At 38.2% G+C, this 72,089-nt stretch overlaps 4 protein-coding genes across 4 annotated transcripts; 1 reads left to right on the top strand and 3 right to left on the bottom strand.

The window, feature by feature from the left end:
• Positions 1 to 22,563: 22,563 nt before the first annotated feature.
• LOC136211529 (glucan endo-1,3-beta-D-glucosidase ARB_01444-like) lies at positions 22,564 to 24,908 on the bottom strand. Its single transcript, XM_066002724.1, has one exon. It carries the CDS (start codon positions 24,906 to 24,908, stop codon positions 22,677 to 22,679), a length of 2,232 nt encoding a protein of 743 aa, XP_065858796.1. The 3' UTR covers positions 22,564 to 22,676.
• A 1,958-nt stretch (positions 24,909 to 26,866) lies between these two features.
• LOC136207298 (uncharacterized) lies at positions 26,867 to 29,640 on the top strand. Its single transcript, XM_065998584.1, has 6 exons — positions 26,867 to 27,232; positions 28,110 to 28,232; positions 28,349 to 28,534; positions 28,629 to 28,710; positions 28,942 to 29,006; positions 29,130 to 29,640. Exons 1-6 carry the CDS (start codon positions 26,948 to 26,950, stop codon positions 29,427 to 29,429), a joined length of 1,041 nt encoding a protein of 346 aa, XP_065854656.1. The 5' UTR covers positions 26,867 to 26,947; the 3' UTR covers positions 29,430 to 29,640.
• Positions 29,641 to 30,188: 548 nt separating this feature from the next.
• LOC136207289 (protein trichome birefringence-like 19) lies at positions 30,189 to 32,032 on the bottom strand. The gene is made up of 2 exons (XM_065998578.1): positions 31,520 to 32,032; positions 30,189 to 31,100 (listed from the first exon to the last, which is right to left on the bottom strand). The coding sequence occupies exons 1-2, from the start codon at positions 31,985 to 31,987 to the stop codon at positions 30,288 to 30,290; spliced, it is 1,281 nt and encodes a 426-aa protein (XP_065854650.1). The 5' UTR covers positions 31,988 to 32,032; the 3' UTR covers positions 30,189 to 30,287.
• A 2,683-nt stretch (positions 32,033 to 34,715) lies between these two features.
• LOC136218704 (protein trichome birefringence-like 19) lies at positions 34,716 to 37,552 on the bottom strand. The gene is made up of 2 exons (XM_066005771.1): positions 37,154 to 37,552; positions 34,716 to 35,537 (listed from the first exon to the last, which is right to left on the bottom strand). Exons 1-2 carry the CDS (start codon positions 37,550 to 37,552, stop codon positions 34,716 to 34,718), a joined length of 1,221 nt encoding a protein of 406 aa, XP_065861843.1.
• Between the last annotated feature and the right edge of the window lie 34,537 nt (positions 37,553 to 72,089).

A 72,089-nucleotide genomic window follows, 5' to 3' on the forward strand; every position in this document is an offset into this window, starting at 1 on the left:
TCAGCTTCAGTTGTAGACAGGGCAACTGATGCTTGCTTCTTGCTAAACCATGATACTAGACAACTTCCAAGAAAATGACATCCTCCTGATGTACTTTTGCGTTCTAGCTTGTCTCGTCCATAGTCAGCATCAGTGTATCCAATGAGTGTGAAGTCATTTGAGGCTGGATACCATAAACCTGCATCAACTGAGCTCTGCAAATATCTAAAAATTCTTTTTACAGCAATTAGATGAGATTCCCTGGGGTTAGCTTGATATCTAGCACAATAACATACTGAGTATTGAATATCAGGTCTACTAGCAGTGAGGTAGAGTAAGGAACCAATCATACCTCTATAGAGTTTGCTATCAATTGACTTACTCTTTTCATCCTTGCATAGGACAGTATCAGTACCCATGGGGGTTGATATTTGTTTGCATTCTTCCATGCTGAACTTCTTTAACATTTCCTTAGCGTATTTAGACTGACTAATAAATATGCCATTCTTACCTTGCTTTATTTGAAGTCCAAGGAAGAAGCTGAGTTCACCCATCATAGACATTTCAAACTCAGTTTGCATCTGTTTGCTAAACTCTTGGCATAAAGATTCGTCAGTAGCACCAAATATTATATCATCCACATATATTTGTGCAAGTAAGGTATGTTTCCCCTTTTTCTTAATAAACAAGGTTGTGTCAGCTTTTCCTCTGACATAATTCCTGGTTAGTAGGAAGTTGGTCAACATTTCATACCAAGCTCTTGGAGCTTGCTTCAGGCCATACAAGGCCTTTTTAAGTTTATAAACGTGGTTTGGAAATTTTGGATCTTCAAAACCGGGAGGTTGATTAACATAAACCTCTTCGTTTATAAAACCATTAAGGAATGCGCTTTTGACATCCATTTGATATAATTTAAAGTTCATGAAACTAGCATATGCACATAATATGCATATTGCTTCCAACCTAGCAACAGGTGCAAACGTTTCACCATAGTCTATCCCTTCTTGCTGACTATAGCCTTGAGCTACTAGTCGAGCTTTGTTTCTAATTACATTTCCATGTTCATCTAGTTTGTTTCTAAAAACCCACTTAGTTCCTATGGATTTTTGATTCCTAGGTTTCGGTACTAAATCCCATACCTCATTTCTTGTGAATTGATCAAGCTCTTCCTGCATAGCGTTGATCCAATACTCATCATGCTCAGCATCAGCAAAATTCTTTGGTTCATGAATTGATACGAAGGCAACGTTGCAAAGAAATTTTCTAAGCTGATCTCTAGTCATTACTTTGTTATTTGCATCGTCAAGGATGGACTTCTCTGAATGTCCTCTTGGAATTTTTATCTCCTTGGGTAGTGTTGAGTTGTTTGGAACAGGTGTTTCTACAATCTCTGCAGGGACAGATTGGTCAGCAAAGGTAATTTCAGTTTCAATTTTACCTTGGCTCAATCCTTGAACTGATGGCTCAGTATGCACATTTTGATCAGCAGACACTGAGTTGGGTTCTTCCTCTGTATGTTGAGTTATTCTTCCTGCAGGGTCAGTTTCATCGAAATCTACATGGACTGACTCTTCCACAACTTGGGTTCTTTTATTATAAATTCTATATGCTTTACTGTTTGTTGAGTATCCTAGAAAGATCGCTTCGTCAGCTTTGGCATCAAATTTTGCCAGATTGTCTTTGGTGTTGAGTATGAAACACTTACACCCAAAGGCACGAAAGTATCCAATATTGGGCTTTCGTCCTTTCCAAAGTTCATAAGGGGTTTTCTTTAGTATAGGTCTTACTAATGCTCTATTTAATATATAGCAGGCTGTATTGACTGCTTCTCCCCAAAAGTACTTTGGAAGCCTGTTTTCACTCAGCATTGTTCTAGCAATTTCTACTATTGTCCTATTCTTCCTTTCAACCACTCCATTCTGTTGAGGAGTTCTAGGTGCAGAGAAATTGTGGTCAATGCCATTGGTTTCACAGAATTCATCAAACAATTGGTTTTTGAATTCTCCACCATTGTCACTTCTAATGTGAGCTACTCTTAGGTCTTTTTCATTTTCAACCTTTTTGACTAATGTGGTAAATACTTCAAATGTCTCATCCTTGCTACTTAGCAGGATAACCCAAGTGTACCTAGAGAAATCATCTACAATAACTAAGGAAAATTTCTTACCTCCCAAGCTGAGTGGCTGGATAGGTCCGAAAAGATCCAAATGTAGTAATTCCAATGGTCTTTTGGTTGAGACAACCTTTTTGCTATGGAATGATTTTTTGATTTGTTTGCCTTGCTGACAAGCATTGCAGAGTTGATCTTTCTCATACTTTAATTTTGGTAATCCCTCAACTAATTGCTTTCTAGCTATTTTGGCAAGAAGGTCCATGCTGACATGCCCAAGTCTCCTATGCCATAGCCAGGAGTTATCCTCTTTTGATACTAAGCATATACTCTTTGAAAATTCCTTTTCCAAGTTTAACATGTAAACATTTTCTACACGAGGGGCTGTTAAAATCAAATCATTTGTTTTTCCCTCGAGTATTTGGCACTTAGTATCATCAAATATAACCTTCCTTCCACTTTTGCAAAGCTGAGCTACGCTTAGAAGATTATACTTGAGACCTTTAACTAAGGAGACTGACTCAATTTTAGGGTTACCTCCGACAGTTCCTGAGCCGACTATCTTGCCCTTTTTGTTGTCTCCAAAGCTTACACTACCTCCTCGTTTAGGCTCTAGTGTGATGAACTGAGTTTCATCACCTGTCATGTGCCTTGAGCATGCGCTGTCTATATACCAAAGTTTTGATTTCTCCACGCATGTCAAGCTTACCTGCATTTTAGACTATTCATTTTTAGGTACCCAATCCTTTTTGGGTCCTTTCATGTTAGTGTAAACAGGTGCAAAATCATATTTTAACTTGTGACGACACACATTTGTGGTATGACCATTTTTTCCACAAAAGCCACACATGGTTACCTTTTGAGGGTGATATTGAGTGTGGTCAGCATTGTTATGCTGAGCATGCCAGCATATTTTAGTTGTGTGACCTTTCTTACCACAGAGGTCGCATTTGACAGTTTTATTATGCCAACACACAGCTTTTGTGTGTCCTCTCTTCCCACAACAGCTACATTGGGTAAACTGTTTATGCTGACCAGTACCAGAGTACTCAGCATGGGATTTATTCTTAGTTGACCTGTTTATTTGGTTTTGTAGGATTGTCACATCCTTTCTAAGTTTCCTAGACTCAGTTTGAACCTCCACGACAGACTTATGTAAGATTTGCATATTTGTATGTAAGTCTGAGTTGTCCTGGAGGAGATATCGGAGATCACTTAGTTTGACCTCCTCAATCTCGTCACAGCGCCTGCTGAGTGCCTTACTTCTTTTGTTACACTTTTTAATTAGTGTATATAAGTCACTCAGAGCATTTATCATTTCATTTCTAAGCAGGAATAGGGATGTTACCTCCTTGTTGTTTTCTTCCTGCTCAGAATCTTCAGATAGGTTGATTTGCTCAGACTGAGATCGGTCAGCTCCATCGTCTGCCATGAAACATATGTTGGCTGTTTCGTTTTGCTCAGCTTCGGTTGATGTTGACTCATCGATGTCACTCCAAGTGGCCATCATTGCCTTTTTGCTTCCATTCTTGTCTTTCTTCAGACTGGGACAGCTTGACTTAATATGCCCAGTTTGATGGCATTCATAACATGTAACAGGCTTGGAGCTGTCCTTTTTGTATCTGGTGTCACTAGACTCAGCTTTGTATCCGTCTCCTCTCTTGTATGGCCGCTTACCATTTCTTTCATTTCTTCTGAATAGCTTTTTCATTTTTCTAGTAAACATGGCCATTTCCTCATCATCAGTTGATTCTCCTTCAGTGGAGTCAGCTTTCATCACTAGTGATTTTTGTTTCTTATCCTCAGATTTTTCTTTAGCTTCAAAGCTTTTCATTGAAATTTCATGAGTCAGCAAGGATCCGATTAGCTCATCATATTTATATGTGGTCAGGTCCTGAGCTTCTTCTACGGCTGTTTTCTTTGCTTGCCAGCTTTTGGGAAGACTTCGTAAGATCTTCTTCACTTGCTCTTCTTCAGTGAAGATCTTGCCGAGTCTTTTAAGCTCATTTATTATGTTAGTGAACCTGGCATTCATTGCTGAGATGTCCTCATTGTCGGTCATTTCAAACAGCTCATACAGTCGCATGTGTTGGTTTACTTTTGACTCCTTGACCTTGTTGGTGCCTTCATAAGTTACTTCAAGCTTTTTCCAGATCTCCTGTGCTGACTCACAACTTGAAATCTTATTGTATTCTGCAGCATCTAAAGCACAGTGAAGCATATTTATAGCCGAAGCATTATTTTGTAATTTTCTGAGGTCTTCCTCTGTCCACTCAGTTTCACTCTTGATAACTTTCTCGTTATCAACAGTTTTATAAGGTATATGTGGACCTTGAACTATTGCAAGCCATGCACTCATATTTGTAGCTTGAATAAAGTTCTTCATCCTATTCTTCCAGAATGTATAATTAGATCCAAAGAATAGGGGAGGTCAAGTGATTGATAACCCCTCAGGGAGTATCTGTGTTGTTTGATTTCCTGGAAGGAAACGAGTGCTATTTTCAGCCATTTAGGGATCAGCTCAAGATTGTTAGATCTTTGAATAGTGAGCTTTTGGCTCTGATACCACTTGTTGGTCCCTAGTAATTAGTTCCAAGGGGGGGTTAGGAACTAATATAACTTTTTTGCGTTTTGATTATGCTGACCTGAAGTTATTTTAGGAGTTAGTCAGCTCAGCTTTTGGTCAGCACGGCTGATTGTATAATAAGGCAGTTTTAGTACGATGCTGACTAAGACTGCTTTACTTGTGAGTTGGGAATTGACACTGTTGTGGTCAGCTTCCAGCTCAGCACTCAGATTTACTCAGTTTCAGTTTTAACAATTTATAAGCTGAGTAAATATAACTAACAATACATGCACATACATATATATATATATTGAGAGAGAGTTCAGAAGTTACTCAGCACGACTTATCATGGTTCAGCCTCTCTGCCTACGTCCAGTCCCCAGTTCCTCCTGGGATTTTCAATCCAATACTGAGCTCTTTCAAGGTAGAGCACAAAACCCTTTACAAGGCAGTGAGTATGCAAGAGTACGTCCTCTATTCATCTACTCAACTCCTACTAAGCACTACAACCCAGTACTTAGATTTTTCTACCACTGAATGCGTACAACCAAGCACTCAGTACATACCTCTCAATATTACTATTGATTACACACTTGTTCTTTTTCAGGTAAAGAACACTTTAGATGATTACAGACAATCAATCTAGCATTTACACAAAGAATAGAAAAGTTGGTGTAAGATCTTTCTTGTTTTTGAGTGCTTTGAATATCTTTCTCTCTTGGATTTTTCTTTTTGTTGCTTCTGTAGTTGTATGTTATCCAAGAACCACCATTGTCCTTTTATAGATGAATTTCTGGTGATTGAAATCATTTGAGGTGATTTAGCCGTTAAGTCCAAAACGACTCTTTTAGCAGACATCTTCTGGTCAGCTTCAGTCTGTTCCGCCATTTCCTTTCTCTGTTTGCTTCAGGCGTCAGATCTTTGTCTTCTTGCATCAGACTTGTCTTTTTGTGTTAGTTGTCTTTTACCAATAATCCATAGACCCATGATTCTTGGAATTAGACTTCTATATTTTCGAGGTTTCAATTATTGGTGCAGAGGATCGGCAGATTTTGTCTTCTTGTCAACGAATCCTTCATTCTTATTCTGACTGTAACTCAGCTTCGTTCGTTTCTGTCGAATGTACAAGTTTCATGCTGAGGTATTTCTTAGTCAGCTCCGTTCTGTATGTTTTCTTAAGAAGGAGTCTTCTGCTTTGGTCAGCTTTGTTCGGGTGATTTAGAAGGAAGCTTATGATGCATGTTCTACTCTACTCAGCTTCTTTGTTCTCCCATGCTGAGTTCCATTTCACTCAGCTTTGGCTTTATGCTGACTTTTAACCTGTCTTACTTTATATATATATATATATATATTTGCACTCAATATTGAACAAACTCATTAGTACAATTAAATCAAAGCATTTAAATTTAATTGCCTCTTAATCATGGATGATTTTGTCAAATCAAAATCTTGTGGAAAGGTGTTTCAACAGCGATGACTGACTTCGCTCATGCTGAGCTCTAGCTGCATATTCTTTCTCCCCCGTTTTGTCAACTTCAGGGAGTCTGAAAGCATCAGTTAATACAGCGCGAGTCAGTTCTTGGGATAGCTCCTTAAGCTTCTCAGCGCTTTCATTTACGCCATCAAAAATGGCAACTCCATTAACGGATACCTCATCGGGTACTTTGAGATCAGCAGCACTGAGCATATTTACACTGAACGCTTGAGCTTTGCCTTGCCAGATAAGAGCTTCAGTAAGGCCAGCAAAGATTTGGTGGAAGGTTTTTAAGAGAGCTGTGTCGTAATACTGACGTTGAATGTTGTTATGACGAATGTGGTTGAAAGTTTGTTGTGCGAGAGTCATCATCTCATTCTGCTTCATTACGTCAGTATCCATCTCTTGCTTATTCAGATTAAGCAACCTTATAGCCTCACCAATTTGCTCTACTGAGCACTGACTGTACGACACCATTTTCTCGTTGGTCTTAAGTTGCTCAGTATGAAGCTGAGCAAAGAGCATTTTGATTTCAGATGAAGTGGCATAGTCAGTGTTCACAGCTGACAATTTCTGGACTTGTTGATGGAGAGAGTTCAGGTGTTGCATGGTTGTCAGCTGGATCTCAGCCAACTTGGCAATTGAATCCTGCTTAGCTTGCTGTGCTTGGAAGGATATGACGACATTCAGCAGATCCTTGAGTCCCTTAACTTCAGTGAGAAGCTGAGTGACTTGGGAGAGCTGGGTGGTCTCAAGAATTGAAGATCCAGCAGCAGGAGAAGTGGAATGTTGAAGGTCTCTGATTAATGCTTGCACTGAGTCAATGATCTTTTTGCCGGACTCAGTGGCATTCAGATGGCTTTGTGAACCTTCAGGGACATCAGTATGACCGGAAGGAGGAGGAGTGAAAGGAGTAACCTGGTCAGTGACTGGAATAGTATGCTTAATCTGCACTTGAGTTGTAGGAATAGTTGATTGATCGGCAGAGAGTTGAGTTGGAGAAGTTGTAATGCGAATACTGTCTGTGCTGACGGCAGAGGTGTGTGGAGTCAGCACCATGCTTGAGAAAATAGCATGAACAGTAGATGGCTCAACCTGACTGGTTGATGTTGCAGAAGCATTGGGGTCGGTATGTTCCTGTTGAGAAGAAACAGAGGCTTGTTTTTCTAATGGCGCCGATGTAGTGGAAGTGGATTGGCGTTTGAAAAACTTAAGTTTGACGGTAGAAGGGTCCTTAGTTGTCTTTGAGACGACAAAGTCAGGAAGAGTTGGTAGGTGCACAGGAGGTTCACTGACTAGCTTCTCACTGGCCTTGACCAACTTTCGCCTTCTACGAGGTGGAGTGACAGTATGATCAGGTTCTCCTGAGTGAGAAGGGGAAGATTTTTATTGCTCAGTATGAGGCTGGTCAGCTTGCTCTTCAGCTGGATCAACAGTGTGTTGGTCGAGTACTTGCTCAACTCCAACGGCCAACTCAGTATCGGCATGCTCAACCTCAATCTCACTGGTCGTTTCCTCAGAGTCCTCAGCGTCATCCTAACCGCTGGCTTCTTCTTTTTCTTCTTCGGTACTGTCACCGTCAAGTTCTTCCTCAACTTGAGAGATGAAGTGATCATCTAGTTGTACATCATGTTCATCATGCTCAGCTTCTGTACTTTGACACTGGGTGAAGTGAGAGTCACCCGGTACAACGAAGTCTGTAGGTATGGCGTTCAGTGGAGTCAGTGTTGAAGACTTCTGCTTCTTCTGAGGTTGCTCCATAGCTTCCTCAGTTCCAGGCTCACCTTGCCTGCTTCTTTTCTTAGCTGACTTACCAGCTGACTTCTGCCTCTTTGCTGGAGACTCAACGTTTTTGGAAGGAGTCTCAGTAGTTTTCCTCTTGCGGGAAGCTGGGGCCTTAGTCCTTCGCCCTTTCTTTGGCTCAGCAGTTTCCTCAGCTTGGCCAGCAGCAGCAGCTTTACCTTTCTTCAAAGGATGTCCAAACTTTAAGGCTCTCAGCGAGGAAGCTGTGATCTCAGTTCCTCGAGTCTTCTCCTCACCTTCGAGATCAACCTTATGGTCAATGAGGATTCTAGTGATGAGTGATCCAAGCCGCATCGTGCCAGTGCTTCGAAGGAAACCAGCAATAAGAAAGACTGGCATGTTGATGGGGGTGTATGTCAGCATATGCCAGATAAAAGCATTGCTCGAAATTGGTTGCTGATGTAGTGCAGTTGATCTTCGGGTAGATGAAATAGGTCAGCAAGTAATGAGCCATCTTCTGGTGCTGACCCATTGATGAAGCTGAGACTTCTCCTGAGTGACCCTCAGGTTTGCAAAAGTTGTGTTTATAGTCAGTTTTATCCTGATCTCCCGATCTTCTCAGCCTTGCTCCTTCAGTTTTTAGCTTGAGAAGATTTCCTATGTAGAGAGGGTTGATGAAGATGGTTTTGTTTTTCACCTCAGTGCACAGGTAGTCAGTGTTGTCATTTGCAACTTTGAGGTTGTGGTAAAACTCCCTCACCAGGTCAGGATAGGTTTCATCCCTAATCGAAAACAGCCCAGTCCATCCATTCTGTGAAATCCACTCGCAGAACGGTTGTTCATTTTGCACGAAGTTTTCAGAGACCCATCTTGAGGGCTCAACTTTCCATTCGCGGACATTGTCAAAAACCTTGGAGTAGGTCCTGACCTTTACGGGTTTTCCCTGACTAGAGGTTTGGCCAGCTTGTCCTTTGCTCGGCGTAGGAGGATTTCCAGTAGGTTCATCGGAGCTAGTCTTTTGGTGGCCGGCACCGGAGACGTTGTAGGAAATCTTAGTCATTTTCAAGGATGGGGAAGGTTTAGAAGGATTTTGAGAGAGAAAGAGTTTCTTTGCCTTAGAATTTGATTAAGCGTAAAGAATAAAAAATGGGGAATTACCCATTATTTATAGAAGAAATGAGCGGTGTGGATTTAATCAAATCCATGTGTCAGTTTTGCCTCGGGATTATGTATCGACAAAGATCCTGGCATTTATGACACATACGGCGAATACGTCATCCTAGGGCTATACGCGTGCTATTGCATTTATGCTAACGGATTAATCACTCAGTATTTAGAATGTCAAGCGTTTGATATTCTGAGAGGTCAGTGCATTATTTAAGGATGATTTTAAGTTCAAGTTCTAAACTAATTTACTCAATGTGCAAGTTTACTCAGTATTGTATATTCAGTCAGTTTCAAAAGATACTCAGCAAACAATAAATCATTCAGCATGTAATTCACTCAGCATTCAATATTCATTTAGCACAGGAATTTACTGAAGAGGATTAAACATACCAATTGCTTCTCTCAGTATGCTGAACTGCTCACGAGCCAGTGGCTTTGTGAAGATATCCGCCAGCTTCTTGCTGACTGTAGCCCTGAGCTACAAGCCTTGCTTTGTTTCTGACTACGTTTCCTTGTTCGTCCATCTTGTTCCTAAAGACCCATCTTGTTCCGATGGTCTTTTGACTCTTTGGATGAGGCACTAACTCCCATACATCATTTCTTCGAAATTGATCGAGCTCCTCTTGCATTGCGTTCATCCAGAATTCATCGTACTCAGCTTCAGCGAAATTCTTCGGTTCTTGTACTGAGACGAAAGCAACATTGCTGAGGTATTTCCTGAGTTGATTCCTCGTCATCAGGGTATTCCCAGCAGAATCAAGGATTGCACTTTCGGAGTGCCCTTTAGGAATCCTTATTTCTTTGGGTAGATTCATATCTTGTGCTGTTCCTGTTTCAACAATCTCTGCAGAAGTAGATGGGTCAGTAAAAGTAATCTTAGGTTCACTCTTACTCTTGGTCAGCCTTTTCGTGAATGACTCAGTAGCTGGTTCTGAGTCAGCGATGGTTACTGAGTTTGGATCATCTTCGGTCAGCGGCTGGTATCTACCTGCAGGGTCAGTTTCATCGAACTCTACATGTATTGACTCTTCTAAAACTTGAGTTCGCTTATTAAAAACTCTGTATGCTTTGCTGTTTGTTGAGTAGCCCAGAAAGATAGCTTCATCAGCTTTTGAATCAAACTTTGCTAAGCTATCTTTGGTATTTAAAATAAAACATCTACAGCCAAAGGCACGAAAGTATCCAATATTGGGCTTTCGTCCTTTCCAAAGTTCATAGGGGGTTTTCTTGAGTATAGGTCTAACTAGAGCCCTATTAAGAATGTAGCATGCTGTGTTAACAGCCTCACCCAAAAAATACTTTGGAAGCCTATGCTCATCCAGCATTGTCCTGGCTATTTCAACCAGAGTTCTGTTCTTCCTTTCTACAACCCCATTTTGCTGAGGTGTTCTAGGAGCAGAAAAATTGTGGTCAATGCCGCTGGCTTCACAGAATTCAACAAACTTTTGGTTTTTGAATTCTCCACCGTTATCACTACGAATATGAGCTAATTTTAGGTCTTTTTCATTTTCAATTTTTCTAACCAAATTTGAAAATGTCTCAAAGGTCTCATCCTTGCTGGTCAGCAAGATAACCCACGTATACCGAGAGAAATCATCTACAATGACCAAGAAAAATCTTCTTCCACCCAGACTCAGCGGCTGGACTGGACCAAAGAGATCCAAGTGTAGTAATTCTAACGGACGTTTAGTTGAGACAATGTTTTTACTGTGAAAAGATTGTTTGGTTTGTTTTCCAGCTTGGCAAGCGTGGCATAATTGATCTTTTTGGAATTTAAGTTCAGGCAGTCCCTCAACCAATTGCTTTCTTGCTAGTTTGGCCAGGAGGTCCATGCTTACATGACCAAGTCTCCTGTGCCATAGCCAGGAATTTTCTTCCTTCGTTACTAAGCACACAGTTTTTGAAAACTTTTTCTCTAAGTCTAGCATAAAGACATTATCTATCCGAGGGGCAGTTAAAATTAACTCATTAGTTTTACCCTCGTATATTTTACATCCAGTAGCATCAAATATAACTTTTCTTCCATTATCACATAGCTGAGCTACGCTGAGTAAGTTATATTTGAGTCCGCTGACTAGGGAGACAGATTCAATAGTAGGGTTACCTCCGACGGTTCCTGAGCCTACTATCTTACCCTTCTTGTTGTCTCCAAAACTTACACTTCCTCCTTGTTTACGTTCGAACGTGATGAATTGAGTTTCATCACCCGTCATATGCCTTGAGCATGCGCTGTCAATATACCACATTCTTGACTTCTTGGCACATCTCAGGCTTACCTGCATTGTAATCAGTTTCCTTTAGGTACCCAATTCTTTTTGGGTCCTGACTTGTTAGGTTCAATAGGTAAAGCATCATATTTTATTTTGTGGCGACATACATTAATAGTGTGGCCACTTTTTCCACAGAAGTCACAACTGACTTTCTGTTTAGGATTTTTTACTGACTTGTCAGCACCCCAGTGCTGAGCGTGCCAGCACACTTTAGTAGTGTGTCCTAACTTCCCACAAAAATCACATTGGACTTTTCGCTGGGGATTTCTTCTCTGCTGAGTACCTTGGTACTGTGTACCTTGATACTGAGTTCTCAGCGAAAAATTGTTTTTGTTTGGAACCTTTAATTGGTTCTGAATGGTTGTGACATCCTTCCTCAGTTTCTTTGAAACTGACTGGACTTCAGAGACAGACTCATGAATGATTTTCATATTTTCATGCAAAACTGAGTTGTCTTGAAGAAGGTATCTGAGGTCACTCAGTTTGACCTCTTCTACTTCATCACAGTGCCGGCTGAGTGCTTTAATCTTCCTATTACACTTTTTAACAAGTGTATAGAGATCACTCAGGGCGTTACCCATTTCATTTCTGAGTTGAGAGAGTGAGATTACCTCATTAGATTGCTCTTCATTATCTGACTCATCAGATTGGTCAGCATGCTCAGAAATGCACGGCTCAGCAAGTTCGTCAGCCATAAAGCATATCTTCGCTGACTCGGTGGCCTCAGTTTCTGTTGACGAAGATTCATCACTGTCACTCCAAGTAGCCACCATTGCCTTCTTCCCACTTTTCTTGTCTTTCCTCAGCGTGGGGCAGTTTGACTTAATATGGCCATCTTGGTGGCACTCAAAGCATGTAATGGGCTTTGAGCTGTCCTTTCTGTATTTGCTGTCGCTTGAGTCAGCCTTATACTTATCAAATTTTTTGTAAGGCTTTTTGGAATATTTGTCGTTCTTCCTGAACAGCCTCTTCATCTTTCTTGTGAACATAGCCATCTCCTCATCATCAGTTGAACTCCCGTCAGTGGAGTCAGCCTTCATGACAAGTGACTTCTGCTTCTTGTCATCAGATTTTTCCTTCACCTCAAAGTTCTTCATTGATATCTCATGGGTCAGCAATGAACCGATGAGTTCGTCATATTTGTAGGTGGTTAAATCCTGAGCTTCCTCAACTGCTGTCTTCTTTGCTTGCCAGTCTTTTGGAAGACTCCTGAGTATCTTTTTGACTTGTTCTTCCTCAGTGAAGATTTTCCCAAGTCTCTTGAGCTCATTAATGATGTTGGTGAACCTTGCGTTCATGTCTGAAATGCCCTCATCATCGTTCATCTCGAACAGCTCGTACAGTCTCATCTGCTGATTCACCTTGGATTCTTTTACTTTGTTCGTTCCCTCGTAGGTGACTTCCAGCTTTTTCTAGATCTCTTGTGCCGACTCACAACCTGAGATTTTGTTATATTCTGTAGCATCGAGCGCACAGTGAAGCATATTGATAGCCGAAGCATGGTTTTGAAGCTTCTTAAGATCATCCTCTGTCCATTCAACCTCAGCTTTAACAACTGACTGGTCATCAATAACTTTCACAGGTACAAATGGGCCTTGGACTATAGATAGCCAGGCACTCATGTTTGTAGCTTGAATGAAGTTTTTCATCCTATTCTTCCAAAAGGTATAGTTTGACCCGAAGAATAGGGGAGGCCTGGTAATGGACATCCCCTCAGGTAATATCTGAGTTGTCTGGTTTCCAGGGAGAAACCGAGTGCTGTTTTCGCCCATGGTATGGATCAACTCAAGGTTGTTAGACCTTTAGTAATGAGCTTTTAGGCTCTGATACCACTTGTTGGTCCCTTGTAAGGTTGCAAATATAGTTCCAAGGGGGGGGGGGGTTAGGAACTATTTTACCTTTTTTAAAATAATTTGGGCAGATTTCTTTTCTTTAAGAAAGGTTTATAAAACAGTGGCACTTAACACTCAGCAAGACACTGGCTTAGTCAACTAGTGACTAGGACAGCTTCGTTGCTTAGGTCAGGAAATAGCACTTAGAGTCTATTCCTGAACCTGCTCGTTTGTAGCGCACAACTCAGCTTGATCTCTTTTACTTGGTCAGTTTTAGTTTGTTTTAAGCAAGCAATATGAATAAGGAGTTAAGGTTTAGAAATACTTCACTCAGCAGATTTATCCAGGTTCGGCTTCTTCTAAGCCTACGTCCTGTCCCCGGAACACCTCCGAGATTTCAAATCCTCTACTGAGCTCTTTAAAGGTAGAGCCTCAAACCTTTTACAATATCAGCAATTGAGTATGACAAGAGTACCTTCCTCTATACTTCTACTCAATCCTAATCTCTCCGCTAAGTACTTAAAACCGAGTACTCAGCCTCTCCTTTCTACTTCTAGAAATGATAAAGATTTTGTCCTAAACAACAATTGCTAGAACACCTTAGATGATTGAAAAACAATCACTCTAGACTTTTACACAAATGAATAGACTTTGTAGTGTAAGAACTTTGCTTTGCTTTTTGCTTGCAGAACTTGTAGAGATTTGGACATCGTAATGGCTTGATCAAGTTCTGACTCTTGTGAAGCTTGTGATGGCACTATTTATAGAGACGTCTGGTCATTCGTTCATTTCGAATTTCGAAATAACCGTTGGAGGGAAACGGCTATGTGTCGTTGTCATCCTGACTTGCACAGAGCTCTTGGCCAATCACAATCGTGTATCTTTTGTCCTCGGTCAGCACAGCAGATGGTCTCTCCTTTTAAGGTAAAGTCAACTGGACAACATACTGTGTCGTCTGAACTTTGCTAAAAGAAGAAACACTTTGTCTGGAAGTTTTCCTCTGCCGGTCTGCTGTCTTGTACGCCTTGTCGAGACTTACTCAGCAGCTTCATTGTGAAGTTGTTCCTGAAGGACTTCTAGATCCTTCCGTTTGCTGAGTTGCGTTTTTGTCCAAAACGACAACGTCTTGACATACGCGGGCCGAGTGTACTGAGTTGTTTGACTTGGGCCTTGGCTTCTGTATTGGGCTTGGGCCTTCCAATCCTTATGACTTATAACATTTATACTCAACATTGAACAAACACATTAGTAGAATAAATCAACACATTTAAACTTAGTGTGTTTAGAATATGTATTCTAATTTATACTTAAACAATTTTGTCAAATCAAAATTATGTGGAAAGGTGTTTCAACACAAGTCTCCTGTGCCATAGCCAGGAATTTTCTTCCTTTGTGACTAAGCATACAGTTTTTGAAAACTTCTTTTCGAGGTTTAGCATAAAGACATTGTCTATCCGAGGGGCAGTTAAGATTAACTCATTAGTTTTACCCTCGTATATTTTACATCCAGTAGCATCAAATATAACTTTTCTCCCATTGTCACATAGCTGAGCTACGCTGAGTAAGTTATATTTGAGTCCGCTGACTAGGGAGACAGATTCAATAGTAGGGTTACCTCCGACGGTTCCTGAGCCTACTATCTTACCCTTCTTGTTGTCTCCAAAACTTACACTCCCTCCTCGTTTACGTTCAAACGTGATGAACTGAGTTTCATCACCCGTCATATGCCTTGAGCATGCGCTGTCAATATACCACATCTTTGACTTCTCGGCACATCTCAGGCTTACCTGCATTGTAACTAGTTACTTTTAGGTACCCAACTCTTTTTGGGTCCTGACTTGTTAGGTGCAACAAGTATAGCATCATATTTTATTTTATGGCGGCATACATGGACAGTATGGCCATTCTTTCCACAGAAGTCACAACTGACCTTCTGTTTAGGATTTCTTACTGACTTGTCAGCACCCCAGTGCTGAGCGTGCCAGCACACTTTAGTAGTGTGTCCTAACTTCCCATAAAAATCACATTGGACTTTTCGCTGGGGATTTCTTCTCTGCTGAGTACCTTGGTACTGTGTACCTTGATACTGAGTTCTCAGCGGAAAATTGTTTTTGTTTGGAACCTTTAATTGGTTCTGAATGGTTGTGACATCCTTCCTCAGTTTCTTTGAAACTGACTGGACTTCAGAGACAGACTCATGAATGATTTTCATATTTTCATGCAAAATTGAGTTGTCTTGAAGAAGGTATCTGAGGTCACTCAGTTTGACCTCTTCTACTTCATCACAGCGCCGGCTGAGTGCTTTAATCTTCCTATTACACTTTTTAACAAGTGTATAGAGATCACTCAGGGCGTTACCCATTTCATTTCTGAGTTGAGAGAGTGAGATTACCTCATTAGATTGCTCTTCATTATCTGACTCATCAGATAGGTCAGCATGCTCAGAAATGCATGGCTCAGCAAGTTCGTCAGCCATAAAGCATATCTTCGCTGACTCGGTGGCCTCAGTTTCTGTTGATGAAGATTCATCACTGTCACTCCAAGTAGCCACCATTGCCTTCTTCCCGCTTTTCTTATCTTTCCTCAGCGTGGGGCAGTTTGACTTAATATGGCCATCTTGGTGGCACTCAAAGCATGTAATGGGCTTTGAGCTGTCCTTTCTGTATTTGCTGTCGCTTGAGTCAGCCTTATACTTATCAAACTTTTTGTAAGGCTTTTTGGAATATTGGTCGTTCTTCCTGAACAGCCTCTTCATCTTTCTTGTAAACATAGCCATCTCCTCATCATCAGTTGAACTCCCGTCAGTGGAGTCAGCCTTCATGACAAGTGACTTCTGCTTCTTGTCATCAGATTTTTCCTTCACCTCAAAGTTCTTCATTGATATCTCATGGGTCAGCAATGAACCGATGAGTTCGTCATATTTGTAGGTGGTTAAATCCTGAGCTTCCTCAACTGCTGTTTTCTTTGCTTGCCAGTCTTTTGGAAGACTCCTGAGTATCTTTTTGACTTGTTCTTCCTCAGTGAAGATTTTCCCAAGTCTCTTGAGCTCATTAATGATGTTGGTGAACCTTGCGTTCATGTCTGAAATGCCCTCATCATTGTTCATCTCGAACAGCTCGTACAGTCTCATCTACTGATTCACCTTGGATTCTTTTACTTTGTTTGTTCCCTCGTAGGTGACTTCCAGCTTTTTCCAGATCTCTTGTGCCGACTCACAACCTGAGATTTTGTTATATTCTGCAGCATCGAGCGCACAGTGAAGCATATTGATAGCCGAATCATGGTTTTGAAGCTTCTTAAGATCATCCTCTGTCCATTCAACCTCAGCTTTAACAACTGACTGGTCATCAACAACTTTCACAGGTACAAACTGGCCTTGGACTATAGATAGCCAGGCACTCATGTTTGTAGCTTGAATGAAGTTTTTCATCCTATTCTTCCAAAAGGTATAGTTTGACCCGAAGAATAGGGGAGGCCTGGTAATGGACAGCCCCTCAGGTAATATCTGAGTTGTCTGGTTTCCAGGGAGAAACCGAGTGCTGTTTTCGCCCATAGTATGGATCAACTCAAGATTGCTAGACCTTTAGTAATGAGCTTTTAGGCTCTGATACCACTTGTTGGTCCCTTGTAAGGTTGCAAATATAGTTCCAAGGGGGGGTTAGGAACTATTTTACCTTTTTTTTAAAACAATTTGGGCAGATTTCTTTTCTTTAAGAAAAGTTTATAAAACAGCGGCACTTAACACTCAGCAAGACACTGGCTTAGTCAACTAGTGACTAGGACAGCTTCGTTGCTTAGGTCAGGAAATAGCACTTAGAGTCTATTCATGAACCTGCTCGTTTGTAGCGCACAACTCAGCTTGACCTCTTTTACTTGGTCAGTTTTAGTTTGTTTTAAGCAAGCAATATAAATAAGGAGTTAAGGTTTAAGAAAACTTCACTCAGCAGATTTATCCAGGTTCGGCTTCTTCTAAGCCTACGTCCTGTCCCCGGAACACCTCCGAGATTTCAAATCCTCTACTGAGCTCTTTAAAGGTAGAGCCTCAAACCTTTTACAATATCAGCAATTGAGTATGACAAGAGTACCTTCCTCTATACTTCTACTCAATCCTAATCTCTCCGCTGAGTACTTAAAACCGAGTACCCAGCCTCTCCTTTCTACTTCTAGAAATGATAAAGATTTTGTCCTAAACAACAATTGCTAGAACACCTTAGATGATTGAAAAACAATCACTCTAGACTTTTACACAAATGAATAGACTTTGTAGTGTAAGAACTTTGCTTTGCTTTTGATGGAGAACTTTTGTATACGTTTGATCAGCGTAGCGACTCTTGCTCAAAGTTCTCTGAAGAGTGTGGATTCTGAATGCTCTATTTATAGAGAGCTATGAGAGCTTCTGGTTATTTCAAATTTCGAAATAACCGTTGGAGGGAAACGGCTTCATGTCGCTTTCACTCAGTCTGTTCAGCAGTTCTCCTAGCCAATCAGATTCCAGCATCTTCTGTTCTTCGGTCAGTGTGGCAGTATGTTCTTCCAAATGGGGTAATGTCAAACAGACAGCTTTCTGCGTCTTCTGTTCTTTACCTACAGAGGAAATACTTGGTCTGGAAGTTGCTTTGTAGTCAGCGGCTGTCTTGTACGCTTTGTCGAGACAGCTCAGCAGCTTCATACCGAAGTTGTCTACGTGGATCTTCTCGATCCTTCTTTGCTCAGCATGCGTTTCATTACTTCAACGGCAGCGTTTTGGAGATACGCAGGCTGAGTGATCTTGGGCTTGTTTGACCTGGGCCTTGACTTCCATATAGGGCTTGGGCCTTATGATCTTTATGCTTTATAATAAATTATAAACTCAACATTGAACAAACACATTAGTAACACTAAATCAAAGCATTTAAACTTAGTGTGTTATAGAATATTTACTTTCACTTAATTAATTTTGTCAAATCAAAATCCTGTGGAAAGGTGTTTCAACACAAATGTCTTAAGGATAATTCAATTAAATCTTGGAAGGTTTAGAATTAAGTTAAGACAATATGTGCAACCCTTACGGGGGAGTCATTTCAAAAATATATCAATCATGGGGTAACTTATAACTGAGTTCCATAATTATGTATTTTGCCAACATCAAAATGGGGGAGTTTGTTGAAACACCTTTCCACAAGATTTTGATTTGACAAAATTATCCATGATTAAGAGGCAATTAAATTTAAATGCTTTGATTTAATTGTACTAATGTGTTTGTTCAATATTGAGTGCAAAAATATATATATAAAGTAAGACAGGTCAAAAGTCAGCATAAGCCAAAGCTGAGTGGAACGGAACTCAGCATGAAAGAATAGAAGCTGAGTGAAGTAGAACTCAGCATCAGAAGCTTCCTTCAAAGTTGCCAGAACGAAGCTGACTAAATTAGAAGACTCCTTCAAAATTGAATAAACCGAACGAAGCTGACTAAGAAGGAACTCAGCATGGAAGTTGAACATTCGAAGATAACGAATGAAGCTGAGTGAAAGTCAGGACAACATGAAGGATCCGTTCACTAAAGGACAAAGTCTGCCAATCTTCTGCACCAATAATTGAAGCCTCGAAAACACACAAAAGACTAATTCCAAGAATCATGGGGTCTATGGATTATTGGTAAAAGACAACTGGCACAAAAAGACAAGTCTGATGCAAGAAGACAAAACCTGACGCCTGAAGAAAACAGAGGAAGGGAATGGCGGAACAGTCTGAAGCTGACCAAAAGCTGTCTGCTAAAAGAGCCGTTTTGGACTTAACGGCTAAATCATCTCAAATGATCCAATCTTCAGAAATTCATCTATAAAAGGACAATGATAGTTCTTGGATCATTTGCCGAAGTATCAAAAGAAAAATACAAGAGAGAAAATCTTGAAAGCACTCAAATACAAAAAGATCTTACACCAACTTTTCTATTCTCTCTGTAAATGCTAGATTGATTGTTTTGTAATCATCTAAGGTGTTCTTTAGTTGAAAAAGAACAAGTGTGTGATCAATAGGAATATTGAGAGTGTTGAGCTGAGTACTTGGTTGTAAGTATTCAGTGGTAGAAAAATCTAAGTGCTGGGTTGTAGTACTTAGTAGGAGCTGAGTAGACGAATAGAGGACGTACTCTTGTATACTCACTGCCTTGTAAAGGGTTTGTGCTCTACCTTAAAAGAGCTCAGTATTGGATTGAAAATCCCAGGAGGAACTGGGGGCTGGACGTAGGCAGAGAGGCCGAACCAGGATAAGTCGTGCTGAGTAACTTCTAAACTCTTTCTCTCAATATATATATATATATGTGCATGTGTTGCTTGTTGTATTTACTCAGCTTATAAATTGTAAAACTGAAACTGAGTAAATCTGAGTGCTAAGTTGGAAGCTGACATTTCAAGTGTCAATTCCCAACTTTCAATCAAGCAGTCTTAGTCAGCATAGAACTAAAACTGTCTGACTAATCAATCGCCCGTGCTGACCAACACGCTGAGTTATCAAACTCTTAAAATAACATGAAGTCAGCATAATTAAAAGCGAAAAAGTTATATTAGTTCCTAACCCCCCCTTGGAACTAATTACTAAGGACCAACATGTTTAACCTAGCAATGTTAGGTAAACAGGGTTGGAAATTACTAAAATTCCCAAATACTTTAGTGAGTCAAATGTTCGAAGCTAAATATTACCCTAGGGAGGACTTACTTCTCTCCAAATTAGGCAATAATCCTAGTATGGTTTGGAGAAGCATATGGGAAGGCATTAGTATATTGAAAACATGGGTTAAATGGAGAGTGGAAGATGGTAGATCAATCAGAGTTTGGGAGGATGAGTGGGTTCCTAATCTAGAGGGTTTTTGCATAAACTCCTTTTTGGTCCCTGGAATGGAGAATTTGATGGTAGCGGACTTGTTCCTTGAAAATGGGAGAGGGTGGGACATGCAGAGACTAAATGGCTGCTTTAGTGAAGTGGAAGTGCATGCTATTAGTGATATTATCTTGCCATACAATGCAGGGGAAGATATAAGAATCCGGCATTGGTCAAGGGATGGACACTACAATGTTCACTCAGGCTACTTGTCAGGTATGGGGCTAGTAGAAGCTAGCAGAGTCCATGAGGGTTGGAAGAGGTTGTGGAAGTTGATGATTCCCCCTAAACTGAAACAGTTTATTTGGCGTCTGTGTTCAAAGTGCTTACCCACTAGAGCTCGGTTGGCCCAGAGAAGAGTCCCCATTTCAACTGAATGCCCAGTATGTGTGGAGCAAGTAGAGATAGATAACCATTTATTTGTTGATTGTTGTTTCGCAGGTGACATTTGGCGTGTAGCAGGCGTTCCTGTGCCGAGAGTGGATAACAGTAACCTTGACGAGTGGCTTCTCCAAGCCTTGAGCAACTCAAATATGGAAGAAGTAGTTAGAATCTATTGTGCACTCAAAGCAATCTGGGACCACAGAAACAGAGTCCTGTGGCACATGAGATGGTGGCCGGCAGACACGGCTTGGCGAATCAGTTTGGAGGTTGTTCAGGATTGGAAGGCCTATCAACAGAAGCCGCCAGCTTTGGACAATCGACACACGCAAGCAACACACATACAGACGGCCCCGCCGATGGCTGCCCAGCCACTCCCGCATGCACAGGGCACACAGATGAGAGGTAACCACTTTTTGCCAAATCCTCAACATAGATGGTACACGCCTAGCCCGGGCTTTATCAAATGCAATATAGACGGGGCCATTTTCAATGAATTAGAGAGTAGTGGCATGGGAGCGGTGATTAGGGACGAAAGGGGAGCATTTCTCTTTTGTAGTAGCAGTCTTATCCCAAGCATTAAGGAGCCACGTGTCATTGAAGCTCTTGCAATCCGCACGAGTTTGTTATGGATTGCTAATTTGGGTTATTCTGCTGTTATTTTTGAATCTGATGCTAAGGCTGTGGTAGATGCTATTCACTCTGAAAAGCAGGACATTTCTGAATTTGGTATGATTGTGGAAGATTGTCGAGTCCTGCTAAGATCCACCCCTTCTTTTAAATTAGCTTTTATTTCTCGTTTAGCGAACAGTACGGCTCATTTGGTAGCTAGGCTTGCCTGTTCCAATGCTAGCGATTTTGTTTCAACTGTTGTGCCAGACTGGCTTGTGAACACTATTTATATGGATGCAAATCCATCATCTATTTAAGCGTCACTTTCAGGTTCAAAAAAAAAGTTTAGAGAGATAATTAAAATTTTGAGATATGCTAGAAAACATTTACGCCTAATATTATGAAATTCAACTAATGATATACCTTATACTCCATTATCCACTTTATATATTTCCCTAAATTCCATATCATATCATATCATTATCATATATTATATTATTTTGAAAGGAAACTTTATTAATGACCTCAATATAGGATAAGAAGTTAACATCACATGCTCTGAACATTAAAATGAATTAAAATAATACGACTCAGCTAGAATATGATTCACCTTGTCAGCTTGCCTCCGAACAAATTAAACTGAGTAAGAGTCATATTATCGAAGCAGAAACCGACACCAACCAACCAAAATTTTGGATACCACACTCCGAATGATCTTCATTTGGACACAAGCTAGAATAAATAACGTCAACCACAAAGCTTGGCATCCATTTAAAAAATAACCCTCTGCAAAACTTGGTCTTCCATCCAGGCTGTAGCCTGTACTAAAGCCAGCACCTCGCTTTCCTTCACTGTTAACAGCTTGTAAAGCATTGTCGTCCTCGCACAAGAAAAACTACCATGATTATCGCGGATGACAGCTCCCAAGCACACCTAAGACGGTCAGCAGCAAAAAAAGCTGCATCAGTGTTGCATTTTAACAAAAGAGGGCGGACAATGCCAAAACAAACACTCCGAGCCCTGCTGAGCTGAACCTATTTAACAGAGCTGTTTGACTCGGGTCCAGGAACACAATGTAACCATAACAACAAAACTGATCTGATCCGTTGGAGTGAGCATTGTGAAGAAAAAGCATGCAAAGTTACCTGCATTCCGAGCTGAAGCAGAAATCAAATCCGTCATGCCAGCAGTGCCTAAAAAATACACACACTTTATTAGGGACTTCTGATCTTCCAAATCAATTGTCAATTTCCATGATGTGAAATTGATCATCCCTGGAGACAATAATTTTGTACACACTTTTAAATGAAACCAACCGAAATCACTTGAGCTAAAAGCTCAAACTAATAGTTAAAAGTCCACTTTATACTAATATCCGATAGTAAATGCTTGAAGAGTTCAGGTGCCAAATAACCCTGTCTTCCCGATTCTCCCACCTACAACTTCAACATTTCTTGAATGTTACGAGGTTTAAATATAAAACCACTAAAACAATGTCTTCAGCTCTCACAATTTGTAAGGAGAATCCTATCAATAAAATCAAAGCTAGTGAAAATAATCATTAAATATCCACTTTTTGCAATATATATCACAATTAATACATAAAAATAAAGTAAAAGTCACACCAATTATATATGTACATCTTCATGTAAATTACAAACATATATCTTAAAAATAAAAAATGACTTTAGAGACAGTAATGAGCAAACCAGCAGAATTTCCCTCCTCCTTTACACAATTCATCTTGTTCTTCATTCCCTCTACTATGAATCCACCATAACATATTTGTAACAGAATTACCTTCTTCTTCTTCTCCTTCCTCTTTCATATTTCTTATCTTCTCCAATGCTTTTTCTCTGTCATAAATCCCTTCCATGGCATAAACAAATCCTTTCCACCCTTCACTCACTCCTTCCTTTTCTAAACTTGGCAATGCCCAATTCACAACCTCCTTTACAAACCCTAAATCACTGAACAAAACCTCACTAATTGGCAACATTAATGGCAGATCTGAATTAGGCATAAAAAGTGTCTTACTTTCCCTTTTATTAGCCCATAAAACACCCACTAACCTATTCTCTTTGCTGAAATCTTCTCCATATAATAAACTCTCACCTTCTTTAACTTGCCACCATGTTTGAGCTGCTTGAATTTCCATGGCTGCAAGTGTTGATCCAATGGCAACAAGATGAGTGTCTCCATATGCTAATCCCATTAAAGCTGCTGAATAGTATGCATTCACTGATTCATTTGAGCTTTTCTGGTTTCGTCCATCGGATGATTCGGTTAGTCCTGATGACCATGAATGCAATTTGTACATGTCAAAACATCTTAAACGTGTGTAGCTTGAGTTTACTTGTCTTCCTATGTTCATAAAATCAGCCATTAGAGAATAAGCCTGAGGCTTGTACTTGTTTCCCCATAAGGGATCAATTTTCGCAAGAACAGCTATTGAATAGACAAAGTAACCAAGATGATTCAAGTGATCATTGTAAACCCCAAATCCAAAATCTGCAGCAGCATCAGTTGTACCTTGTTTGGTTACAATTCCTCCCCACTTTTCATCATATAGAAAACCATTTTCCTTTGAGGTTCCATCGAGCCATGGCTCAATTGTTTCCTTTAAGTACTTCTTAATTGCAGGTAGAACATCTGTGTGCCCAATTTCCTCAGCTATCAAAGCCAATCTTGCTGCTCTTGAGCTCAATTTAGCACAATGATAAGATGAAGCTGTTGTTATTGCTGATGATGGATTTAAAGACTCCACATTTTTGCACAATGAAGACACAATCTCAGTGAAAGATGAATCTTCATCTTTCACACCCTTTATTGAATGCCAAGTTATTGAAATAGGATCAGATTTCAATAGCCAAGAATCCCCAATTACACCAACAAGATCACCATCAATGCTTCTATACTTGAAATCATTCAGAATGATTACGTTTTCACTTGATAAAAGCTTAACATGCAAAGGATGTGCAAGCATAAGCAAGTCGCCAAACCCATTCTTTTCCCACTTATACTCAATTGAAAATGGTTTTGTTAAATCAGCATTGCCTGATACTGCATAGCAAGAGCTGAACCGATCAAGAATTGCTTCATGTTTCCGTTTAGAATCTGGCACTATAGCAATCCTTACAATGCCAGAAAACCCATCAGAAGTAATGGAAGATCCTCCCCGACTTAAATTCATCTGTGCAGATGAATATATTAGCCACGTTTGACCATTATTAAGCTTAAGAGTGTGCTTGGTGAGTGAAGTGTTTGAAGAAAGTGAAAGAATGTGATGAATTGTTGATATAGAAATTGAAGTATTGGAAAGAACCGAACATGTCAAAAAAGGGCTTCCTCTAGTAAGAAAGAAGCGGAAGTTTGAAGAGGGTATATCCAAAGTGAGACTAAGATCACTATAAGAAGATATAACATGGTTTTGTTGAGCATTTGGGTCAGTTTTATTTGAAGCAGAGATGGTAAGATCAGGCTGAAATCTCTGCTGTATAAAGGAGGAAGTGTGAATCTGAAAAGGGTAGGAGACAGAAAGGGAAGAATTGGAGGATTTAATGAGATAGGGATGAATGAATTCGGGTTGGTCGCCATTAGAAAGGGTGAAGTTTTGAAAGAAAGAGTTAGTAGGCAAAGGGGAGGAGAGAAGAGAAGGGGAAAAGAATTTGGAAGGATCAGGTAAGATTGTGGATTGTGCTGTTGGGAAGAGAAATGGAAAGGTTTGACGTGGCTTTTGTGGAGGTTCTTCTGGTGGGGGTGGTTCTTCTGGTGGTGGAGGAGGAGGTGGAGGGGGTGGTGGGGGCGGTGGTGGGGGAGGGGGAGGTGGGGGTGGTGGTGGTGGAGGCGGTGGTGGGAGTTGGTGTCTGCGGCGTTTCCTGAAAGGCCTCTCAAGTTCGCGGCCTATTTTTTTCAGCATTTGAGAAAAGAATTGGAGGGAATTGAAAAGTTGGTTTAGTTAGTTAGGTTTTTGTAAGAAGATATTGTAATTTAGGGATGTATATATAGATGTGAAGAATTAGGGGAATTTTGAATTGGGTAAATAGCAAAGAAATGTGCATAAAATTGGACAAGGATTATTTAAGGTAAAAGAAAAGAATTAAGAAGGGAAGAATAAGATTTTGTGGTGAAGGGGACAAAGAATGTTGGGATTTGAGAATGGAGAAGGGCAGGTAATGAATATTCTGCTTATGATTAATTCAATATTTAAGTTGGATAGTATGATGCATTCGATGCTTATTTTATTTTTTACAAAGTAAGTTTTACTTTGTTTTTTCTACCATTGGATGAACTTACTTTGTCAAAGTTCATCACCATTCAAAGGTGGAAAAAACAAAGTAAGACTTACTTTGTCAAAAACAAAGTAAGCATAGCCTAACCTTGGATTAGTAAAATATTATTCACATGAGTAGAAATTCAGTATTCAAGTTGATAGTATCTGTTAAAAAAAATAAGGTATCGTTAGGAGCAATTTTATTTCTAATATTTTAAATTGTACAATTTATTTCTAATGTTGGTATTCAATAGCAATTTACTCCTAACATTGTTAAGTTTGAGAAATAATTCATCAAATTGTCTTCTCGGTTATGAATCTTGTTATCTATACATCACATGTGCATCATTTTATCACTTATTATTAACAGATCATTAACATATGACTAGACCTGAATTTTTTTTATAAAAAATTAAAAAATATACTATCTTTTGTACGAGTTTAACAAAAAAAAATTCAATTTTTTTTACCGAATTTATAAATATTAATCTCCAATTTTATTATTAAATCACAGAAAATATGATTTTTTTAAAACAAACTATATGCAATTGGTGTAGAATAATGAACAAAATTTATGTGTTTTATAATAATATCTGACATTGACCAAACTTGCCAATGTTAGGGGTAAAGTTACTATTGGCTACCAATGTTAGAGGTAAAATTGCTCCTGATTGTAAACATTAAGCGTATTTTTGCACATTATAAAAGAAGAAGAAGTTGATACTGAATTTTCATACTTTCTATTCAAGTTTGAATTAAGTAATTCTTAAAAAAACTAAGAGTAAATTAAAAAAAGATCACGTGCTTTTACATATTGTCAAACTGGTATCTGATAAATTTTTTATCCAAAAGCTGATTGATCTTTCTTGTTTTGACAAGAAGATGATTGAAGTTTTTCGTTTTACTTAAAACAAAAATTTTAGTGTTACGACCTCAAAATTGAAAAATTCAAAAACTTAATGATGTTTTAAGCAACTTTAATTCTTTAACTTTTTTTATTTTGCGAGCATTTAGGTGCTGTTTGGTAATGAGAGAAAAAATAAATATTTTGGAGAGAGAATTCTAAAAAAATGATGATTTTGAAAAATAAAAAATTTGTTTCTAATAAATGTAGTACTAAAACAACTTTAAAAGTTTTCAATTTTGAAATCCTTAACATTTAATTTTATAGTATCAAATTAAAAAATCATTATTTTATACGTTCCGATATTTATTTTCAAGTATAATACATAAAAAGGTTTTTTTTTTTAAATTACTAGTGTTAAATGCAAATGCATGCCCTTACATTTTGTATCATTTTATTAAAGGTTAGTCTATGCTTACTTTGTTTTTGACAAAATAAGCATTACTTTGTTTTTTTCACCATTAGATGCAAATGCATGCCCTCATCCAATAGCTTATTATTTTATTATTCTGAATTAAATTCTCAAATATACTACAAACAGAAATACAAAAATTAAGTCAAATATAAATTTGTAGAAAAATAAGATCTCAATTCTCATATTTGCAATATGAAGTGATAGGGTCTCAATTGAATAATTAGAAACTTTACGGACCACAATTCAACTTTTCCAACAAAATCTGTTGTGCGCATTACTCCGGTCCAAACCCTGATTTCGCCGGTTCAATTGCTGAACAATATTTGCAGATTACAGAGGTTGAACAGAAGATTTGGGTCGGGAGCAATGGCGGGATTACTAGCATGGGCGGCAGATGTGGTAGGGGGTCACGGTGGTGAACAGAGTAATGAAGCAGACGCCGTTCCATTGATCTTTACAGAAGACCAACAAAAATATGTTGGCGAATTAGATCGAAAGGCAAGCTCTTTGAGCCGGGCGATCCAGGATCTGCGGCTGAGATTGCCGCCGCCCGATATCTCTCAACGCCTTCCTCACCTCCTTGCACACTCCCTCGCTTCCAATGCGGCTCTTGCTTTGCAACTGAACGCTCACTCTGCCACCAAGGAGCAAGTAATTCATCAATATTTTTTTCTATGCTGAATGTGATTGATTGAATTCTGGCCATCTCCCTCTTACGGTTATATTGGTGTACGGTGCAGCTTATCCTCTGTGTTTTGTAGTTCTTATCAAATTATACCTTTGGTTTGTATGTGTTCTTTTATTTAGATGGTGCAAAATCTTAAAAGGGAAAATTGTTTTTTCTGATTTAGTTTTTTTGAATTGTTTGTGATAGATGCCTGTTACCTGAGGAAATTGCAGTCCATGCCTTCAACAAAAAACTGACTTGCCATCAGAATCATTCACATGTTTAAGATTAGTAATTAGTATGTTTGTTACTGAATCGGCTTTATCCATCTGCTTTTGCACTAACTGAAAATATGTTATTTGGTCTAATTGATTCTAAGCTGCAGTTTGCGAACATACGTTTTGAGTAAAGAGTGGGTGCATGCAAATTTTTATGCTTGAAATATTTTGATGCACAAAGTTGACTGAATAACTACCAAATTTTATGCATCAAGAATATGTTTACTGAATAACTGCCAAATTTTATGCATCAAGAACATGTTTACTGCTGCATTGTTTGCAAATGAGGAATACATTAGACCTTGTTGTATAAACTTGGGTGATATTTAATTGGAATCTTTTTCTTGAATTGTTTTGTGAAAAGTAAGTTTAATAGTCCATGTACTTGTCTAGAGGAGATGTTGAATTGATGAAGATATCATGTGGAAATGAGTCCATCTGCACCATCTCCAAGTTTACAATATATGATTGTGCAATGTCTTTGATTATTATATTATGGATGGAATTTGTTGGCTGATCTGATAATTTCTCCAAAAGGTGATTGCTCCCCTTTCACTTATTAATTAATTGCTATTATTAACAGGCCCAGTTGAGAGAGGTGACATTGCAGGAAGAAAATGTTGCATATGAAAAGGCTATATCAAACTGTGAGAATAAAATACAGGAGAAAGTGCAGGAAACCGATATGCTTAAGAGGAAGCTACAGGTTTGGGCTTAACCTTGCCATGCTTTTGCTGCTCTCTAATTGGTTTCTGAAGAAATCATTTGTTTTCCTTAAATGTATCAACATCTCTAATACTTCAGATGTATCCTTCATGACAGGAAATGGATGACACTGAAAAGATTTTGAGAGAGGAGCTTGAAAATGTAGAAAGCACATTGGAGAGCAGCCAGTCTGGAAGTTATGATGATTTGGCTGTGCCAGGAAAAGGACTTGAAGCTGAACCAGATACACAAGCTGCAAAGTCCACTTTATCGGAGAAGTTAGAGAACAAGAAAAAGGAACTGGTATATAAGTAACTTTTCTCAGCATCTTACGAATTTTCTTAATTTTCCCATGGGGCCGTTGTACTGAAAATCCACCTGATTCTCATCCTCTTAGAGTTCACTGGAAGAAATAGTTCACAATTTAGAGAAAAAATGGGCAAAAATTCAGGATGCTGCGGCGAAGAAGCCTACACCAGGTATTGGCAATTTTTTGAACTTCATTTGATGTATGTGCAATTACACATACATGATTACTTGAATGAGGCACAAGCACACTAAGGATAGAAGTGGCCGAAAATAGGCCTTCTGTGTTTCTTTGAAACCCACGCACTAACTTATAGTCACTTACCTATGTGGTTGCCAGAAAAATTCTTGTACTCTGAAACTCATTGTAGGAAATTTGACCCAAAAGCAATTTTTGTTTGCAGCTCAGAGAGAAAAGATATTGGATAAACAGCTTCATAGTTCGATTGAGCAACTAGCAACAAAACAGGTGCATTTTGCAGTTATGGATATATATCTATCTATATATGTATATATATTCTATTTCTTTGTTATGTGATATATGTCTTGAAAGTAAAACACAATATTATACAGTTATTGGCTTTGATTATAGGCACAAGCTGAAGGCCTGGTCAATGAAATCCATTTGAAAGAAATTGAGCTGGAAAGATTAAATGGATTGTGGAGACGGCTTCAAAGCAACAATTTAGAGGCCAATAATGCCAGGAATCGTTTTGTAAGAAGCAACTCAGACAAGGGATCCTCTTCTTCTTTGGACTTCGTAGCAGACAAGCTTCCTTATTCGACTAATGGCCGAACAGAACACCAGAAGAGGCTTATGCTACTGAGGTCGGCTTTTGTGCTCTACATTTTGTTCTTGCATATCTTGGTCTTCATCAAGATTTCATTTTGACTAACATGTGAATGTACTCTGTATTATCTTCAAAAAGATCCTTCCCTTTTGAATAATGTTTTAATTTCTTACTCAACTCATTTTATTATTTCTATTGTATAGGACTTATAATTGACGTCTTTGTATATAAATAGATAAAATGTCTCTGTTGTATTTTACCTTTGGGTGTATTTAATATTTCGATGCATGATAAATGAAACTATAAACACAATTGAAATTGATGTATAGGACTTGTAATATGTATTTTATTAACAAACAAACAGACTTTTGGAAGAAACAAAAAAGAATAATTTTATGTAATTAAATTGTATACTAACAAACATGCTAACCAAATCAGTTTTTGCTGGGGTTATCAGTTGTCATTTTCTATATATATATATATTTTTGGCCAACTTCTACTCTTGCCTTTTATGCATGCAAATGAAAGTTTAAGGTAATGTATTTATGAGAAAAGAAAAATGGGAATGGAAATGGTGAGAAGATTATGAAGGAGCAAAGTTATGTCAGTCTCTTGCTGGATTCATTGTTTTACCACCAGTTCTACATGCTGCGTCCAAAAGAAGAAGAAGTCGAGCTGCTAATGCATTGCATTTGTTTATACCCCCGCAAAGCAATTCAGGTTCTGTTTTCATCTCTATGCTCTTATTAGCTATGATATGATTATGTCCAAACTTGCCTTTTCATTCGTAATAATTTGGATCTCATTTACTGTTTCTTTCAGTCATTGAAAAATCAATACAGCAAGGGAAACTTGAGAGAGACATGAAGCACCTCTCCGTTTCAATTTTAAACATAAATTACAAATCACTATAGCACAAAGAATACACAAATGGTATGTGCAGTATCTATAATACTGTATTAAGTGATATTCTGCATCTCCCCATGAGAAGATCTCAGAGCTTCTCTCTTCATCATATAAAGCAGAAATTCATTCCATGTGTCAATGGGGCCTGGCAAGCACCAATGAACACAGTCATTTACTGTCACATTCTTATGCAGCAGTGAGCGCCCGTACTGGTTCGGATGCCCATCTGGCCTCAGCAGCATAGCTTCAGTAGTAGCTAGCAGCCCAAAATTTAAACCCTTCTTCTTCCCTTCTTTCTCTGCTTTCTTCAGCTCCTCAATCTGTGTCAAATAGAATTCCAAGTTATATCCATCGAACTTCACTTCTTCACTTGTATAAGGCCTTGTTCTTACACAATTCCCTCCTGCATTCCATGCTCCATTCTCAAAGTGAGATGGAGAAAATGTCCTCAAAAATGTCATCCCTTTAAACCCCTTTAGCTCTTGAAGTGTCTTGAAGGCAGTCCTAAAGGCCATCCTGTATCCATAGTACTTAGTAACATCAGTAATGTTGTCCTTATAGCAGTTGTGACATCCAACTATTTGACCATTCATGTAGTAGAGCAGAGGACGAAAGAACCATTGTCCGGCTGAGATGATCACATAATCGAAACTTTCGATCTTACTCGCCCACACATCATCAGCTTGGTCTAAGTAAAGATTCATTAGGCTGTTGAGGGAATGGCCGTTGGGGTCTGCATCACTAGATTTAACCAAGAAGGGAGACCATAGAGTTGCTAAGGTAAACTTGTAATCAGAGTAGAACCAATATCTGAAATATGTTGCATCTGATGTATATAAGTGAGAAACATCCTTGGGTTGAGCCGCCTAGAGGATGTAGAGAAGAAGCATAAGGCAAACGATTGAAGAAAGTGTATTACGAAACAAACCTGTGCATTTAACTATCTTAGTTCTGCAGTTTAATCATTATATTTGAGCATGCTTAGTATTTGGCAAAGCTTTATTTTTGGTCCTTGACCTTAGGAAAAATGCATCGATTTGGCCCTTCACCTTTTGTTCTTGACCATTTGGCCTCTGACTGGACAAAATCTCTGGATTGGGTCCTTATTGGACAGAGCCCCAGAGCGTGTCATTTTGCGGCAATGATGCATAAATCTCACGCGTCAGAGCTTCATCATATAAGGGTCCAATCCAGACATTTTGCCAATTACAGGGACTCAATTTTATCAAATAAAAGGTCAGGAGTGAATTACTATTTGGATGGAAATGAGAAATTGAGAACTTACAGTAGCTAGGAGACAGAGTAATGATTGCATTTGGTTTCTTCCCACAGAGTCACCAACAAAAGCCATTGATTTCCCTCTAACAAGCTCCAAGAACTTCACTGCACTAAATAAAGGTAGTTCACATTCCTCTGGTCTCCATCTCCATTTCATGAACTCTTTATCAGGTCTCCCAAATTTCAAGCAGTTCTGCTGGTCAATAATCATATTGCATGTTTCATTGCTATAATAAGGTGGACCTTTTGGAAAAGGCACCCATTTTCCAGTAAAAAGATCACATTCTTTTACTTCTTTTCTGTATCTCAATTCACTAGTAGAAGTAGAATCAACTCTAGGAGAAGGTAGAGGAGAGTGTGGATTTTTCAAGAGAAAGAGAGGAATTATGGTGAGGAAAATTAGGAAGATGGCTAGCAGGAATAGCTTTTTCTTGGTGGTCTTTCCACTAGAAATCTCAGTGGCATGTAACTTCATGGTGGAGTTTGATTAAAACACATTTGCATTTGTCACTTATATATATGTATTTGAACATGGAAAGATGGTACCATACATGATAATAATTACTTTGAAACTGATGAGATTGGAGTGTGTATGCTAAATAATTAACATTAGACATCTTAATTGTTTGGTAAGAAATCATAATCAGTGGTTAATTGAATACTAATTATGTGAAGTTTTATCTGCTTTAGTTTTCATGTTAATTTTGCTATCTATTATACCCTATTGATTGATGTGTTTCAGTATAATATATAGGCTATGTAGACTTCTACAACATTACTTATATTTGTCATTCCTTCACTGGTCTTCTATATTATTACTGTTTGCTTAGAAATTAAGATCTACGTATTATGCAATAAACTAGCAATATAAAGTATAAACCAAATTGATTCTCTTGATCCAGCACAAAAAAGGCTGAGAAAATATTGGTTCACTATTAGTTGAATGCTGCTGCTGATGATGATGTTCACGTGCAAAAATACTTAAATACCAAAAAAGAGTTGTTTGAATGCAATTTGAAGCAAAGATAGTTTAGGAATGAAAGATGAAAAAGTAGCCTAAGGGAGAAGCATTGCAGTGTTTGACTTCCAAGTGGAAAGTGGAAACAACAGGGTACAGTGGAGAAGAATGATTTGAATCTGGAATAAGAAACTTTTAGGATGCATTCATCATAAGAGTGATGATATGAGACAGTTCAGCCTTGAAAGTTATCTTAGTTGAAAAATGGCTGGCGTGGCTTAGAAGGAAAGCCATTCATGTTTGTGTGTTGTTTCACTATAGATAAGTTTAGGTTGGACTGAATCTAGTTTAGGCTAGAAGTTTAGGGTAGTTTTCTTAAATTATGTTTTTATTTTTAAGTTTAAATATATATATATAGGATCAGGTAAAAAAATAATATTTGGCTAAATTGATCCCTTAGCTATAGTTGAAGAGTCAATTTATACTTATAGTGAGTAGAACACAGTTGACTGATATGAGAACATATTATAAAGCAAAACTATAGCTTATAGCACACTTAGCTAAACCATAATTTCAGTATAAAAAAGTGGAAAACAGGTCATTAAGTTTGTGTGCTTTAATTAGGTAATTGAGTATTTGAAAGCTAAGAGTGCGCTAGTGCCATCATATTCCATATTACTGATATTTAATTACTGAGTGCGCTAATTGTTAGAGTTCCTTTATGGATGTTCAATCATTATGAAGTAATATTACTTGTCAAGACACATGAAAATTCAAGAAAGGAATTCTAGAATATCCTTTTCTGACAGAAGTCTCTTGTATAAGCAGAAAACAGATGTTGAATTCAACCATAGAGTGATTAACTTAATCATTGAAGCATACTAGACACCTCTTTTTGTCCTTCAAACTCAAGAACATCAACTTCATATATATTGATGTGGGTCAAAGTTGGGTATCTCTTGGTATTTGATTTGGTGCAGGATTATTCCAATTATGATAACTCTGTTTATTGGTTAAATTTCATTATATAATTGGATGGGCTATTATTGTACACGCTTCAAGTCCTAAAAGCATTCACGTAATGAGAGTAGAATTAAAAAAACAGAGAGAATGAGATTCCTTGAATGCGCCATATCTTTTCTATTTATAAGGTTTCGAGGTTGTTTTTAGAAAGTGTGGGTTTCCTTACTCGACTTGACGTTTTGGACATGTGTAGGGGTGAGGTTGGAAGTGTAACATCAAGTGGGATCACATAGATTTGGTGTGTGCTATCCTTGAGTCGAGTAAGTTTGGATGATTAATTGTCAAAACTAGATTTTGACGTTAGAATTTAGAAGGGATTGAGAAAAGGAAAAGTGAGGAGAGAAAGAGAGAGAGAAGAGAGAGAAAAGAGAGGAAATAGATTTCTATTAATTCATTCGATAACCTCTACAGAGAACAACCTTCTCTAAGATAGAGTAAGGACAAAACAGTTGTACCAGCTGGTACAAGCCACATAGCAGGCAGGACCACTAAACTGACTAAATGCCAAAACTAACCTTTAGGGTAAGGACAAAAACAGTTATGCCAGCTGGTATAGGTCACACAGCAGCAGAACCACTACACTGACCAAATACCAAAACTAACCTTTAGGGAATAAACTTAAATGACAGAATAACCTACACAAACAACAATAACAGAAATTAAAAGAACAATATCACCATCACTCCTTTCACTTCTGACTTCTTCTTTTGTATGTCACATTAATTTTGGAAAAATTATTGCTAACATCGGGTGTTGGTTACACCTTCCATTCAGATTGCGCCACATGGTACAATCAGAGCGGAAGGTGTTTCCAACACTTGACGTTCGATATAAAATAAAATCTCTACTTTTGGTCTTGAATTTGCTTGTTCCATCGATCCATGTGACATATGCAATTGTCCTTTTATTGTTACTCATGGTTGGGGCATGCCATTGATCCACATAACGTAGTTGGTTTCTTCTATATCAAATGGAGGATCCACCACATGTCCTCTATTAAACCACACATTAAAAGATATGTGCAAAATCCTCCATTTGACATGAAGAACTTGAACCTTCTAATAATTTCTATTACTTTTAATTATGTGTAACATTAGTATACGTTGTTATTTACTTATTATAACACATCATTAAAACCTTCATTACTACTATCGAATAAAAAATTTCTTTGTTTACAAAGAAAGAAATGCAAGATCAAGAATCATGCTAACAAAAAATAAAATTATCTAACAAACTTCATTTTTCTATCACTAGAAAGAAGCTTATTGTGTTGATAAGAAGCCTCTCCAAGTTCCATCTTCAACATATGAAGCAAAAAATCATTCCAAGTATCAATAGGACCAGGCAAACACCAATGCACACAATCATTATAAAGTGTCACATTTTCATTTTCCCAATGTCCATATCTACTTGGATGTCCATCTGCTCTCAACACCATTGCTCCTGTACTATCAATTAACCTAAACTTCTTCTTCCCTTCTCTCTCAGCAACCTTAAATTCCTCTAACTGTGTCTCATAAAATTCCAAATTCACCCCCTCAACTTTTATCTCATCACTCCTCAAAGGTTTTGTCCTTATGCAATTTCCCCCCTTGTCCCACTCCCCATTTTCAAAATGAGAAGGTGCAAATGTCCTAAGAAATGTTATGCCCTTGTAATTTTCTACCCCATTAATGGCCTTAAATGCAGTCCTAAGTGCCCTTTTGTAGCCATAAGTCATGGGTAAGTCTGTCACATTGTGGAGTAGGCAGTATCTGCAACCGATTATTTTGTTGTTTTCGTAGTAAATTGATGGACGAAAAAACCAATGGCCAGTATTTATGATGAGATAGTCGAATTGGTGAATCTGGGTCGTCCATTTTTGATCGAGTTGGTCTAGGTAGAGATTGAATAGACCTGTGTGAGTTGGTCCATTTGTGTCTGATTCTTCTGATTTTATTAAATGTGGTGACCAAAATGTAGCCATGGTGAAATTGTAGGATGGGTATTTGAATGTCTTGAATTGCTCATCTGATGTGTTTGAAACATCTATGGGGTATTCAACCTGAATTTATCATGGAGGATAAATTGGTAAAAATGTCAATGTTTTTATACATATATAATAATTAACATTAACTAGTAATCCTCTATAATTAAGGTTTTTTTTTTAATATTTGTCATTTTTAACACTCATACATGTAATTAAAAAATTGATCTAATAAAAAATATCATATTGAAATGATTAAATTGATACTTAAAATTTATTTTGGAGTAAATTAGAGCTGCAAACCAAATTGAAAAGAAATTGATCTTTTTTCTTTTTATGGAAAATGGAAATTGATAATTTTTAACTATATGAATGAGCCAACAATGTTAGGTCCCGTTTGTTTGCTAGAAAATATTGTACATAAAAATATTTTAATAATTTTTTAGTGTTTGTTTGCTTAGCAAAAGAAGTTAACAGAAAATGTTAGGTCATCAACAAAAAAAAAAAAATTGGAAAATGTTTACATTTTCTTAACCTTTGGAACCCTATTCAATTCATTCTTACCCTTTTCGCCACTTACCATTTCTTTCTGTTTTCTGACGTTATAGCAAAACACTGGAAAATATTTTTTTTCCCAATACAAAATTTTCTGTTAACTAACATTTTTCAAAAAAACAATATTTTCCGACAAACAAATGGAACGTTAAACACTTATGAAATCACAAGTGATATTTATTTAAAGATAATAATAATTAATTAGTTCAAACCATTTACCTGAACTATCTCTCTCTAAATATATATAATACATAATCAATTGAGGAATTGGTAAACTGAAAAAAAAGAGTAATTAATTAATTAATTAATTAGGTGGTGCTGCCCATCAATTGAGTTTAAAATTCAATACTGACCTATTCAATTAATCAGAACTAATTTGATTCCACTCATGCCTAAATTAATTGGACAACACGTTGTGTTTAATTGGATATTGAAATTTAAATTTTTGGGACAATGATTTGGCATTCTCAATTAGTAGTAGGTCAACCTGAATGATTAGAATGATCAAATGAGTTTAAAATGATAAAATTCATTTGCGGATTCAGAATCCAAGCGAATGCTACTATATCAATTAGATAGTGCATACATGTTATATATAATATCAAATCATAATATTTTTTATATGGGTAATTTTACAATACTTTAGAAGTAATACTTCCGACCAATCAAAATCGTTTCAAATACCACTGCATGGATATGATTGGTGAGAAGAAAAAATATATATATATGTATCATGAATTGATTGATCGGGGGTATTACTCCAGGAGTACCCTAAAATTTTCCCTCTTATACACCTAATCTTTCAATTTCCTAAAGCCTTAGGTCAACTAACCTATATACATCACAAAAATAAATTAAGTACTTGTAAAAACAAATATATATATATATATATATATATATATATATATATATAACTGCCTCCAAAAGTATTTGCATTATAGTTCTTTATAACCTATATCTTGTTCAAAAATTGTTCAACAGAAACATTGGCCATTAATTTATCTAATATACATAATTCATAAAAATTATATATTACTCTACAATTAATTACCTGCTTAAGCAATTAATAAAAAAAACATTAAAATGTGAATGTAATTATGAATATAGAGAAGTATAATTAATGGTATATAGTTACTTACCCTAGAAAGAAGGCAAATTAAGGACTGCATATGGTTTCTTCCAACAGAGTCACCAATAAAAGCCATAGATTTACCTGCTACAATTTCCAAAAATTGAATTGGATCAAAATTAGGAAGTTGACATCCATGAGGTTTCCATTTCCACTTGGTAAAATCAGAGTCAGGTCTTCCATATTTCATGCAATTTTGATGCTCATGAATTGCCCAACATGTGTTATTTGTGTAGTATGGAGCTTCTGGATTTGGCACCCATTCCCCTTTGAATATCTCACATTCTTCCTCAATCAATAAATATTTATTTGAGGAAATATTTTGTAAGAAGCCTAGCAATAGAGGAATTATTGTCAGAATAATTAGGATCAATATTATTTTCTCAACTTTATGAGGCTTGTCTTCCATTACTTGAGAAGAGAGACAGAATTGAGAAATGGGTGTTTCACTTTCATATATATATATATGTATAGCTTTTTGTTGGTTTGGGTATTTCAAACATTAATTTTTATTTTATACTTTTTCATAATGGGTGCATGATTTTTATATATATGTGTTTATCAAATGATTTATAGTCCTAACAAACATGACCTGCCTCCACATACATGAATTAACTAACTAATTTCTCCTGATTATTTCATATCTATATTATCATAATATATATATGTATTAAGAGTTGACATAGATTATATAACTAATATGTGTAGAATAGATAGTTGTTGGATATTCTATCAAGTATTTTTTGTCCGTATTTAATTAGAAGATGATAAATTATGGAATTTCTCTCTCACCACGGATAGGATGACAATGGGTATTGTATCCGCGGGTATCCAACACTACTCAATTCTAATAAGATTACTCGTACTCTATTGTTTCACCCTTAATTTAATTTGGACTAATATTGTAATTAATTACCCATTTTGGCCCAAATTGGGTAATTTAATGGGATTACGATCGATTGGATAATTATACTAATTAATTTGGCTTGAATTTGGTATTATCTTATCAATTATATCTTTTTCTATAAAATATGCGAGACATTGGAAGTTTAGGGAAGATTTGGTAATTTACCAAAAGTAATGGCTGAATTGGATAATTAGCCAAACAGATACAAATATATACAGCAAAGAGGCGGAATGAAACATGGTTTAGTAGGAGAGAGAGCAGTTGAAAACTTTTTTATCTTATAGTTGTGGAACAATCTTAGCAAATCATATATCTTTCTTGTGAATGAGTAGAACTTCCTTGCCAAATATAAAATACACGTGCAATCATGGAAAATTCAGCAATTGGAAAATGGATTTAGTTCAAGAGTAGTGGAGAGTGACAGTTGTGTGCTCCGAGGAGTGAGAAGTTTGCATTAAAAAGAAGATTTTTTGGAGTAAGAAAGACATAAAAAATCACGCAGAAAACCAAACAGAAACCCAGAGATTCTTCAATGGACATTTATTTTATTTATTGCCTGCAAATTTAGTTTTAACAATTCGTTTATCGTTTCTTATAAGTTCTCAGATTTCTGTTATTCATTTTACTCAAATTCTGATTGATCAATTCATCTTTCATTACTTGGCGTTTTTTACTATAATTAATCTCAATCTCGTATATTTAGTTGCGAACTCTAAGCTTTTTAGTCCTTTAATATTTTCACAGTTATTTTATAGAAGTTGGATTTGACGTTATTTTGGGGTTTTTCTACAAAACTTCTGGCACACTCGGACAGGAAACAAAAAAGGCGAAACAATTTTTGGCACGCTCGGTGAGACATTACTGAAATGTCGCCAAGAAGAAATTTTTAGAATGTTGCTGTTGCGTCTATTGATGCAGACTTTGTGCCTGCTAACACAGGACAAATAAATGATTCGATGGAGAATGTTGAAGAAATAGAATGAACCTTTCCAAAAATTGATGATTTGGGGTGTGTTCGTTCAACCCGGAGTAGAGAAAGTTCTGTACAGATCCCAGAGGCACATAATTCGTTGATGATAGCAACAACCTTGAACAATATGTCCAAAGTGTTGGATGCTTTGTCCAAAATATATGATGCTACCCTGTTGCAGGTAACCCAAAAATTTGATGCTTTGGAAGAGACTAAGAAAGATTAGGTTGATTCAAGTGTGGCCATTTCTCCAACAAAAGGGAAGGAAGATACGACCGTACTAGAAGAAGTCAGGGGTCAGCTTAAAAATATAAAATCCCACCATTGAGAGATGATAATGGTTCAAAATGCCCCAATGCCGCGAGCCGAAATCCAACTGGTAATAGGCCTAATCAGCCTTCCGTTCCAGCCATCCATCTACAGGCTCATACTAGTATGCAAGCTACTCCTTATGTTTGCATCCATGAAGAAGAAATGGTCTATGACTCGGGGGCATGATGAAATTTAGAGGAGGAGGGCCGCAGATGAATATGCATCAAAATCAGGTTGGTAGCCCAGTAATGAATTTGGATGATGTGAGAGATATGGTGCAAGAGCTATATGGTCCTAGGCTTCGACAGGTGGGTATGCCAAAGTTCCATAAACCTTATCTAGGAGCTATTGACCGGGAGAATTCTTACCCAAGAGGATATCGAATTCCTAATTTTAGTCTTTTTTCTACTGAAGAAGGGCAGTCGACACTGGAGCATGTGGCAAGATTTACTACGTGGCAGTGGGAATCTCATATCTCACTCTATTAACAGGACGAAGAGTCCCAGATGCTCATTTAGTCTAGAGTCTACACGATGTCTCTCGAGCCGTAAATGAAGCTCCATCTTCTAGCGCTCTAGGTACGTATCAGTCATAGCTAGTAGTTCCATGGAGGTTTAAATGGAAGGTTGATCCTAGGCTTAAAGATTTGTATGTACTTGGCAGGCTTGCTTTGGTTGGTAGGAGTTTTTTTTAAGGGGGTTTACGAGCGTTCTTTCTGATCAAAACTTTATACAACAAAAAAAAAAAAAAAACAAGAAGAGAAAAGGAAGAAGTGCACTTACCGATTAAAAGAGCTCTGAGGAGAATATGGAAATTTGGAAGAATTAGAGAAGCCGAAAATGTAAAAAGGTTAACTTAGAAATCTCCCTTGTTTTATAGACCTTTACACCTAGGAAATGGAGACGACAACCTTATATCTTTACATGCACTATTAATTAATAACACCACCAATTTTGAATAATTCTAGAATTTGAAAGAGTTTATTTTTATGTTTAGAAAATAGAAGAAAAATCTAGATAATTCAAGTGAAGATAGATTTTTATATGTAATGTGTGATTAATATTTAGAATCTAGAAAGTTTACTAGATTTTTAGGTAAAATCTATTGTTATTATTTAGTTGTTTAAATGCATAGTTAAGAGTGAATAATATGAAAAAATCTATACATGCTTTTTTATTTATTTAGGGGAAAAATTACAAAACTGGGTCAAATGGGAGGCCCATTTATATATTTAACCCATTTACTCAACCTACTATATATCTAGACTGATTTTATGTGACTTTCCCATAATACCCCTAACCTTCCCACTTCCACACTCGCGAATTGCCGCTCCCCCTATCTCCTTGGTTATGCGAAAAGTTGTTCCTGCATTAATGATTTCAAGACTTTTGATCTTCCTTTCTTCCTTTAAATTGCACGAAATCTGCACCATTTAGTCAAAATCACAATGAATTTCTCTTTTTCCTCTCTTCATCTCTTGATTCTGCAACTTCCCAACCCTAGAAAACGAAGCCATGGTTTTTCATCTTCCTGTTCGTTGCTTGGTTTCTTTCTTCTTGTTACCATCAAAGAAATGGTTTTTCTACGTTCTTCCCATGTTATCATATTGTTATTGTCGCTTTTGGGGGTGAAAGGGGCGAAAAATGTAAGTATCTGTTTTTTTTTGCGTTTTTTCATGAATTCACTTCGCAATCGATGGTTTCGCTAAGCTTTGCGAAGAGAACGAGCCTGGAAAGTGACGATCTACTTCGTTAATCGATGATTTCACGAAGATATACGAAGAGAAAGAGTCTGAAACGTATGTATCTACCTCGCGAATCGATGATTTCGTGAAGTCTGCGAATAGATCCTCACGTTTCAGATCTCGCAGACTTCGCGAAAGCATCGATATGCGACGTAGATAGTCACGTTTCAGACCTCGCAGACTTCGCGAAAGCATCAATATGCGAAGTAAAATCACCTCTTCCCTTGCACATTTACATTCGCATACTTCGCTAATCTTCATTTCGCGAAGCCAAAATCGTCTTTTTCCCTGCCTAACACGATTAATTTTTTCTGTAGATGGTTGAATACGTAACATCCCATTCTGGAAGGCGGCGTACTGGGCTGCAGGTGAGATGATTTTCCTTCATGTATAGGGATGAACTTCCCCAAGATTGACACATTCACTCCTAAAGTGGTTGGTTAGGAGAGGTTGTGTCAATCTTGGGGTGCACCATGGGACACGTCCATCCCATGGTGCCAATCTTCAAAGTGAACCTAACTTAATCCGGTACCAATTTTAAATCGGATGAGTAATCTTGGTGTGCACCGTGGGACACGTCCATCCCAAAAGGTCTGGAAGCCCAGACCTGAGAAATGGAAGTCCAGACCTTTTGGGATGGATGTGTCACATGGTGGACACCAAGATTACTCATCCGTTTCAAGATTGGTACCGGATTAGTTAGGTTCACTTTGAAATGATTAGTTAGTAGAGTTCATTGTGGCAATCTTGTTGTAAATTTTGATAATGTTATGATTTTAATGTTGTTATTGTGGCAATCTTGTTGTAAATTTTGATAATGTTATGATTTTAATGTTCGAATCCGTTGTTGTTTGCCATTTTTTGTTATATACCACTTCGCGAATTAGCTTCAAATCATATCCAGCATTCGCATATGCGAACTAAATTCATCAAGCAAAACAAGCTTCAGCTTCGCAGGCTTCGCATATGCGAACTAAATTCATTAAGTAAATCCAAACATTAGCTTCGCAGGCTTCGCATATGGTCGAATATGCGAAGTCAGACGGGATGGGGTGAGCCGCGCGTAAATATTGAGGGTATTATGGGAAAGTCACACAAAATCAGTCTAGATATGTAGTAGGTTGAGTAAATGGGTTAAATATGTAAATGGGCCTCCCATTTGACCCAGTTTTATAATTTTCCCTTATTTAGGAGTAGTATAAATAGGTCTTTGATCATTAGATTTATATGTGTAAGAAACACAAAATCTAATAGTTGAGATGGAATACTTTGTGTGTGTGAGAGTTGTAAAAATAGCTTAATAATAAAAATAAAGTTTGTCCAAGTCAGTCCTTCATTTTCAACACGCACTACGCTCGAAAAATCTCCAAAACCCTGTTTCACCTCTCAACCATTTAAAACGGAAGTATACTTCCTGACGTGTGGCTACATTCTAGTGGAAGGGCGATTTTTATTTAAACAAACGCCTGCAAAGGATCATGTGCGTTGTCAGTTAACATCGCATGTCAATACGGCGCTTGAATTTCTCAACTACCCTAAGGATTCTCTCATCTTTAATGATTGTTGAAACATCCTGCTGCGGCATATAATCCTACTTAGGCCATTGTCGAACTTAAAAATTAAATCACATTTTGGCTCCTGAAACCTCGAGCCTAACGAAGTCCTAGTGAATTTCGGCTGACCGAAAGGGGAGATCTGATAACGAGTAAACAATCATGCTGGACACATGGATCAATTAAACAACCACACTAATCCACAAAGTTGTCATTGCCAAAATACACGAATTGCAATTAAAATGCACTAAATCTTAATAGTCCTACAATGAGATATACTTCTTACATCACTAATGCTGTCCAGGACACAAGCTAGGTCACAGAAATTAACGCTAGTCCCAAACTACAATTTGTATCTTATAAACAGAATAAGATGATTGTACAGAAAAGATACACCCAGGGGCGGAACCAAGGGGTTAGGGTGGGCTCGAGCCCCGACAGGCCGTCAGAGAATTGAAAATTTTTTTTTAGTAATAGTGTCTGATAATATTTTGGAGAGAATTATATTAATTGTGTTTAAAGGTAGATGAGATGGTTAAAGATGCTTACTTCTATTTGAGAAGTCCTATGTTCAACTCCCTTCAACCTCATTTTCTTTTAAAAAGTTTTTATTTATTTTAATTTTATTTTTCAATAATTATAAAAACATGTTACCATTATTAATTAATTTAAATGGAGTCTTTATTTTTATTTTGATAACACTTCTGAATTCATTTTTAATGTCTTTACTATTAAAAAAAGTAAACATATTTAGTATTCATTTTTATTATGTCTTTACCATTAAAAAAAAGTAAATTAGTTCAATGCTAGTTTCTAAAAAATGATAACATTTTTACAGTTTTAACGCGTTAGAAGCTAAAAAAAATTTGTCTAGCCCTAATGGGCTGAACTGTGAAAATTTACCATCAACCGCACGGTTAAAATTAGCCCCACAAATTATTGTGTTAAAAATTATTGAATTTTACGTGATATAATATTTTTAACGTTATAAAAATTTATTATTAAATATTTAAGCTCCGGCTTAGTTTGGGTTCTGGTTCCGCCACTGGATACACCACTAGTGAAGCCTAATGTTCCTTCATCAGGGGAGTAGATGAGGGTGTGCAAGGAGTGCTAACGCACAGAGCCTCAAAATTAAAAGGGCCCCAAAATTTAAGACGTGCTTAGTCAAATATAGATATTAGCTGAAATAAATAAAAAATAACATAATGTAATAAGATTTATTTATACTTTTTCATTACATTGAGTGCGTATGTGATTTAGATATTTATTTATACTTTTTCATTACATTGAGTGCGTATGTGATTTAGATATTGAATCATTCAAAATTTACAACCTTAATACAAAATTCTCTTAATTATTAAGGGTTTAAGAAAAATTTAGTACAGGGGCCCCAAAAAATTTAAGACGGCCCTGTCCTTCATATTCCTATTTTTTTTCTCTAAATGTTGTTAACTTAGACATCAAAATGAAATCATCGGTTTTCTATACTTTTTGAATCTATTTTCTATTTTATCTCAAGCGATTTATTGATTCATAGCTCAGTTAGAAGTTTCTCGTAAAATCTTCTCACATCATATATGATTGGCAGCATATTATTAATATTATTATACTATAAATTATTAATTAGGTATGACATTTCCATCATATTTCACAATTTTGTGTATACATGTTGTGGATAGAAAATTATAGTTGGGTTTTCACTATCATATAAGAAAGATAAAAATTAGTTATAGAACTAGTTAGACACTGCCCAGTTCTATCAATTAGGCTGTCGTATCGATGAAATGTTGCATTCTTGTAATTATTTATGGCAAAATAATTTTCAGTTTCTTAATATTGGTAAAGATCTAATAAACTTAAAATTACCAGTGCTTCAACCTTTTTTTTTTTATTAGAATGGAACTTGATTTGATGTATGTTAGATAATTTATATCAACACATAAATTTAATAAATTAATGTTTATTGATTTAACTTGTTTAATAACATAACTCAAAAATTCCAGTTACCTCAAAAAACTAGTTATATTGGTAATTTTATCAATTAGTATTTCTAACTTCAGTGTTTGTTTTTAATATTTATCCAATCTACTTAAAAAGTGTTTAACTAATTTTGAACTGATTAGTTAAATTCTAAAAGAAAAACTGATTAGTTAAATTAGTTTTAAAAAAGTAAAAAGGTTTGAATCTCTTTGAGAAAGTATTAATAAAAATAAAGAATTGATGGGCCACTTCTAAATTAAAAATAAGTCAGGGTCCATCCATAGAATCCACAAAATTAGTGACAAAGGCAAATATGGGTATTCAGATGGGCTTTTAGGATCTACTACTAAAATAGAGGAAATTACATATTAAAACACTTCTTATTTTTATTTTACAGATGGGCTTTTAGGATCTACTACCTTTTTCTACTTTTCTACTTTTGTCATTTGTCAATTACTTTTTTTTTATAATTTTTAATTAATTTATTATATATTATTTTAATTTGTAAATTCAAATTTAAACACCGCTCTCTCTATCTTGTTGTTGGTTCTTCTTCCTCCTACGGGTTTTTTTAAATGGTAACTATTTTTTATGATTCAATTAGAAAGGAAATACGGTTACATTTTGAACTTCTTATTTTCTTAGTTAATTTCTTTTATTCCCAATTTCATTTATTGTTGTTTTTATATAAATCAAAGTTCATTTTTTTCACTCAATTTGACCTTTTAAGAATATCTTTTTACATATTAGGAAGTTGTAAATAGTTTTCACTTTCTTGACTAAAATGTAACTATAAAAAATAAGATTGGAAGAGTTTTGTTGTGTTGTTTATTGGTCTATTTTAAACATAAAATTATTGGTATGTTACAAAGTGGTTTAGGATCGAGCAAGAATTTAATTAGTCCATCACCAAAAGAAATAAATACATTGCTAAATTTTTTCTAGATGTTATAAAAGATATGTCGTTTTTCATTAAAAAAGATCGAGACTAAAAATAATCTGCTGATATGTTGGCTAAAGTGTTGCCGTATTAGACTTTTCAAAGATATGAAGAGTAAAAAATGAGTTAGCCTCAAGTGTAAACATTAGGAGGAATTTCACCATTTCGAACTTTGTCAAAGTTTGAATCGATTGATCTCTACGATTTTTGAGCAGAAGGTTACTGATATCCAGTTTCTTATTTTGAACAATGGAGATCGGATTATTAGTTTCGAAAGGTATTTTTATCCATGAGAAAAACTGGGACAAATATATTTTTTGTTGGTATTCCTTTTTGTTTTGTTTTATGTTTTTTTTATCCTAAATTCCATAGATCTTGACGAAGAATACTAAGAGTATGATGTGTTGATCTTTGTATACCTTTAGTTTACCTAGAGATGAACCATTGTATGCCTCACGTGTTGTGCTTCTTGTTGCATTATTGTGGTATGGTTATTGCGCTACTTATTATTTTTCTCAAAGATTTATTAAAGTCAGAAAAAGATTGATAACGAATTGTTAGTTGTTACCGTTGATGGTTATTTTTTCATCAGTTTTGTATCGGAGCCTTGGTTGTTTTTGTTTTTGAAATTTGTTGAACGATGGAGGCTAATACAAGCAGAATGGTTAATTTAAATGGTTTAGATTACCATATCTGGAAAGGTGATGCATATTTTACGTATACGTGTTTGTGAGAGCAAGTGCACTCTTATTATGTATCAAGTAATAAAGTGAAAGCATAATATCATTTCCACGAGAATGATGATTGTAATTACTAATCTTTTTGCAAACTTACTATTATTTAAACAATCAATTGATAGAGTTGTGGAGGTAACCAAATGAAATTAGATTAATAAAATGGAATAAAAATAACCCAAATGATGAAGAGAAATTACTATGAGATAAGAAACTAGAGCGTGGTTGAAAATATCCAACATAGGGATGACATGTTCGCCTCGCACACATGCATCAACTCTTCATAGTTTCTGATGTGGACATTAGGATCCATGTCTCCTATGTACTTCAGCGGGTCTAAGGGCTTGAATTTCTTATCGCTTGGCCAATTAAAAATGTGAGTGCAGAATCATGTGTCTTAGCTCGCCAATAGAGGCTTATTTATAGCCACACCATATCTCTCCAATGTTTCCACCATGGCTTTGCCCCATCTTTTTCTCTGAATATCATGATCGGAGTATTATCGGGATAACTAGCTCAGTGTTACCCTAAGATGCGGTTAATCTTGTTGGAGGAGTTTCTACCATATCATATGTGTAGCTATACCCTGAAAGCGTCTGGTCTTTTGCTCCACTCCGGATCGCTATCCTTCTCTAGCTGATCTGTGATAATATCCTTAATAGTGACTTTTTATTTTTCTTTTTCTAGATCTGTCATTCACATTTCCGTCGTTGGAGCTAATGAACTAATATTAACATTTTAGCTCTACATGCACCGCACCAAATGATATATTATGAAATTTCGATTTACGGATCTCAAAGTATCTCCTCTTTGATTTAGTGGATTCCTGCAAAACAAGGGAAGCCGTCGACTTTCCGGTGTAAGTATTCATGTGCTTAATTTAGTTCCACTCTAAAAATAGTGCTAAGGAAATGGAGGCAAGATTTTGAACAAACTTTCTAAACCCTCTATCTATAGGTTGTTACAGTTCCTATTAGAGTTTATAGGTGGCCTGCTCTCATTGGCGACCCTTGTCTCAATAGAAATTCTACATGTGTTACCTTTTTGGATTGTTTTCACACTAGTATTCTCTTAATACTCATTTGGTGATATACACATCCTTTATATGCCAATATGACCCTTCGTTCGAATCATAGCCCCTAATCCACATGGCATCCGAGCCATCCCCATAAAAGGCCTTTGTCTAGAAGTCCAATGTCCGACTCTTGCACATGCCCCTGGTCGCTTAACAATCCTCTTTAAAACCTCTCATATGTTCTCTTTAAGATACCCAGTTAAGAAATGTCATCAACAGGTCTTACCCGCATCTCTGGTGGGTTTTCCAATAATATCTAACTTTGATTTATCATGGAGACCCACAAAATAATATTCATACGTGGTCATATTATATCATGAGATTTGTATTATAAGAATTCTCTATAAGTGGACGTATATCACATTGATCCGAGCACGTAAATGTTATGTTGTTGATTGTTATATTCATCTTGTTGTTATTATTGTAGTGTGCCAGTTTCTAATTATAGTAGGAAGAAATTCTCTTAATCTGTTTAACTAGTATTCAAAGTTAATACGGCTGAAATTTCGCAAGTCAAATTAATTAGCAAAGCAAGAAAAATATGGATTTGTCTTTTATATTGTAATAGCAAATAGAACATAATCCAAAATATTAGTAAAGTGACAAAATATTAAACTACCAAATAAATAAGAAATCTGCAGCTTCCTTGAATTCACGTGTGATATATAGATTGTTACAAAACGAACTAAACATATATTTATCTTTCTCCACAGATTGCACATTTTTTTAAAATTTAGCTATGACTTATCAATTTTACATGCTTTATTTTGTTGTTTTTGTTGACATTTTCTTTTTGGGTTTAATTTTTTGTTTGAGCCCTTTCAGGTAAATTTAATCTAATCTAAAATGATATTTTGTCACGTTTCTCTTTTTTGAATTTGATTATCCCATGGATGAATTTAATCCAATTACAGAAATCAGTTCCTTTTTTGTTAAATAGCTCCCGTTTTGAAGACTGAGGTTCATAACCAAATTATACTTAAAAAGGTAATTTATGAAATATTAAGTTAGTTCCTAGACGTCTAAGGTGAACAATTTATGGGATAAATTCAAATTTTTCCAATTATCGTTTTAAAAGAAGTGTAGATTTGCCTTTTTAAAGTTTTTAAGTAAGATGCATTTTAGCTTTATCTAACGGAAATTTTGAATATACTGTTTTGATTGTTATTTGATTGTAATACTAGACATTTCAAACAAGTTTATCGATTGAAGTAGTTTCGTATATTTTAGTAGGTTGTTTATAATTGTGTTAATAATACATTAAATAGTTTTTGTGATTAACTTATATGTGATAGATTTTTATTTTTTTGAAATAATGCAAAGTTTTATTAAGTTAAATCAGATGAAAGAATATTGCTAAGAAATGGTGGTGGACATGCCCACTCACCTCGAACAGACACAGAATTGACCACTTTTGCTAGAGCATGGGCAGCCGAATTTGTTGAACGCTTAATAAAGGAGATAGAGAACATATCTAAATCTCTTAATAAATGAATACAACCAGAAATAATTTCAACTAAATACGACTGACCTTCTAAACTCATTTGAATTGCATTGACAATGACGAGACAATCCGACTGAATTTGAATTTGTTAGGAATAATTGAAATTACGATAAACGAAAAATAAGCAAACACACAAGAATTGTTTACCCAGTTCGCACTCGATTAGAATGACTACGTCTGGGGGCACTACCAAGCCAAGATATTTCACTATAATGAATGAGATACGGATTACATAGAAAGAGGTTACATTTATACTCCTCAAGAAACCCTAACAGGCCGAAACCTTAACAGGCTGAAACCCTAAGAGGTTACAGTTGGATCGCTGCAGTTGGACCCATCGCTTCAGTTGGGCCTATATATATTAGTCTCTAAAAGCCCAACAATCTCCCACCTGGAGACTAACTCCGTCATCTGCTGGTAGTGACATGCCTTCAACTTAATTACCAAGGCCAGCTGAAGCCATACAAAGCTTCAGCTTCTCTAAGGTTACAACCTTAGTTAATATGTCCGCAGGATTCTCTGTGCCTGGAATCTTCATTAACTGTAATATCTTCCTGTCGAAGAGATGCCGGATATAGTGATACTTCAACTCTATGTGCTTTGTTCTTGAGTGAAAGGCGGGATTCTTTGCCAAATGAATGGCACTCTGACTGTCGCTGTATAGAATAGGATCCTTCTGCTCCTTTCCCAACTCACGCAAGAAATTCTGCAACCATACCATCTCCTTACTAGCCTCAGTCACTGCTAGACCTGTCCACGGGCCCGGGTACCCGCCCGGCCCGCCCAGGCCCGTGTCCCTTGGGCCGGGCTTGGACAATGAAATTTACTTTTAGACCCAGCCCGGCCCAGGCCCGCCAAAGCCCGCCTATTTTTTGGGCGGGCTTGGGACATATAAAAATATCACGGGCCGGCCCAGCCCGGCCCGCCTTATTAATATTAATTAAAAAATTTATATATTTATAATTAAATATTTATTTTAAGTATAAATTTAATTTTTTATAATTGAAAATTATGTTTATTTTTTTTAGGTGGGCTTACATGGGTTGGGTTTGGGATTTGATTTTTAGACCCGAGCCCGCCTAAATTAATACTGGGCTGGGCTGGGCTGGGCTTGGGACGAGCACTTTTACACAAAAGCCCGCCAGGCCCGGCCCGAACCCGGCCTAGCCCGGCCCATGGACAGGTCTAGTCACTGCAACATACTCAGCTTCTGCAGTAGACAAAGCCACCACCTTCTGCAGCTTTGAAGCCCAAGAGACAGCAGTACCACCCAATGTGAAGACATATCTGGTTGTACTTCTTCTCTTGTCAAGGTCACTAGATGCCAAATCTGCATCCATATATCCTGTCAATATAACTTTCTTGCCCTCAAAACATAAGGCTTATTCAGTGGTTCCCTTCAGGTATCTCAGAATCCACTTTACTGCTTCCCAATGCTTCTTACCAGGGTCTCCCATGAAACGACTAACAACTCCCACAGCATGTGCAATATCCGGCCTTGTGCACACCATTGCATACATCAAGCTGCCAATTGCTGAGGCATACGGAGTTCTCTTCATCTGGGCTCGTTCTTCTCTGCTCTTGGGTGAGTCCTGTTTAGATAGCTTGAAATGGCTACCCAAAGGAACCGTAGCTGGCTTGGCATCTTGCATGCCGAATCTAATCAAGACCTTCTTGATATACTCAGCTTGTGAGAGATACAACTTTCCAGCCTTCCTATCTCTTTCAATCCTCATGCCCAGAATCTGTTTAGCTTCCCCGAGATCTTTCATAGCAAACCGCTCAGATAACTGCTTCTTCAGTTTTCTCACTTCTCGAGCACTCGACCCTGTAATCAGCATATCATCAACATACAACAGTAAAATTATGTAGCCTTCATCCAATTTCCTGAAGTAACAACAATGATCAGCTTCACTCCTCACGAACTCAATTTCATGCATGAATCCGTCAAATTTCTTGTACCACTGTCTTGGAGCTTGTTTCAAACCATACAAGCTCTTGTTCAACTTGCACACCAGTTCAGCGTTATCAGACTTATAACCCTGAGGTTGCTTCATATAGATGTCTTCATCTAAGTCCCCATGAAGAAATGTCGTTTTTACATCCATTTGCTGCAGCTCCAAATCTTCTGCAGCTACCATACTCAACACTAAACAAATAGTAGTCAGCTTCACCACTTGAGTAAAAACATCAGTATAATCTATAACGTACCTCTGCTGAAAGCCTTTCACGACCAGCCTTGCCTTGTAGCGCTTGCTACCATCAGCCTCTTCTTTGATTCTAAAAATCCACCTGTTTTGTAGAGCCTTCTTACCCTTTGGAAGCTCAACAAGTTCCCAGGTGCCATTGGTCATCAAGGAATCCATCTCATCATCTATTGCAAGCCTCCACTTGCTTGCATCCTCTCTACGAGATGCCTCCAAGTAGCTTTCTGGTTCACCACTATCTGTCAGCAGCATGTAGTTGCTTGAAGGCGTGTACCTGTTAGGTGCTCTACACTCTCTAGTGGATCTGCATAGTGTAATCACTAGAGTTTGGGGTTCTTCTTCCTCCTTAACAACTACCTCCTTAACAACTACCTCCTTGCTCCCACCAGAATTCGTGATGTCTAGCTCCACGATCTCTGGTTCTGAATCAGCAGTATTAGATGCTCCCAGACTATCTTTGTACACCATCTGCTCATTGAAAACAACGTTCAGACTGCGAATAATCTTCCTGTTCTGACTATCCCAGAACCGATATCTGAAATCATCACCACCATATCCAATAAATGTGCACTTAACAGACTTCGCATCTAACTTACTTCTCTCAAGGGGAGCAATATGAACATATGAATCACATCCAAATACTCGTAGAAAGGACAGATTTACCTGCTTGCCACTCCAAGCCTCTTCAGGAATGTGATAGGGGTCAAAAACCCCTATCTTTGGGTACGGTTTTTGGACGGGTTTTAGCATTATTTAGTTAATAAGCGAGCATTTCTCGCATTTAAATGCTTTTGTGTGAGTTAGTTAGGAATTGGAAAAGTTTTATTTATTTTTCGTTGTTTAGGCTCGTTTTATGACCAATCTAGGCAATTACGGCCAAAATAGCATGCATAGTATAATTCCATTATCTTTTGAAGCTAATTGGTCCGTCAAAAGTCGCACCAAACGAAGCGTTTGCTCAAAATAAGCGATTGACGGATCAATTTAGCCTTTGGACTAATGTTATCTGGAGTTTATGTACGTGCGCAGGTGTAAGTTCGGGCGAAAAAGGGCTTCGACGGCATTCAGCAAGCATCAAGGGCATACCGGGCGAAAACGCTCGACGAGCGGGCCTCCGTAGGCCACGCCTGCTCGTCGAGCAGGCCCCTAGAGGCCTACTCGCCGAGCAGGCCGCCAGAGGCCTACTCGCCGAGCAGGCCGCCAGAGGCCTGCTCGGGCGAGCAGGATGCCTGCTCGCCGAGTAGGCCGCCAGGCGCCTGCTCGGGCGAGCAGGAGCCTGCTCGCCGAGCAGGCCACCAGGCGCCTGCTCGGCGAGCAGGGCGCTGCTCGTCGCGAGTAGCCCTGCTCGGCGAGCAGACCTGCGGGAATTGGTCAAAAAGACCAATTCCTCCCCCACGAAGCCACGATGGACCCCACGACTTCCTACACCAATAAGGACACGAAAATAGGTCAAAAAGAGGGCCGAGCCACGCCTATAAATAGAGTTTTTCCAATGTAATTTAGATATCTTTCAATTTTGTAAATTATCTTAGCTTTCCCCTTGTAATTCCTCTCCATCTCCTCCATCTTCTTCGACTTCCATTGAAGCTCCTTCAAAGCTTTTTCTCGAGGAATTATCAAGGTCCATCCTTAAGATTAAGTCACCGGCTGCAGAGTAAACAGGTTCCCTGAAAGGGATTTTTGTATCTCCTTTTATCTTTCCTTGTTTGTACTCTTTGATACAGTTGCCGAACTTAGCTTATTGTATCTTGTGACATTTATCTTCGCCTTTAATAATAATTTAGCTCTTGTTTTGTTCTATGATTATTTGTCTAATCTCTGTCTTACGCTTTATTCAATTGGTTTAACTCATTCAAAAGCCCCAAAATCTAGTAGGCACATATTGCGAGCTGAATCTGACCTAGTCAGAGCCTAGGAGATTGACGACCTCTTAGTTGATTAAGCGCCAATTTACTGAGCCTTAGACCTAGTTTCGGCCTTAGGGAATCACGCGCTAGGAACCTCAAGAGGGTAAGTAGGGTTAATCGCCTTGAATACAAGTGACTCAGATTAGGTTTTTATTCAATAGACCTAATAATCTATCTTCATTATTATCGTGCATACCATGTTCCTTCGGATAATTGCATTAGTGAAAGATCAATTAGGAGTAGTTTAACTTAATTAGGGGTAGAGTAACTTAATTAGGCGTAGAATAACTTAGTTAGAATCAGATAACTTAGCTAGGATTAGTATAATTCAACCTAGGAGTAGATTAACTTAAACAAACAAACTCAAAACCCCCTAAGCCTAGATAACACCTAAAACCGATAGCTCGATACTTGCAGAAATAAATCCTGTGGACGATAACCTGGACTTAACCAGAAATTTATTACTTGATAACGACGGGGTACACTTATCCCTTAGTGAGTTCTCATCTCTAACTTAGGTGAGGGCGCGCCAAGTTTTTGGCGCCGTTGCCGGGGATTTATTTCTTCTGCAATATCGAACCAAAGGTCGATTTGTTAGTTTAGGCATTCTTTGTGAATATTCCTTGTTAATATCATTTATACTTGTATACTTGTTTATAATAACTATACTTGCTTATATTCGACTATAACTTATACTTGTATACATAAATACTTGTTGATATACTATTACCTAAATTCTGTAACATTACTTGTACTTATAAAATCGTTCTTCCAGCAACTATGGACAACAGAGCGTCAAATCCGCCCATGAACGATCTCAACACAAAAATGGATTTCCTTGTGGCTTCATACAGCCATAATAACCAACCAAGGACACCATTTTGCGAGAGATGCGGCCAGAATCACCCCGATAGGGTATGCCACATCAACTATTACGTACCTAGAGGTGAGAATGTAAGTTACTTGGGTAATCATCAAAGGTATAATTCTGAACCCTCAACTTACAACTACTACGATCAAGAGCATACACGATATCCACCGGCACCCTACATGGCACCCGTGGATAGCCTTCCATGTCCCCATTCTAACTCTGATTTTTATGGCAGGCAAACAGGGTACTCAGAAGGAATAATGACCCTCTTAAGAGAGATATCAGTCCGACTGGCAGCCAACGAGGAGGCATGCAGGACCCTGAGTAACCAGCTTGCCGCAATCAGACAAGAAGAAAGGGAATGTCAAGAGGCGTTCCTCTTACAAGAAGAGGCAATTCAAGCCATCGCCCTAAGGAGCGGCAAGGAAGTGGACACACTCGTGGCACCTCCATCGCAAACGTATCCGTCACCTCAGGTAAGTAGGGAACCGGAAGTGGTAAGCAACCCCGGTCCCGCATCTGAAACTCCAGCTCCTGAAGTAGCTGTAGAAAAAGTAGTTAGGCCTTATACACCAAAACTGCCATTCCCTCAGAAACAGAAAAAGGCCAACCTAGATAAGAAATTCGCTCGGTTTTCAGAAATCCTTAGTAGATTAGAAATAAACATTCCATTAATGGAAGCACTAGAGGAAATGCCGAACTATGCAAAATTTCTTAAAGACATGTTGTCGAAAAAGAAAAAGTTTGGGGAAAATGAGATAGTGGCTTTAACAGAACAATGCTCGGCCATAATCACCCATAAATTACCCCCCAAGCTTAAAGATCAAGGGAGCTTTACCATCCCGTGTAGGATAGGCAACATGCACATAGATAGGGCATTATGCGATTTAGGAGCAAGCATTAATCTTATGCCTTTATCAATTTTCAGGAAATTGGGACTCGGAGAGCCTAAACCAACAAACATGAAACTGCAGCTGGCAGATAGGTCGATCGCACGGTCTAGAGGCATAGTTGAAGATGTATTGGTGAAGGTGGACAAACTGATCTTCCCGGTCGATTTTGTGGTCCTCGACATGGAAGAAGATGACTCCGTCCCCATTCTTCTTGGGAGACCGTTCCTTGCAACCGGTAGGACACTGATAGACGTCCATGGAGGTAAATTGGTCCTAAGGGTGCAGGACGAAGAGGTAACATTTAACGTTTATGAGTCTATGAAATTTCCTCAAGAACGCTCCAAAAGTTGTAACTTTGTAGATGCGCTAATAGATGAATGTATTGAGGAAGTTGACCTTAACATAAGAAATGCCTCTTTAGAACTCGGTCTAGGTGGTGAGGAATGTGAAAACTCGAATGAACCATTTGAAGATCTCCCACCTGAAAAATGTTATTGGGTTAAAGGTAGAAAAGAGGACCTTGATCGTGAGATCAAACCTAAACCCAAAACCTCATTAGAGGAACCTCCAAAATTGGAGCTTAAGCCCTTGCCCAACAATCTGAAATATGTTTTTCTTCAACCTCCCACAGATTTACCCGTTATTATTTCTTCTTTGTTGACAGTTGAACAGGAAGAAAAATTGGTGGAGGTGCTGATGCAACATAAAGGGGCCTTTGGATGGTCAATTCACGACATCAAAGGCATCGACCCCAAAATCTGCACACATAGAATTTTCCTTGAGGAAGAGATCAAGCCATCCACCCAACCTCAACGACGGCTCAACCCTAACATGAAAGAGGTGGTAAAAGCCGAGGTTATAAAACTCCTCGACGCAGGTATCATCTTTTCGATTTCTGATAGCCAATGGGTAAGCCCGGTTCAATGCGTGCCCAAAAAAGGGGGAACAACGGTAATGGAAAATGAAAAAGGGGAATTAATCCCAACTAGAAAGGTTACGGGTTGGCGTGTATGCATAGATTATAGGAAATTAAACGAGGCCACCCGTAAAGACCACTTTCCTTTACCATTTATTGATCAAATGTTGGAACGGTTGGCAGGACATGAATTTTTCTGTACCTTAGATGGGCTATCCGGCTATATGCAAATTCCTGTGGACCCTTTGGACCAAGAGAAAACACATTCACTTGCCCCTATGGGACTTTCGCATATAGGCGGATGCCTTTTGGATTATGTAATGCCCCTGCCACATTCCAACGTTGTATGATGCTATGTTTTCTGACATGGTCGAGGAGTTCCTAGAAATTTTCATGGATGATTTTAATGTTGTATGACCTACTTTCAACCAATGTCTTGAAAACTTAGACCGAGTCTTAGAACGTTGTGAAGACAAAAACTTGGCACTCAATTGGGAAAAGTGCCAGTTTATGGTCCAAAATTGTATAGTATTAGGACACAAGGTGTCGGGGAAGGGGATCGAGGTCGATCCGGCAAAAATTGAGGTAATTGAAAAACTGCCACCTCCTACCAATGTGAAATTGGTTAGGAGCTTTTTAGGACATGCGGGGTTTTATAGACGGTTCATAAAAGACTTTTCAAAAATCACTAAACCCCTCACTCAATTATTACTGAAAGATGCTGATTTTAATTTCAATGAAGAATGTATGTCTGCATTCAAATTACTGAAAAAGAAATTAATCGAAGCACCTATTATGGTAAGCCCGGATTGGTCCCTTCCCTTTGAGTTAATGTGCGATGCCAGTGATCTGGCCGTAGGAGCCTGTCTTGGGCAGAGGGTGGATAAACTTTTTCATCCAATCTTCTATGCTAGCAAAACCTTGAATGATGCACAACAAAATTATTCAATAACTAAAAAGGAATTGCTAGCCGTAGTCTTTGCCTTTGACAAATTTAGATCTTATTTGGTGCTATCTAAGGTAATTGTTTTTACTGACCATGCAGCCTTGAGATATCTGATGAGCAAGCAGGATGCAAAACCTAGGCTGATCCGTTGGATCTTACTACTACAAGAATTTGACATCGAGATCAGAGACAAAAAAGGGGTGGAAAACGTAATAGCAGACCATCTATCCAGGTTAGAGTCAGATCAACAAACCTTAGAACATGAGGCAATCAAGGAGATATTTCCGGACGAAACATTGTATTCGGTACGATCTCTCCCCTGGTTTGCAGACATCGCGAACTACAAAGTCGGTAACATTCTTCCCCCTGATTTAGATGTAAGCAAAAAACGTAAGTTTATGTTTGAAAACAAACAATATTTTTGGGAAGAACCATATTTGTTTCGATTCTGCACTGATGGCATAATTAGGAGATGTATACCTGAAGAGGAGGTAGATTCTGTGATTAATATGTGTCATTCTAGGGAACCAGGTGGCCACTTCGGGCCAGATAGGACAGTGGCAAAAATCCTCTAAAGTGGGTTTTGGTGGCCACAAATGCATAAAGATGTTAATAGCTATATTAAATACTGTGATGCATGTCAGAGAGTAGGAAATATCTCTAGGAGAAATGAGATGCTTCAACAAGGTATACTCGTGTGTGAGCTATTTGATGTTTGGGGCATAGATTTCATGGGACCCTTCCCCATGTCACACAACAACCAATACATTCTTGTGGCGGTTGATTATGTTTCCAAATGGGTAGAAGCAGAAGCTCTACCCACAAATGATGCTCGAGTAGTGATGAGATTTCTGAGGAAGAATATTTTTACTAGATTGGGGACCCCCTGGACCATCATCAGTGATGGGGGATCCCATTTTTGCAATAGGCAATTTGACATGTTGCTCCAAAAGTATGGCGTAGCTCATAGGGTTGCAACACCCTACCACCCTCAGACGAGTGGCCAGGTAGAGGTGTCAAATAGAGAGTTGAAACGTATTCTTGAAAAAACAGTAGGGAATGCTAGAAAAGACTAGAGCCTTAAGTTGGATGATGCTCTTTGGGCATATCGGACAGCTTTCAAGACTCCAATAGGAATGTCCCCCTATCGTTTGGTTTTCGGAAAATCTTGTCACTTACCGGTTGAACTAGAGCATAAGGCTTATTGGGCGCTGAAATATTTGAATTTTGACCCAAAACTTTCAGGTGAACTACGGCTAACTCAGCTGCACAAGCTGGATGAGCTCCGGTACAATTCTTACGAAAATGCCAAGCTATACAAAGAACGAACCAAGAGGGTGCATGATAGGAAAGTACAAAAGAAAACCTTTGAAATAGGTGACCAAGTACTACTATACAACTCCCGACTGAGATTCTTCCCGGGCAAACTCAAAAGTAGATGGCACGGGCCATTCTCGGTCATCAACGCACACCCCTCCGGAATGGTTGAAATCAAAGGGAGGGATGGGGCCACCCAAAAAGTAAATGGGCACCGGCTAAAGCTCTATCTTGGCAAGAACGATTCGGACGTACAAGTTCTGCGCCTACAGACAAGCACAAAATGGGAGGCCGATCAGTAAGTTGTCTTCTCCACCCTAACTCTTTACACTCGTACTTCATGATTTGTGATGCAATGTTGGAACTTATTGCATATTTTTAGTGAGAGGAGGAGGGGTAGACAAACTTACAAAAATTGTATAAATTTTAAAATTTTTATTGCGTCGTGTCTAGTTTAGTTTAGCGTTTTTTGGGTTTTGTTTATGTTTTTCGTTTTTAGGACCTAAAACCGTGAACCTCCTTCGAATCTAAACTTCGTTATTTATCCTTGAGGGCTGAGAACCGAATCTAAAATTGCATGACAACTAGTTTAGGTGTAGGACACAACCCTTGTATCTGTAAAAGCATGAGCTAAGGTTTGCATTTAGACCCTACTTTTGAAGAAATGCTAAAATCATTACTTAGGTAGATAACTTAAGAATTGAAGGCATGTGACGTTAAACTTGAGTTTGGGGAAAACTAGTAAACACAAAATTGAAACCCAAAGAATTGTGAGTTGAATTTGAGCCTAAGAGCGAACATCAAAAAGCTCTTTTTCTTGACATTTTTGTGTGAATGCTTTGACTTGTGGAAGATTACAGATTTTGCACATAATACTGTGTTGAACCTACATGCAATGATTTGAGATGATAAACGATGAATCAGCCTCATTAGAATTAACCCTTTTTCTTTACCTTATTTTTTCTTTTTCATCCACTCTAGGAAGCCCCTTGAGCCTATATTTTTGTAGTTTATAGATTTTTCGTTCGTTCTAACCTATTTTTGCAAATCACAACTTGGTTTGCTACTTAACCCAAAATTTTTGCAAAGCTCAAATTGAGCCTTTGTTTTCTTCTAGCGCTTTATCTTTGTTTATGGCATTACAGTAGCAAGCCAAAAGGCTAAGAAGTGAATGGGCATCACTATCCCAAAAAGAAAAAAAAAAGAGAAAAACAGAAAAAGAAAAGAAAAGAAAAGAGACGAACAAAAGGGAAGAACTTCATTCCCCAGTTCTTAAAAATAAAAAACGTCTCAAGAAAACATCCCAAAAAGAAAATAAGGGATGAATAAAAAGCTCAGTCACTTCATATTCGCTAAAGCCATTTGAACTTTGTTTTTGTAGCGCTAGAACTATTAACCCTTGTTGTACCTTAACCCTCTAACCACATTACAACCCCGATTAGAGGCTGTTTTTGATATCATCGGAATCATATAGCATAGTAGAGGAACTCGGATGAACGTGCAAAATCAACGCAATCCTAAGCAAGAACATAAGCCGAGAGTAAACACTTTAGCCACCAAAACTGTGTGAAATGAGTGAACTACCTATGGTGAGGTGTTCTACTTAGCGATCCCCTTAAACTCGTTTAATTGAACATGTGTCCTTTTGCTTAAAACTATGACCTATGATAATTGAGTGCGGCCTTTGGATATCGTGTCTCTACTTTGTATTTCCGAATGCATGTAATTACAGATGCTCGAAATTGTGTCAAGCACCTAGTCAAACCGGGAGGTTTTCTAGCTTGCTTGTGATGGCGGGTTTAGTTTTTAGTTTACTTGGGGACAAGTAAAGTTTTAAGTGCGAGGAGGTTTGATAGGGGTCAAAAACCCCTATCTTTGGGTACGGTTTTTGGACGGGTTTTAGTATTATTTAGTTAATAAGCGAGCATTTCTCGCATTTAAATGCTTTTGTGTGAGTTAGTTAGGAATTGGAAACGTTTTATTTATTTTTCGTTGTTTAGGCTCGTTTTATGACCAATCTAGGCAATTACGGCCAAAATAGCATGCATAGTATAATTCCATTATCTTTTGAAGCTAATTGGTCCGTCAAAAGTCGCACCAAACAAAGCGTTTGCTCAAAATAAGCGATTGACGGATCAATTTAGCCTTTGGACTAATGTTATCTGGAGTTTCTGTACGTGCGCAGGTGTAAGTTCGGGCGAAAAAGGGCTTCGACGGCATTCAGCAAGCATCAAGGGCATACCGGGCGAAAACGCTCGACGAGCAGGCCTCCGTAGGCCACGCCTGCTCGCCGAGCAGGCCCCTGGAGGCCTACTCGCCGAGCAGGCCGCCAGAGGCCTGCTCGGGCGAGCAGGATGCCTGCTCGGGCGAGTAGGAGCCTGCTCGCCGAGCAGGCCACCAGGCGCCTGCTCGGCGAGCAGGGCGCTGCTCGTCGCGAGTAGCCCTGCTCGGCGAGCAGACCTGCGGGAATTGGTCAAAAAGACCAATTCCGCCCCCACGAAGCCACGATGGACCCCACAACTTCCTACACCAATAAGGACACGAAAATAGGTCAAAAAGAGGGCCGAGCCACGCCTATAAATAGAGTTTTTCCAATGTAATTTAGATATCTTTCAATTTTGTAAATTATCTTAGCTTTCCCCTTGTAATTCCTCTCCATCTCCTCCATCTTCTTCGACTTCCATTGAAGCTCCTTCAAAGCTTTTTCTCGAGGAATTATCAAGGTCCGTCCTTAAGATTAAGTCACCGGCTGCAGAGTAAACAGGTTCCCTGAAAGGGATTTTTGTATCTCCTTTTATCTTTCCTTGTTTGTACTCTTTGATACAGTTGCCGAACTTAGCTTATTGTATCTTGTGACATTTATCTTCGCCTTTAATAATAATTTAGCTCTTGTTTTGTTCTATGATTATTTGTCTAATCTCTGTCTTATGCTTTATTCAATTGGTTTAACTCATTCAAAAGCCCCAAAATCTAGTAGGCACATATTGCGAGCTGAATCTGACCTAGTCAGAGCCTAGGAGATTGACGACCTCTTAGTTGATTAAGCGCCAATTTACTGAGCCTTAGACCTAGTTTCGGCCTTAGGGAATCACGCGCTAGGAACCTCAGGAGGGTAAGTAGGGTTAATCGCCTTGAATACAAGTGACTCAGATTAGGTTTTTATTCAATAGACCTAATAATCTATCTTCATTATTATCGTTCATACCATGTTCCTTCGGATAATTGCATTAGTGAAAGATCAATTAGGAGTAGTTTAACTTAATTAGGGGTAGAGTAACTTAATTAGGCATAGAATAACTTAGTTAGAATCAGATAACTTAGCTAGGATTAGTATAATTCAACCTAGGAGTAGATTAACTTAAACAAACAAACTCAAAACCCCCTAAGCCTAGATAACACCTAAAACCGATAGCTCGATACTTGCAGAAATAAATCCTGTGGACGATAACCTGGACTTAACCAGAAATTTATTACTTGATAACGACGGGGTACACTTATCCCTTAGTGAGTTCTCATCTCTAACTTAGGTGAGGGCGCATCAGAATGCCACTCTGCAAGGGAGTCGATGGCCCTTTGTTGATCAAGAATGCTGCAATGTTAACTGCTTCTGCCCAGAACATCTTCGGAACTCCACACTTCAGTCTCATGCTTCTAGCACGCTCACACAGAGTTCTGTTCATTCGTTCTGCAACTCCGTTCTCCTGAGGAGTTCCTTTCAGAGTCTTTTCCATGCGGATTCCATTCTCAGCACAGAATTCCTTGAATTCCCTAAGCTCATACTCCCCACCATTGTCAGACCTCAAGCACTTTACCTTCAAACCTATCTCATTCTCAACCAGGGCCTTCCATTTTCGAAAGGAATCAAAAGCATTAGATTTCTTTCTCAGAAAATAGATCCACACTTTCCTAGTGGAGTCATCAATGAGGGTCATGTAATACAAAGCTCCACCAAGAGATTTCACAGGTGTAGGACCCCATAGATCACTGTGAACTAACTCCAACTTCTCTTTCTTCAAAGTTCTGCCTACCTTAGAGAAACTGACTCGTTTCTGCTTCCCGAATATGCAATCCTCACACAGCCTAAGATCAGCAGATTTCAGACCCGGCAGCAGACCCTTTGAACACAGCACTTTCATCCCCTTTTCACTCATGTGACCAAGACGACAGTGCCATAAATCTGCATTGACATTCTCCCTCACGACATCAATGCTATTGAAAACGTTGTCTGTTAAGTACAACGATCCAACCTTCTCACCACGGGCAACCACCATGGCTCCTTTGGTCATTTTCCAAGTACCACCTGCAAAGATTACATAATAACCTTCATCATCCATTTGCCCAATTGGCAACAGATTTCTCTTTAGGCCAGGAACATGCTTTACTCCAGACAGCTTTATCACAGATCCATTCGGGGATTTGATCGAAACATCTCCCTTCCCTATAATCTCCAAAGGTTCATCATCAGCAAGATAAACCTTGCCGAATTTCCCAGGGGTATAGTTTTTCATCAAATCTGCACTACTACATGAATGAAACGAAGCTCCTGAGTCTAATACCCAAGACTCCAGAGGACTTCTTACACTCAATACCAGGGCTTCTGCTGCTGTTTCTGCAGTTGAATTACTCAGAATCAACGCATCACCAAAATCCTCGATGGCTGAATTCACTGACTTCTCCTTCTGCGGTGCCTTACATTCACTCTTATAATGACCATTCTCATTACAATTCCAGCACTTGATGTGGCTCTTGTCCTTCACAGGTTTCCCTCTCCCTTTGGACTTAGACCTGCCACGATTCTGCTTTGACCTGCGATTTGACCTGCCCCTATTCTCTACATTTAAGGCTGATCCAAATGTGGAACCAGACTCTTTCCTGTGAATCTCCTCGCTTATAATCAAGTCTCTGACATCATCAAACCTAAGTATTTCTTTCCCTGCTGAAGCACTTAGGGCAGTAACTGTGCCGCTCCAACTCTCTGGTAAAGAAGATAACAGAATTAGGGCTAATACCTCTTCGGCGAAATCAATATCTACAGAACTTAATTGAGTGATTGTCATATTAAAATCATTCAGGTGCGTCGCCACTGCTATATTCTCCGTCATCTGCAGATTAAACAGTCACCGCATCAGATGAACTTTGTTTGTCACGGAAGGCTTCTCGTACGACGAACTCAAGATCTCCAACATCTCCTTCGTGGTCTTTGCCTTCACCGTGTGATGCACCATGTTTCTGGACAGCGACGGGAGAATTACGCTCATCGCTTTTCTGTCCAACAGCTTCCACTCTTCATCATACATATCCTCCGGCTGCTCACCCAGAGGCTGGTACATATCTTTACCGTACATGTAATCCTCGATCTGCATCTTCCAAAAACCGAAATCCGAACCATCGAATTTCTCCACATGGGTTTTTCTGTCTCCCATCGTAATTACCCTCGCTCTGATACCAGTTGTTAGGAATAATTGAAATTACGATAAACGAAAAATAAGCAAACACACAAGAATTGTTTACCCAGTTCGCCACTCGATTAGAATGACTACGTCTGGGGGCACTACCAAGCCAGGATATTTCACTATAATGAATGAGTTGGATCGCTGTAGTTGGGCCCATCGCTTCAGTTGGGCCTATATATATTAGTCTCCAAAAGCCCAACAGAATTTTCTCACTGGGACGACGCATCTTAATCCAACTTAAAGCTTCTTTGATAGTCATGGCCTCGGCTAGCTGAGGACTGAGACTTCCTCGAAAAACTCTCATCTTAGCTAGAATGCATTCTCTAGAATGATTACTTGATGATGTCATAGATGGAAAAAAAAACTTTTGATGGTAAAGAAAAGAAGAATCTTGTCAAAGGACAAGACAAAACCAAATTTGTCAGATGACAAGACCCATATTCGTTGAACAGTCGCGGAGATTAAAGAACTTCAAATTCCCTTTTAATCAATATCGTTTAACTCGTCTTCTTCTCTATTGGACATTCATCTGTTTTTCTTCCCTCTTCATGCTTCGTACATTGAGTTTTTAGTTGTTAATATTTGACAGATTATTTAATAAATATGTTACACAATAAATATTTTAATCATGTTTGAAATGTGACTGTTAATATATATATAAATTAGTTTATAAATAAATATTTTATCATTTGGTATAATTTACATTTTTTCAAAACCACATAATAAATTTAGACCTTATTTAGATTTATTTTGAGTCAATACAAAAAAAAAATTTGGTAGAAACAGGAAAGGAAAAAAACAGCCAAAAGAAAACCTAACCTGGGATCAGTCTAGAGAAACTGACCCCAATCCTATCCTCAAGAAGAAGAGAAGAGAGAAAGATAGGAGGATCCGAAAGGGTAGTGACGCCCAACATCCCCTCATGACCAGCCGCCGCCAAGCGATCAGCAACCCTGTTCTGTTCTCTGAAGATGTGGCTGAACTTTATGAACTCAAAGGAAGGCCAGAGCCTTTTAATAGCCTTGATGAGGTTGCGGCTATTAAGACAGATAGCATGATTATCAGAAATCATTTTAATGGCCTCCATGTTATCAGATTCAACAGATAACCTCTTAAAACCCATGCTTTTGGCAAGCTTGATACCAGAGAGAATTCCCCAAAGCTCCGCTGAAAAGGAAGAGCCCAGCCCCAGGTTCTGGGTGAACCCAGACATCCAAGCGCCCCCCGCGTCTCTAAGAACACCTCCGGCAACAATCTTCCCATCATTGAGGCAGGAACCATCCATGTTCAATTTCACCTCCCCCTCTCTAGGCCTGCTCCATCCAAGGAGTTGGACCTCTCTTTTCTGGGTAGACCTGGCCAGGGAGTCCCCTTTGAAACTATCAGTAATAATAGAGAGTTTTTCCGAGAAGAACTCAGCTAAGTTAGGAATAAAAATAGATTTATCACCAAAAATCTCATCATTCCTCCATTTCCAAATTTGGTGACAGATGATTGCAAAGAATATGTCACCATGATCCATGTTAGCCAGTAACTTCCCACAAACACCATCAGAAAACCAGTCACGCTTAGAGTGGACCAGGAAGGAAGGAAGAATGTGGTGTGGGAGAATTTTCTTCCACACCTCTTTACTCTTAGAACAGTCCCTAAGAGCATGGCACAAAGTTTCATCATTGCCTACGCATCTACTGCAAGCTCCAGAATCCACCATATGTCATCTGTGCCTATCCGAATTAGTAAGCAACCTGTCCTTAACCCCCAGACACAGGAAACTCCTAATACGGTAAGGGATTTTAAGGGCCCAAATGAGTTTCCAAATATCAGAGAGAGGACCGGACCTGTTAAGGGAAAAAGCTTCAAAGGTTGATTTGCAGGAATAAGCTCCATTGTTAGTCAGGGCCCAGCAATGCCTATCCTTATCTTCCTCTTGGTTACTAATCTTCACTCCTCTAATTTTAAGGAGAGTATCAAGGCTAAAGAAGGAGTCAAACTTAGTCCAAATCCAGTCCCCCTTAGAATCAACCACATCAGCGATCCTCCAATTACGGATATTGCTAGGCGGAGGGGAGCTACACACTTCTAATAAAGGTTTGTCTCCGATCCAGACATCATTCCAGAAACTAATGGATTTGCCATTACCCACCTCCAAGCCAACCCCCGAGCAGAACTCTGCAAACACATCGCTAAGCCCTTTCCAGAGGAAAGAACAATTGACCACTCTCTCCTTAGGGCCCCCAAAAATTTTATCTTTTCGATACTTACCACAGAGAAGACGAACCCAGAGAGAAGAGGGGCTTTGCCACATTCTCCAGAGAAGCTTCATTAATAAGACTTTGTTATTATCCTTAGCTTGTCTTATCCCAAGACCTCCCATACTTTTCGGCTGGCAGACCTCCTTCCAAGGAACAAGGTGAATCTTTTTTCCCTCTCCAGATTCTCCCCAAAGGAAACGCCTGTTAATTTTGTCAAGCTCATTAAGAACAGGCTCTGATAGTCTATAGGCTTGCATGACATGATTGGGGGCAGCGCAATTGACAGACTGAATTAACATTAGACGACCTGCCAGGGAAAGAGAATTCGCTTTCCAACTAGCACACAAACCATTAGATTTAACCAGAAGTTTCTTTAAAAGAGGCTTTGGAAACTCTGTCGCTGTGGAGGGGAACCCCGAGGTACTTACCCAAAGAATGAGTAAGAGGAATACCCGATAAATCACTAAGCCTTTTACAGACGTCTTTGTCCATGTTTTTAGAGCAGAGCATCCGCGATTTCTGGATATTAATCTTCTGGCCAGAAGCAGCGCAGAAACAATTAAGGATATCCATAACCACACCAATTTGCTCCTCATTCCCTTCCACAAAGATCATCACATCGTCAGCGAAGAATAAATGGGTAATAGGAGGACAGAACTTATTGATGGACACAGGATGGAAACTCCCAGTGTTCACAGCCTCTTGGATCAGGTGCGACAACCTCTCCATAGCAATAACAAAAAGGAAAGGCCTCATAGGATCCCCTTGATGGATCCCCCTGGAGGGAGAGAACTCATCAGACATATCTCCATTGATCAAAACCTGAAAAACAGGAGAAGAAATGCAATTCTCAATCAATCTCCTCCAGCTTTCTGGGATACCAGCTCTCTTTAAGCTATCCAGAAGAAAACTCCAGTTTAACCGGTCATAAGCTTTCTCCAGATCCAGCTTGAGAGCCATAATCCCTTTCTTACCCTTCTTCATCTTCATGGAGTGAACCATCTCCTGGGCAATAACCACATTATCCATCATTTGCCTACCAGGAACAAAACTGCCCTGGTTCTGGCTGATAATCTCAGGAACAATACACCGGAGTCTATTAGGCACAATTTTAGTGATCGCTTTGTACAACACATTGCAAAGACTAATCGGCCTCATTTGTAAAAAGGAGGAAGGTTTTTCAACTTTTGGGATCAGGACCAGAAGGGTTTTGTTCACCAGCCTAATATCATTAGATCCGCCGAAAACACCTTTAACAAAACTGTAAATGCCTTCCTTCACAGTTTCCCAGTGTTTATGGTAGAAACCAGCAGGAATACCATCGATCCCCGGAGCCTTAGTAGCTCCAATACTAGAGAAAGCCAGATCAATCTCCCTCTGGTCAATAGGGTGGAAAGCTTCCTTAATAGCATCCTCCTCCAACCTAGGAAACGAAATTCTGGAAAGGGCTTTATCCAAATCCACCTCATCCTCTTTAAATAAGTCTTTATAGAAGTCAAGGGCCAGGCGACGAATATCTTCATCCTCATAGACCCAATCACCATTGGAGTCTTTAATAGCATCGATTCGATTCCTCTGTCTCCTAATAATAGTAGAAAGGTGGAAAAACCTGGTATTCCGGTCGCCGTCCTTAATCCACGCCTTTCTAGATTTCTTGAACCAAAGGAGCTCTTCCTGTCTAAGGACAACTTCCAACTCGTTCTGGAGAGATCTAAGATGACAGTTCAGACTATGATCAAAACGGATCTCCAAACAGCGTTGAATGCCTTCAATTCTTCTTAAAAGTTTATTCTTTCTTCTGATAATGTGGCCAAAGATGTTTTTATTCCATCCCACCACATTCCTTCTAAACCCCTCAGCGGCAAGGAGAACATTGGAATGAGGCTGCCAATTATCCTTGACAAAATTTTTAAACTCGGGATGGGACTCCCAAGCAACCAGGTACCTAAAAGGTCTATTCCCTTTAATCGGATGACCTTTAATCAGATTAACGAGGATAGGACAATGGTCAGAATGGCGGAAAGGGAGATTCAGTACGTTTACTTCAGGGAATCTATAGATCGCATCAACATTTGCATAGACTTTATCCAACCGAACAAACACACTATTCCTTTTCCAAGTAAATTTGTGACCAGCGGCTCCCAAATCCGACAGCCCGCATAAATCCATATTCTGCTTGTGCATGAGGCACTGGTTCACATAATGATTACCCCTTTCTGATCACTCATAAGGGCAATACAAAATAAATCTTGAAAAGAAAATTAATTGTTTCATAATTTTTCTTTTCAAAACTTAATTATCATTAATTGAGAATTCGTGGTTTAGTTTTTAATCAACTGCTATGCTATTTAATGAGAAATGGGTATATCACTTTCATAATTGCAATTATTAATTATGATAAGATTAATGACAAGAAATAATAATAAATGTGAGGAAATTAAGATGAGATATGTCCAATGAAAATATATTTGTTTGGGTCTACTTTGTTAGGTCTCTTTCCAAGGAATAAGTGGCCTACAAAATTGGTGTTGTTTTTAAGAGATAGAGAGAGAGAGTTTTGCTAATTACAAGAATGGCTGGAAAATATTAATTTGGACCACCATTTTTTCAAACTTATTGTTACATCACATTTCATACCTATATTTCCCATTTCTATATTTTTACTAATCACCACTTATATATCAACCCTATTCCAATATATATAATTTTTGTAAAGAATGTCAAAGGAGAGAAAAATATTGAGAAGATAACTCTTATTTGATTAAAGAAAAAGTAAATTCTTTTTATACATGATGGTAAATATATTCTATTAAGAAATAAAATTCATAGAAAATAATAAGAGGAAAAAATCCCAACAAAACCTAGACTAAATTAAAAGATGTCATTTCATAGGGTGAAAAAACAATTTAACATAAGAAAAGAGTTATTTTACAAAAGAAAAGATGCCATGTCATCTCATTAATATTGACGATGGATGTGTGTTTTGTTCATTGGATATCGAAGACGTTTGGCACTTGTTTTGGCTCTGTCAAAATGCGCAGACGATGTGGATCGTGGCGGGTTTGCATGAAGCGATTGTTGCTGCTGCACATTCAGCAGCAAATTTCAACGAGCTGTTTTTTGGTTTTTGCAGGGCTGCTGATACTGCTAAATCGGAATGGTTCATGATGCTCTTGTGGTGCTGGTGGAAGGCTAGGCTATGGAGCCAAAAACACACACCCGTGGATCAGTTAATTGACAATGGCGTAAGGTACACTGCTGAATGGAAGATAGCGCAGGCGAGAAGGAAGGCGGGCTCGATCCAATTAACATCAAATCTATGCGATAAATCTTGGCATCGACCTGATGCTGACAGGCTATCTTGCTGTTCGGATTTCAGCACCTTCACGCTACTCGGCTATTCGGGATGCGCTGCTGCAATAAGGGATTCAACAGGGACCTTAATCACAGCTAGAACAGACACTACAGACGGTCTGATGGACGTAAGGGAAGGGGAGGCATGGGCATTATTACAGGCAATCTACTGGGCAAGTAGCTTGGGACTTATAGACGTTACCTTTGAAACCGACTCCTTACTTACGGTTCAAGCAATCAACTCTCTCAAGATAGATCTTTCGGAATTTGGCGACCTCATCGCTCAATGTCGAACACTTCTCTCAACAAACAGCGGATTCTCGGTCCGTTTTATCAGGAGGCAGGCTAATAGCTTAGCTCATGCTTTTGCAAGAGTGGCTTCAGAACATGCTAGGCCCACTATTTTCAATTTTGTTCCGAATTTAATTCTTCTTCTGTATTAAACTTTTGTCGGTTATTACATCAGTAATGAAATTCCTTTTCAGAATATATATATATATATATATATATATATAACCTATATTTAGTATCACCAAAACTTTAAAAAACTACAAAGGGTCTTATTCCCTCGAAACCTATATATCATTCTCTTACGTAATACTCTTCATTAATTGTTGTTATTCCATTATCTCTCTTAGAATTTGAATTGGGTTGAGCATCATATGGTCGCTCGTCGGGATCCAGCCAATCTTTTTTCTTGCAAGAAAGTCAAAACAATGTTGAACAAGATCATCTAATAGGAGTATTGAATCCTTTAGTGATATTTTTCACCAGCTATCTCATTGTTGCGGTGAGCATGAAGCTGGGAATTAATCGTCATGAGTTCGTCAGATATCGATTTTGGGGTTACTGAAACTGTTACTATGCGAGCTTTGTATATTTCGATAACCATCAGCTTTTTGCTTCATTTTGAGGACCCACTTATTGAGGAACTAAAAAGGTTGTATCTTCGATACTAAATTGGCAATGTTCAAATTTTGGTCTTTTGGTATGATGTAGTCCCAAATCTTGATAAACATATCTCATTTATTCGTCATGATTCGAAATGCTCCCACTTGGACCATGTTCCATATCCTTATTACAGCCAGAGATCATATTCTCACTTAAGGTGATCTAGATAACTCAAACCGTTTTGAGATACTAGAATTTTTCTAGCTCTTAAAAATTTCTCCTGCTCGAACGGAGACTTTCCTTCGAATCAATTTCCTCATATAAAGTTTGATCATCATCAACCTCGACTAACTTAAGGAACTCATTCTCTAAGAAAAAAAACATCTTATGATTTGAATTATGTCACTCTTCCTATATAATTTTCGCCCACTAGGACATGTCCTTTTGACACGTCTGAGTATTTTACAAAGATACACATTTACTTCTCGGTCCTTGTTTCCCAAACTTGTTTGAGGTATCATGAGCGAAAACTGTGCAATCTCATTGTTTAAGTTGAATTAAATCAAGTTTGCGATATATCTATATTTTGTATGGAGTAAAAGTGAGAAATTTGGAGGTAACTTGGTTAAAGACATAAGTGGTCATAAACAAGGCATCTCTCCAATAGGAAATTGCTAAATTCTCGTCATCCATAATAGACCTAACCATATTTAGAAGAGTTGTATTTCTCCTCTCGGCAACACTATTTTATTGCAGAATGTGTATAATTGCTAACTGATGTTCAATTCTTTTTTATTACATAAAGATTTGAATTCATTTGGAAGATATTCATGAACATAGTGTGTTACACCATAGAAAATTAAGAATAACAAAGAAGAAGAATATGGCTCATTTCCATCTCATCAATCCGTGCGATAGAGAAAGAATGAGCACGGTTAGATCAATCCAATGGAAGAAAATCAAACAGCCAAAATAAACACCATTTTCCCTATTTACTCCAATGCATATAAGTAACTTTACATTACATTAAAGTTGTATTATTAGTTAGTTTACCCCCTTGATATTTGTATATAAACAATATAATGCACTATGATGTAAAGGGAGAAAGTAAACTTTTGAAATAATATGCAAAAAGATGTTTACACATCACACATTTTGTGATGGTATCAGAGCATTTCCCATTATGCATTAGATCTGAAAGATCTCCTCCGTCTTCTTCTTCTTCATAACTCATTCTTTGCATATTTACTTTAAGCTTTCATCTATTTCAAAATGGCAGTAAACCTTCCAGCCCATACTTCTTACCTACAAATGAAAACTCATCTTTAGTTCTTATTACATTTGTATTAACAAGAGAAAATGATCATCAATGGTTAAGATCCATGAGGATTACATTGATTTCCAAAAACAAATATCGTTTCGTAGATGGTACAATATCAGCACCATATTCAACTAATACAAATCAATTTCAAACCTGGAAGAGATGCAATACCATGGTTTTATCCTGGATTATGCATGGTGTTTCTCCTTAAATTGGCCAGAGTATAATCTAGTTTGACACTGCAAATGCAGTTTAGGAAGATCTCAAGGATCGATTCTGCTAATGAGATAACATTCACATGACTAAGCTCAAAAGAGAGATTCAATTTTTCAAACAATGTAATCTTCTTATTTCTCACTACTATACCCAAATGAAAATATTAAGGGATGATTTTTAAATTTAGACCTCTACCCAAATGTATATGTAATCATATATGTTCATATGGTGCAATAACTAAGTTTAGAAGCTATCAAGACTCAGATCAAGTTATAACCTATTAGGGTATACCCTAGTCCCGAGATATTGTATTTAAAGTATCGTTAACTATAAGGAAATAATTTGTTAAGTCATGCTTACTTGTGCAAGATTATTAATAGAGTGTCCAAGCTTAGTGATTTGCACACGTTTAACGGGTTGAGGACATATTCAAGTGAAGCAGTGTGGTAATAAGATACTAATATAAATATCACTGGTCTCTTATTATCATGGGAATGAAGAATAACTAAAGACTAGTTTGTCCCTTGGTTGTGATGGTGTTTCATCAATCACAAACATGGAATGTTAAACTAAGGGCATCAGGATTTATGGAGTAAACTCTGGATTGATTCGCTATGAGAACACCACATGGTTATTAATGTCAGAGGTGGTTCTTGTGTAACGATCATATATGAATCCTT

Source organism: Euphorbia lathyris, chromosome 1 (genome assembly GCF_963576675.1).
Source record: "Euphorbia lathyris chromosome 1, ddEupLath1.1, whole genome shotgun sequence".
Lineage (NCBI taxonomy): Eukaryota > Viridiplantae > Streptophyta > Magnoliopsida > Malpighiales > Euphorbiaceae > Euphorbia > Euphorbia lathyris.

What these genes read in the sequence shown, in the direction of transcription:
- LOC136211529 (XM_066002724.1), bottom strand. Translation starts at nt 24,908, where the DNA reads ATGCTGAAAAAAATAGGCCGCGAACTTGAGAGGCCTTTCAGGAAACGC.
- LOC136207298 (XM_065998584.1), top strand. Translation starts at nt 26,948, where the DNA reads ATGGCGGGATTACTAGCATGGGCGGCAGATGTGGTAGGGGGTCACGGT. An exon ending in AGAACAAGAAAAAGGAACTG is followed by an intron (nt 28,535 to 28,628) that starts GTATATAAGTAA and finishes TCATCCTCTTAG; the next exon opens with AGTTCACTGGAAGAAATAGT. An exon ending in AGCAACTAGCAACAAAACAG is followed by an intron (nt 29,007 to 29,129) that starts GTGCATTTTGCA and finishes CTTTGATTATAG; the next exon opens with GCACAAGCTGAAGGCCTGGT.
- LOC136207289 (XM_065998578.1), bottom strand. Translation starts at nt 31,987, where the DNA reads ATGAAGTTACATGCCACTGAGATTTCTAGTGGAAAGACCACCAAGAAA. An exon ending in TACTCTGTCTCCTAGCTACT is followed by an intron (nt 31,101 to 31,519) that starts GTAAGTTCTCAA and finishes TACATCCTCTAG; the next exon opens with GCGGCTCAACCCAAGGATGT.
- LOC136218704 (XM_066005771.1), bottom strand. Translation starts at nt 37,552, where the DNA reads ATGGAAGACAAGCCTCATAAAGTTGAGAAAATAATATTGATCCTAATT. An exon ending in TAATTTGCCTTCTTTCTAGG is followed by an intron (nt 35,538 to 37,153) that starts GTAAGTAACTAT and finishes TGATAAATTCAG; the next exon opens with GTTGAATACCCCATAGATGT.